The 72,089-nt window shown below is 47.4% G+C and overlaps 2 protein-coding genes across 2 annotated transcripts; one reads left to right on the plus strand and one right to left on the minus strand.

Annotated features, from left to right (window-relative positions):
• Positions 1 to 899: 899 nt before the first annotated feature.
• On the minus strand, positions 900 to 54,522 carry LOC138976897 (sulfotransferase 1A2-like). The gene is made up of 6 exons (XM_070349792.1): positions 54,259 to 54,522; positions 44,276 to 44,443; positions 43,633 to 43,953; positions 42,422 to 42,525; positions 2,778 to 2,940; positions 900 to 1,049 (listed from the first exon to the last, which is right to left on the minus strand). The coding sequence occupies exons 2-6, from the start codon at positions 44,436 to 44,438 to the stop codon at positions 937 to 939; spliced, it is 864 nt and encodes a 287-aa protein (XP_070205893.1). The 5' UTR covers positions 44,439 to 44,443; positions 54,259 to 54,522; the 3' UTR covers positions 900 to 936.
• Positions 26,809 to 27,891, plus strand: LOC138976997 (uncharacterized). The gene has a single exon (XM_070349888.1). It carries the CDS (start codon positions 26,809 to 26,811, stop codon positions 27,889 to 27,891), a length of 1,083 nt encoding a protein of 360 aa, XP_070205989.1.
• Positions 54,523 to 72,089: the final 17,567 nt, after the last annotated feature.

The following is a 72,089-nucleotide window of genomic DNA, read 5'->3' on the forward strand; positions in this document are numbered from 1 at the left end:
ACGCCATGACGAAGGAGGAACTTCTTGCTTTTGGTCTGGTCGACGTTAACTCTTGCCCTGCGGTTATAGAGGTAGGAACACATACAAACAAACAAACTATTAAATACACACAGAATAAACTCTAAACACAAAGAAAACACAACAGAAACTGGGTAAATTCTTCATCAAATGTAAAAGGGCATGCGACATAGCGTATTCCAAAACTTTACAAACCATATCTTAAGAAAATCGTTTATATACATACACAATAAACTCTGTGAAAAACGTTTAACACCCAGCACTGGAGTCTTCAGCAAGAAGGAGCCCTGGAAGACGATGTTCGTTTTAATGTGAAATCGTCTAACTGTCGACTCTTGTGACTAATAGTTCTACCCTTCAAAATGCACACTGATATTCACAAGTATTTCTAAAGACAATGTTCGTTTTATTTTAAAAAATATATCTGTCGTCTCTCGAGACTATGGTTCTACCCTTCAAAAATACACACTGATAATATTCACAAATATTTCTGGAGAAAATGTTCGTTTTAATGTAAAATCGTCTATCTGTCAACTTTTGGGACTATGGTTCTACCCTTCAAAATACAAACTGATATTCACAAATATTTCTAAAGACAATGTTCGTTTTAAAGTGAAATCTGTCAACTCTTGGGACTATCCTTCAAAAATACAGACTCACAAACATTTTTAACGATAACTTAAGAGCGGACGATCAATTGTTAAACTGCAACACCATCCAAAAAGTCTGCAACAAGAACTGATTGTTTTTTTTATGAAACTCAATGTGTTTTCTCTCTTTTGATAAAACAGTACTTTAAAAAAAAGTGCATGGCCAATTGTAAACGTAATACAGCAACATTCCTATCTTATTGAAATGTGGATGGTCAACTGTTTCCATCCTTTGAGTCAAAAGTCCGCCATCTTCTTGTTGGTGCTGTCAGACTTCAAACACAAATTTAGTTTTGAGGTCACGTGTCTCGCTCCGCATGACGTCATCAAAAGCCTCGTTCTGGGCCACAGTGAAGGTGTTCTTCCAGTCTCCCACTAGGCCTGCAAGACACGGAAACAAAGACCTGTATCTATGGGGAACTGTACCAGGTCTAGTAGTGTTACAAAAAACCAATACATTTGACTTATGCGTGTTTGTGTTTGTGCGTGTGTGTGTGTGTGTATGTTGGTGTACGTGTGTGCGTGTGTGTGTGTGTGTGTGTGTGTGTGTGTGTGTGTGTGTGTGTGTGTGTGTGTGTGTGTGTGTGTGAGTGTGTGAGTGGTATTTGTTTTCACCCCAGTCTCTGTCTTTCTCTGTCTTCCTTTCTGTCTCTGTCTGTCTGTCTGTCTGTCTGTCTGTCTGTCTGTCTGTCTGTCTGTCTGTCTGTCTCTCTCTCTCTCTCTTTCACCAACACACACAGAACTTCAGAGTCAACATTAATGAAACAGACACAGAAACAGACACACACACACACACACACACACACACACACACACACACACACACACACACACACACACACACACACACACACACACACACATACACTCAGACCATCACAGAGCCTCCGCCAAAACGCTGTCGTTCCAGAACAGCGCCTTCTGCGAAGCGCTCTCCGCGACGCCTCCACACTCGGATGCGACCATCAGCAGGTTCCAAGCAAAAGCGGGAGTCATCTTTAAACAACACCTGAGCCCACTGCTGACGTTGCCACCTCACATGTTGAGTGCACCAGGCTCGGCGAGCTGCTCGGTGATTAGCAGTCAGGGTTGTTTCTCGGACTGGACGCCTTGCACGCAAGCCAAAGTTGTGTAAGCGGTTTCGGATCGTCTGACCACTAACAACAGTGTTGGTGGTAGCTTGTATAGGCGTTGCCTAATGTTGTTTGCCGAAGCCAATCTTTGTTGCATGGCCTGCCTCTGAATGAAGCGATCCTCTCTTTGTGTGGTGACTCTGGGCCGACCAGAACGTTGTCGCTCCTGCACTCTTCCAGTTGCTTGGAATGTCTGTTTTAGTCTGATGATAACAGAGGGAGCCACTGCAAGCCTCTGGGCCATTTGCCTGGCAGCAACACCGTCTTGTAGCCATCCTATTGCCCTTCCGTTATCCAAATCGCTCAGTTTTTTTCGTGGGGGCATGTTGCTACTGTGCATAATTATGTCAGCGTGTCAACCTTTAAACACAAGCTGGTGAGCGATGTTCATAGCCATGACCCTGTTGTAGCACGTGCATCACAACCTTTTGCCCTGGCATGCGTTCCGCAAATTTCATGGGGCTATAAAAAACACCCTTTTTCTTCCAAAATGCAGAAGCTTTTGAGAAGTCCCACAAAGGGAAATAACTCTGCCTGCCAAACAAAATTCTAGGTCAAGACTCATTGTTCATTTGTAATTCAAACACATTAATCTTTTAATTATTATGTCGATGTTTAATTTTTTGGCAATTTTTTATAATTAGATCCGTTTTTTCAACCGATCCCTAACTTTTTTTAAGAGTGTATACACACAGAGACAAACAAACAAACACACACACACACACACACACACACACAGACACACAGACACACACACACACACACACACAAACACACACACACACACATTCATACAAACACACACACGCACACACACACAGACAAACAAACACACACACACACACAGAAAAACAAACACGCACAGACATACACACACACACACACACACACACACAAAACACACAAACACACACACACACACACACACAAACAATCACACACACACACTCACACACACACACCCTGATAAGCTCACCTTTCCGATACATAATAGGATTGCCGTCTACATCCATGAAGTGTGTGCCTTTCATTGCCCGCATGTTGTCGATGTGACAGCGGGACTCTGCCAGGGCCAACAGGTCGTCACTGGGACTTCGCTCCAGAAAGTCTCCCAGGCGCCGCATCTCCACTCTGAAGTTCTGCCAGCATCACATGAGAGAGAATAGAAACGGGGTGACAGAGAGAGAGAGACAGAGAGACAGAGAGAGAGAGAGAGAGAGAGAGAGAGAGAGAGAGAGAGAGACAGAGACAGAGAGAGAGACTGAGAGAGAGAGAGAGAGAGAGAGCGAGAGAGAGAGAGCGAGAGAGAGAAAAAATAGAGAGAGAGAGCAAGAGAGAGAGAGAGCGAGAGAGAGAAAATAGAGAGAGAGCGAGAGAGAGAGAGAGAGCGAGAGAGAGAAAGCGAGAGAGAGAGAGAGAGAGAGAGAGAGAGAGAGCGAGAGAGAGAGAGAGCGAGAGAGAGAGAGAGCAAGAGAGAGAATAGAAACGGGGTGACAGAAAAGGGGGGAGAGAGAGGGTCGCTATTTTTCACTTGCTCTGGATCGTGCGCGATGGTCGGTTGGTCGGTCAGGCCTGTCTGCCAGTACTCTTGTCGTAGGAAGGTTGGACAACCCTAATATGTTGCAGATATGAGGTCCTTTGGTCTACATTATGAATGAGAGCGTATTACGTGACTAACATATATGTCTTTTGCATTCTTTGTTGTTTTTCACGTGAATCAAGTTGTGTAGACCATATCAAATGGCACAGGGCGTAAGAGCCATGTTGTGTAGACCATATCAAATGGCACAGGGCGTAAGAGCCATGTTGTGTAGACCATATCAAATGGCACAGGGCGTAAGAGCCATGTTGTGTAGACCATATCAAATGGCATTGGGCGTAGGAGCCATGTTGAAGTATGTTTCAATTGTTCTTACTGTAAACAGTAGGGTCTAGACTAGCTTGTAATTTGATAAATAGCTTGAGTCGATGTTCCAGTTAGAAGCAAATCTTTCTGCTCTAATACAACTTAAACACATGTAGTGTATTTGTTGTTTTAGTGATAATGTATATAAACATCTAGGACTGTTTTCAGCATTGTTGATAACATGTTCTGTTTGATTAAGGGTATTCAGCTGGTATTTCCTTGTTTTTTACTACCTATTTTATTCATGTTTTTATTACTTAGTTTGTGGAAGAATCTTTTGTAATGTATGTTTGATGGTGTATGCTTTTAATTAAGCGTTGTTGACTATGAATGTAGATGTAAATGCTTGTATAACTGTGTTTTAATTTTAAACGTGTCAAGCGCAAAGAGCATAATTGTAAAGTTATGATGTTGCGCTATATAAATGCTCATTTATTATTATTATTATTATTATTATTATTATTATTATTATTATTATTATTATTATATCTTCAGCACGGCTCTTACACGCTAACATACTGTGTGCGGTCAATATAACTTCATTTATCGCATTTTTACTGATCACATGACAAAAACACCTGTTGTCATTGGTCAACTAGGAACTGTATATCAATTGATATCGCAGAGGAAGTTCCTAGTGAATTTGATATCGTGCAGGAAGTAGTTTTCCAATTGTAATTTTGAAGAAAAAAATCTCACTTGAAGGAAACACAAGTCTCCCATTATTTTAAAGCGCAAATTTATAAAAGGAAAGTAATTGCTGTGTAATGAATATATACACACTTTTTCCACCCACCTTTAACAGAGAAGTAGTAGAATGGTATGTTTTAATCTTACCGAGGGAGGCGATTGGAACAGCCGTAAACAAACTGAACTTTGGAGCAAGAAGCGAGTTCTCTTGCAGGGTATCAGCGCTCATCACTCACGTAAAGGCTGGAAATGAGCAGCCGATTTAAACGTTTTGCTCCAGCATGAATCACTGTCCCATCCCTCTTTGTCGTAGCCATGCAAAATCCACACACAAACCTCACCAACTTCAAAACAGTCACGAAGGCTATCGGAAGACGCCATCTTTGAAAGTTGTCTTGGAATATTGTGTCGTCTGCAGTTGGCGATTCGACAAAATTATCGACTAAGAACTGGAAGCTGTCTTCTACACAGAAAATGAGCCAGAGGACTTCACTGATACAGTCCGGGGCACTTCAGTTCCTGCCATCGTTTAGAATTGCAAGCCTTTGAAGTCTAAAAGACTGCAAGTAACCGCAAAGGCTGTTCCGTGTTCCTGAACTGAACCTTTTTTGTGTGATCTGTTTACATAATATTTTTCTTTTCTTTGTTGTTTTTCGATGCCTTATTTACGTCTTAGAAAACGAAAGAGTATTTGAAAAATGAAAGTTATAGCAGCAAAATTGCGAAAGCAGGAACAGACAATCCAACATTAGCAACATGGCAGTAGCCTCCCTTGCGCTTGACCGATTTCTTAGACTGGGGTTAATGGGTTCTTCTTCTGAAATGGAATGCGATAAAATCGTTATCGTTAGATTTGACTGCGATATCCAGATTTATCAGTGCCAATGTCGAGAAAGCTGAAATCATATCAGATCGAGGCGTGAGCCGAGATCTGATATTATTCAGGCGATCTGATATTATTCAGGCTTGCGAGACATTGGCACAGATAAATCTGGATATCGCAGTCAAATCTAACGATAACTAATAATCAAAAACAAAACGTGTTAAAACCATGTATTTCAGTACCATAATGCGCGCTCGTTAATAATTTAGACCCCAGGCCCTCATATCTGCAACATTTTAAAATTGTCGAACCATCCTGTGACGTGCGTGATTCCCAGACAGACAGCAGGCCGTTTCGCAGTGTAAAACGTCCCGGAAACCCTTTTTCTTCCGTGGACGCTCAGCGGCGCCGCGCGGCGGCTTTGCGAGGTAGTGCACACGAGACAACAATGACGGCCGTAGTGTTTTGGTTTCATTTCGACGACGACACTGTCTTTAATACGACGGTTCAAGCGCATAAATTACACCAAGTAAGAAATGATGAAAAAGTAGTTTAACTCTAGATCATTTTGAAGTAAACTTTGACTGAAAATGTTTCCTATAACGATCGTATTCTACGACTTTGTCATCACAAATGTCTTCGCTTGTCAATCAATCAATATGAAGCATATATAGCGCGTATTCCGTGGGTACAGTTCTAAGCGCTTGTCGAAGAGTTGTCAACACAGGACTAACAAAGAAACTAACATCTACAGACGGACACGAACCCTATCACACACTAGCAAACCCTGATAAACATACCACAAACAAGTGTTTAACAACAATGTACACATCAATATCTGTGTCCAAATAAAATAATATTAAACACAAAGAAAACACCTCTCACAGAGCACAGCACAAGAATGTCTTTTGGGGCACAACACAACACGTCGAACATGAAAGTCACAGCCAGCTACGGGAAGAACTGAGTCTTCAACCTACTCTTGAACGCGTCAAGAGAGGGGCTCTGGCGAAGCTCAAGCGGCAGGGAGTTCCAGACGGAGGGGCCCGCGGAGGGGAATGCACGCTGACCAGCAGATGCGAGTTTCGAGCGAGGGATGTGAAGGCGGAGTGGGTCAGCAGCAGAACGAAGGGGACGGTCGGAGGGCTGGGTGTACAGGTCCAGGGAGGGTTGAAGGTACTCGGGAGCAGAGTCGTTGAGACACTTGTAGACGAGAGTGGACAGTTTGTAGGAGATTCGGGTGTTGACAGGGAGCCAGTGCAAGGAGCGAAGTAGGGGGGTGATGTGGTCTCGCTTCGTCTTCCTCAACGTCAGCCTGGCAGCAGCGTTCTGGACTCGTTGTAGGCCATGAATGGATGAGGCGGGGAGGCCAGCCAGAAGGGAGTTGCAGTAGTCCAGACGACTGAAGATGAAGGAGACAACCAGCTTGACACAGGCGTCGTGGGTGAGGTAGCGACGGATGGAGGCGATGCGTCGTAGGTGGAAAAAGCAGGTCTTGATGATGAAGGAGATGTGTGTCTGCATGGAGAGAGTGGAGTCGAGAAAGACGCCAAGGCTCTTGACAGCAGGGGAGAATGGAACAGTCGCGTCATCCAGCTGGAGGTCGGTCACAGTGAGGGAAGTAATCTTCTGTCGTGTTCCAACGAGAAGGGCCTCCGTCTTCTCACTGTTCAGCTTCAACTTGTTCTCAGTCATCCAGTTCTTGATGTCAGTGAAACAACTGGAGATGGATCCCAGGAGATGGTCAACATCCTCCGGCTTGGCGCTGTTCTGGAGCTGCGTGTCATCGGCAAAGGAGTTGTAGTTCATGCCGTGGCGTTCGATGACCAGGGACAGGGGTTGGGTGTACAGGGTGAAAAGGACAGGGCCGAGGACAGACCCTTGTGGGACGCCGAAGCGGACAGGGACAGGCTGAAAAGAGAACGAATCAGTGGTGACAGTCTGAGAGCGGTTCTGGAGGTAGTTCCGGAACCAAGAGAGGGCGGTGTCGTGAATGCCGAACGTGGAACTGAGGCGATCGACGAGTAGCTGATGGTCGATCGTGTCGAAGGCCGCGGAAAGGTCCAGCAGCACAAGGGCAGAGACGAGACCGCTATCTGTTGCGTTCAGGAGGTCCGTGGTGATTCGCAGGAGCGCCGTCTCGGTGCTGTGGTGAGGGCGGTACGCTGACTGGTACACTGGCATCAGCGAGTTCCGAGACAGGTGGGCGCTCAACTGCTCCAGGATGATACGCTCCAGAAGCTTGGAGAGGAAGGGCAGGTTGGACACAGGACGGTAGTTCTTCAACTCGTTGACGTCAAGGCCGGGCTTCTTGATGAGTGGGCGGACAACGGCAGACTTGAAGCAGTCGGGAACGACGCCTGTGGCCAGGGAGATGTTGATGATATCTGTGATAGACGGCAGGAGCTTGTCCAGACACTTGGTGAAGAGGAAGCCTGGCAGGGGATCTAGCTCGCAGGTCTTGATGGCCGTCTTGGTGATGAGTCGCTTGACGTGGTTTTGAGTGACAGGCTGAAAGCACGTGAGGGGGAAGCCGGAGAAGGAGGGGGAGGGTGGGGACGGGACGAAGGGCTGCTGATCGATTGTTCTCCGAAGCTTGTCAATCTTGTAGTCAATGCCTGTCAATCTTGTAGTCAATGCCTGTTTCGTCTGTCAAACTCGATCATCGCTTGTAATCAATGCCTGTTTCGTCTGTCAAACTCGATCATCGCTTGTAGTCAATGCCTGTTTCGTCTGTCAAACTCGATCATCGCTTGAAACCGATGCCTGTTTCGTCTGTCAAACTCGATCATCGCTTGTAGTCAATGCCTGTTTCGTCTGTCAAACTCGATCATCGCTTGTAGTCAATGCCTGTTTCGTCTGTCAAACTCGATCATCGCTTGTAGTCAATGCCTGTTTCGTCTGTCAAACTCGATCATCGCTCATTGGCTGACAGTCGTCCGCCATCTTGAATCCGCCCGCACAAAAGCATGTCGTTTCCCAAGCACAGAAAGCGACTTCCGAGGGCGCTCTTGTTAAGAAACGAGGTGCAAGTCTGACCGGCGAACCTATCCTCGCGCCTGATCCAAGGCAACGGAAAAAATCTATCTACACCTGGAACCACGTCAATCCCAACCTTCATGGTACGGAACAGTCCCCCGTTTCTTTCACGCGATAATTCCTTGCGGCTAGCCCCTCGCTACGCAAGACAGCGAGAGCTAATATGAAGCAGTTTGATATGCTAACTACGCAAGAATAAAACACCATTGATTGATACCGAAAAAGGTCGTCAGCACTGGTCAGAAAACGATCATGAACTGCCAATTGGATTGGAAGCAGTACGGCGGCGTTGTTTTCTCGCGTCAGTATATAGTGAGCATCTCCAAGGCATGCTCGCCGCCTCTCGTCAAATCCTAGCATTCCTGGTGGCGTGATGTGCCCAAGAAACGCTACTTCCTCGCCCCACTCGCGTCACTCGCCAATTCTCACGTCAAATCCTAGCATTCCTCGTGGCGTGATGTGCCCAAGAAACGCTACTTCCTCGCCCCACTCGCGTCACTCGCCAATTCTCACGTCAAATCCTAGCATTCCTCGTGGCGTGATGTGCCCAAGAAACGCTACTTCCTCGCCCCACTCGCGTCACTCGACAATTCTCACGTCAAATCCTAGCATTCCTCGTGGCGTGATGTGCCCAAGAAACGCTACTTTCTCGCCCCACTCGCGTCACTCGACAATTCTCACGTCAAAGAAACGGGGACAGTTATATTGAAGGCCAGCTAACGACCCGCGATATTGAAGGCCAGCTAACGACCCACGATATTGACGGCCAGCTAAGGACGGGTGCAATGGCCTGGTGGTAAGACGCCGGCCTCCAAAGCTGAAGGTCGTGGGTTCGAATCCCGGCAACGTCCGGTGGGTTAAGGTGGAGAATTTTCCAGTAAGTAGTACATTTTAAGGGGCTTATTGTCCGTCAGGTCTTAATTGCCCATATTGGACATGAATTGGTTTATACGATTCGAGAGATTTGCGCCCTCACGGCTTTTTGATGTTTGCGTGTTTAGGTGGTATCAGCCATCTGCACTTATGGTAGAATGACCAAGATCTTTAACGTGCCATTGTGGTGACACGGGGGTGGGAGATGGATACCGTCTCTGGGTCTGCATATAAAGTTGACCCGTGTCCGTCCCGGCCCGGATTCGAACCAGCGACCTTTCGATCACAAGTCCAGTGCTCTACCACCTGAGCTACCCGGGCCCCCACGAATGTTCCAATCTTCCAGGTGAACTTATGTGCAGACCTGCTAGTGCCTTACTCCCCCTTCGTGTGTACACGCAAGCACAAGACCAAGTGCGCACGGAAAAGATACAGTAATCCATGTCAGAGTTCGGTGGGTTATAGAAACACGAAAATACCCAGCATGCTTCCTCCGAAAGCGGCGTATGGCTGCCTAAAAGGCGGGGTAAAAACGGTCATACATGTAAAAATCCATTCGTGCTAAAAACACGAGTGTACGTGGGAGTTTCAGCCCACGAACGCAGAAGAAGAAGGGCAGCTAAGAATTAGTCAGCCAATACGTCAAGCCAGGAAGAAGGGCTGGGAGACAGCGATCCGCAGTGGGACAGGATCAGTGAGTATCACGCCGCAGTGGGACAGGATCAGTGGGTATCACGCCGCAGTGGGACAGGATCAGTGAGTATCACTCCGCAGTGGGACAGGATCAGTGGGTATCACTCCGCAGTGGGACAGGATCAGTGAGTATCACTCCGCAGTGGGACAGGATCAGTGAGTATCACTCCGCAGTGGGACAGGATCAGTGGGTATCACTCCGCAGTGGGACAGGATCAGTGAGTATCACACCGCAGTGGGACAGGATCAGTGGGTATCACTCCGCAGTGGGACAGGATCAGTGAGTATCACGCCGCAGTGGGACAGGATCAGTGGGTATCACGCCGCAGTGGGACAGGATCAGTGGGTATCACTCCGCAGTGGGACAGGATCAGTGAGTATCACTCCGCAATGGGACAGGATCAGTGAGTATCACTCCGCAGTGGGACAGGATCAGTGAGTATCACGCCGCAGTGGGACAGGATCAGTGAGTATCACTCCGCAGTGGGACAGGATCAGTGAGTATCACTCCGCAATGGGACAGGATCAGTGGGTATCACTCCGCAGTGGGACAGGATCAGTGAGTATCACGCCGCAGTGGGACAGGATCAGTGGGTATCACGCCGCAGTGGGACAGGATCAGTGAGTATCACTCCGCAGTGGGACAGGATCAGTGGGTATCACTCCGCAATGGGACAGGATCAGTGAGTATCACTCCGCAATGGGACAGGATCAGTGGGTATCACTCCGCAGTGGGACAGGATCAGTGAGTATCACTCCGCAGTGGGACAGGATCAGTGAGTATCACTCCGCAATGGGACAGGATCAGTGAGTATCACTCCGCAGTGGGACAGGATCAGTGAGTATCACTCCGCAGTGGGACAGGATCAGTGGGTATCACTCCGCAGTGGGACAGGATCAGTGGGTATCACGCCGCAATGGGACAGGATCAGTGGGTATCACACCGCAGTGGGACAGGATCAGTGAGTATCACTCCGCAGTGGGACAGGATCAGTGGGTATCACACCGCAGTGGGACAGGATCAGTGAGTATCACTCCGCAGTGGGACAGGATCAGTGAGTATCACTCCGCAATGGGACAGGATCAGTGGGTATCACTCCGCAGTGGGACAGGATCAGTGGGTATCACTCCGCAGTGGGACAGGATCAGTGAGTATCACGCCGCAGTGGGACAGGATCAGTGGGTATCACACCGCAGTGGGACAGGATCAGTGAGTATCACGCCGCAGTGGGACAGGATCAGTGAGTATCACTCCGCAGTGTGACAGGATCAGTGGGTATCACGCCGCAGTGGGACAGGATCAGTGAGTATCACCCCGCAGTGGGACAGGATCAGTTGGTATCACTCCGCAGTGGGACAGGATCAGTGAGTATCACTCCGCAGTGGGACAGGATCAGTGGGTATCACGCCGCAGTGGGACAGGATCAGTGAGTATCACTCCGCAATGGGACAGGATCAGTGAGTATCACTCCGCAGTGGGACAGGATTAGTGAGTATCACGCCGCAGTGGGACAGGATCAGTGAGTATCACTCCGCAGTGGGACAGGATCAGTGAGTATCACTCCGCAGTGGGACAGGATCAGTGAGTATCACTCCGCAGTGGGACAGGATCAGTGAGTATCACTCCGCAATGGGACAGGATCAGTGGGTATCACTCCGCAATGGGACAGGATCAGTGAGTATCACTCCGCAATGGGACAGGATCAGTGAGTATCACTCTGCAATGGGACAGGATCAGTGAGTATCACTCCGCAATGGGACAGGATCAGAGGGTATCACTCCGCAGTGGGACAGGATCAGTGGGTATCACTCCGCAGTGGGACAAGATCAGTGAGTATCACTCCGCAGTGGGACAGGATCAGTGGGTATCACGCCGCAGTGGGACAGGATCAGTGGGTATCACTCCGCAGTGGGACAGGATCAGTGGGTATCACTCCGCAGTGGGACAGGATCAGTGGGTATCACTCCGCAGTGGGACAGGATCAGAGGGTATCACTCCGCAGTGGGACAGGATCAGTGGGTATCACTCCGCAGTGGGACAGGATCAGTGAGTATCACTCTGCAGTGGGACAGGATCAGTGGGTATCACACCGCAGTGGGACAGGATCAGTGAGTATCACTCCGCAGTGGGACAGGATCAGTGGGTATCACACCGCAGTGGGACAGGATCAGTGAGTATCACTCCGCAATGGGACAGGATCAGTGGGTATCACGCCGCAGTGGGACAGGATCAGTGAGTATCACTCCGCAGTGGGACAGGATCAGTGAGTATCACTCCGCAATGGGACAGGATCAGTGAGTATCACACCGCAGTGGGACAGGATCAGTGAGTATCACTCCGCAGTGGGACAGGATCAGTGAGTATCACTCCGCAATGGGACAGGATCAGTGAGTATCACTCCGCAGTGTGACAGGATCAGTGAGTATCACTCCGCAGTGGGACAGGATCAGTGGGTATGACGCCGCAGTGGGACAGGATCAGTGAGTATCACTCCGCAGTGGGACAGGATCAGTGGGTATCACGCCGCAGTGGGACAGGATCAGTGAGTATCACTCCGCAGTGGGACAGGATCAGTGGGTATCACGCCGCAGTGGGACAGGATCAGTGGGTATCACACCGCAGTGGGACAGGATCAGTGGGTATCACGCCGCAGTGGGACAGGATCAGTGAGTATCACTCCGCAATGGGACAGGATCAGTGGGTATCACGCCGCAGTGGGACAGGATCAGTGGGTATCACGCCGCAGTGGGACAGGATCAGTGGGTATCACGCCGCAGTGGGACAGGATCAGTGAGTATCACTCCGCAATGGGACAGGATCAGTGAGTATCACTCCGCAGTGGGACAGGATCAGTGAGTATCACTCCGCAATGGGACAGGATCAGTGAGTATCACTCCGCAGTGGGACAGGATCAGTGAGTATCACTCCGCAGTGGGACAGGATCAGTGGGTATCACGCCGCAGTGGGACAGGATCAGTGGGTATCACGCCGCAGTGGGACAGGATCAGTGGGTATCACTCCGCAATGGGACAGGATCAGTGGGTATCACTCCGCAGTGGGACAGGATCAGTGAGTATCACACCGCAGTGGGACAGGATCAGTGAGTATCACGCCGCAGTGGGACAGGATCAGTGAGTATCACTCCGCAGTGGGACAGGATCAGTGAGTATCACACCGCAGTGGGACAGGATCAGTGAGTATCACCCCGCAGTGGGACAGGATCAGTGAGTATCACTCCGCAGTGGGACAGGATCAGTGAGTATCACTCCGCAGTGGGACAGGATCAGTGGGTATCACTCCGCAGTGGGACAGGATCAGTGAGTATCACTCCGCAATGGGACAGGATCAGTGAGTATCACACCGCAGTGGGACAGGATCAGTGGGTATCACGCCGCAGTGGGACAGGATCAGTGAGTATCACTCCGCAATGGGACAGGATCAGTGAGTATCACTCCGCAGTGGGACAGGATCAGTGAGTATCACTCCGCAGTGGGACAGGATCAGTGGGTATTACGCCGCAGTGGGACAGGATCAGTGAGTATCACTCCGCAGTGGGACAGGATCAGTGGGTATCACGCCGCAGTGGGACAGGATCAGTGAGTATCACTCCGCAGTGGGACAGGATCAGTGGGTATCACGCCGCAGTGGGACAGGATCAGTGGGTATCACTCCGCAGTGGGAGAGGATCAGTGGGTATCACTCCGCAGTGGGACAGGATCAGTGGGTATCACGCCGCAGTGGGACAGGATCAGTGGGTATCACGCCGCAGTGGGACAGGATCAGTGGGTATCACTCCGCAGTGAAACAGGATCAGTGGGTATCACTCCGCAGTGGGACAGGATCAGTGGGTATCACGCCGCAGTGGGACAGGATCAGTGGGTATCACGCCGCAGTGGGACAGGATCAGTGGGTATCACTCCGCAGTGGGACAGGATCAGTGGGTATCACGCCGCAGTGGGACAGGATCAGTGGGTATCACGCCGCAGTGGGACAGGATCAGTGGGTATCACTCCGCAGTGGGACAGGATCAGTGGGTATCACGCCGCAGTGGGACAGGATCAGTGGGTATCACGCCGCAGTGGGACAGGATCAGTGGGTATCACGCCGCAGTGGGACAGGATCAGTGGGTATCACGCCGCAGTGGGACAGGATCAGTGGGTATCACTCCGCAGTGGGACAGGATCAGTGGGTATCACTCCGCAGTGGGACAGGATCAGTGGGTATCACGCCGCAGTGGGACAGGATCAGTGGGTATCACTCTGCAGTGGGACAGGATCAGTGGGTATCACTCCGCAGTGGGACAGGATCAGTGAGTATCACTCCGCAGTGGGACAGGATCAGTGGGTATCACTCCGCAGTGGGACAGGATCAGTGAGCATCACTCCGCAGTGGGACAGGATCAGTGGGTATCACTCCGCAGTGGGACAGGATCAGTGGGTATCACTCCGCAGTGGGACAGGATCAGTGGGTATCACTCCGCAGTGGGACAGGATCAGTGAGTATCACCCCGCAGTGGGACAGGATCAGTGAGTATCACTCCGCAGTGGGACAGGATCAGTGAGTATCACTCCGCAGTGGGACAGGATCAGTGAGTATCACTCCGCAGTGGGACAGGATCAGTGGGTATCACCCCGCAGTGGGACAGGATCAGTGGGTATCACGCCGCAGTGGGACAGGATCAGTGAGTATCACTCCGCAGTGGGACAGGATCAGTGGGTATCACGCCGCAGTGGGACAGGATCAGTGGGTATCACGCCGCAGTGGGACAGGATCAGTGAGTATCACTCCGCAGTGGGACAGGATCAGTGGGTATCACGCCGCAGTGGGACAGGATCAGTGGGTATCACCCCGCAGTGGGACAGGATCAGTGGGTATCACGCCGCAGTGGGACAGGATCAGTGAGTATCACTCCGCAGTGGGACAGGATCAGTGAGTATCACTCCGCAATGGGACAGGATCAGTGGGTATCACTCCGCAGTGGGACAGGATCAGTGGGTATCACTCCGCAGTGGGACAGGATCAGTGAGTATCACGCCGCAGTGGGACAGGATCAGTGGGTATCACGCCGCAGTGGGACAGGATCAGTGAGTATCACGCCGCAGTGGGACAGGATCAGTGAGTATCACTCCGCAGTGTGACAGGATCAGTGGGTATCACGCCGCAGTGGGACAGGATCAGTGAGTATCACCCCGCAGTGGGACAGGATCAGTGGGTATCACTCCGCAGTGTGACAGGATCAGTGGGTATCACGCCGCAGTGGGACAGGATCAGTGGGTATCACGCCGCAGTGGGACAGGATCAGTGAGTATCACTCCGCAATGGGACAGGATCAGTGAGTATCACTCCGCAGTGGGACAGGATTAGTGAGTATCACGCCGCAGTGGGACAGGATCAGTGAGTATCACTCCGCAGTGGGACAGGATCAGTGAGTATAACTCCGCAGTGGGACAGGATCAGTGAGTATCACTCCGCAATGGGACAGGATCAGTGGGTATCACTCTGCAATGGGACAGGATCAGTGAGTATCACTCCGCAATGGGACAGGATCAGTGAGTATCACTCTGCAATGGGACAGGATCAGTGAGTATCACTCCGCAATGGGACAGGATCAGAGGGTATCACTCCGCAGTGGGACAGGATCAGTGGGTATCACTCCGCAGTGGGACAAGATCAGTGAGTATCACTCCGCAGTGGGACAGGATCAGTGGGTATCACGCCGCAGTGGGACAGGATCAGTGGGTATCACTCCGCAGTGGGACAGGATCAGTGGGTATCACTCCGCAGTGGGACAGGATCAGTGAGTATCACTCCGCAGTGGGACAGGATCAGTGGGTATCACTCCGCAGTGGGACAGGATCAGTGGGTATCACTCCGCAATGGGACAGGATCAGTGAGTATCACTCCGCAATGGGACAGGATCAGTGAGTATCACTCTGCAATGGGACAGGATCAGTGAGTATCACTCCGCAGTGGGACAGGATCAGTGGGTATGACGCCGCAGTGGGACAGGATCAGTGAGTATCACTCCGCAGTGGGACAGGATCAGTGAGTATCACTCCGCAATGGGACAGGATCAGTGAGTATCACTCCGCAGTGGGACAGGATCAGTGAGTATCACTCCGCAGTGGGACAGGATCAGTGGGTATCACTCCGCAGTGGGACAGGATCAGTGGGTATCACGCCGCAGTGGGCCAGGATCAGTGGGTATCACGCCGCAGTGGGACAGGATCAGTGAGTATCACTCCGCAGTGGGACAGGATCAGTGGGTATCACGCCGCAGTGGGACAGGATCAGTGGGTATCACACCGCAGTGGGACAGGATCAGTGGGTATCACGCCGCAGTGGGACAGGATCAGTGAGTATCACTCCGCAGTGGGACAGGATCAGTGAGTATCACTCCGCAATGGGACAGGATCAGTGAGTATCACTCCGCAGTGGGACAGGATCAGTGGGTATCACTCCGCAGTGGGACAGGATTAGTGAGTATCACACCGCAGTGGGACAGGATCAGTGGGTATCACGCCGCAGTGGGACAGGATCAGTGAGTATCACTCCGCAGTGTGACAGGATCAGTGGGTATCACGCCGCAGTGGGACAGGATCAGTGAGTATCACCCCGCAGTGGGACAGGATCAGTGGGTATCACTCCGCAGTGGGACAGGATCAGTGGGTATCACGCCGCAGTGGGACAGGATCAGTGGGTATCACGCCGCAGTGGGACAGGATCAGTGAGTATCACTCCGCAATGGGACAGGATCAGTGAGTATCACTCCGCAGTGGGACAGGATCAGTGAGTATCACTCCGCAATGGGACAGGATCAGTGGGTATCACGCCGCAGTGGGACAGGATCAGTGAGTATCACTCCGCAGTGGGACAGGATCAGTGAGTATCACTCCGCAATGGGACAGGATCAGTGAGTATCACACCGCAGTGGGACAGGATCAGTGAGTATCACTCCGCAGTGGGACAGGATCAGTGAGTATCACTCCGCAATGGGACAGGATCAGTTGGTATCACTCCGCAGTGGGACAGGATCAGTGAGTATCACTCCGCAGTGGGACAGGATCAGTGGGTATTACGCCGCAGTGGGACAGGATCAGTGAGTATCACTCCGCAGTGGGACAGGATCAGTGGGTATCACGCCGCAGTGGGACAGGATCAGTGAGTATCACTCCGCAGTGGGACAGGATCAGTGGGTATCACGCCGCAGTGGGACAGGATCAGTGGGTATCACTCCGCAGTGGGACAGGATCAGTGGGTATCACTCCGCAGTGGGACAGGATCAGTGGGTATCACGCCGCAGTGGGACAGGATCAGTGAGTATCACTCCGCAGTGGGACAGGATCAGTGGGTATCACTCCGCAGTGTGACAGGATCAGTGGGTATCACGCCGCAGTGGGACAGGATCAGTGGGTATCACGCCGCAGTGGGACAGGATCAGTGAGTATCACTCCGCAATGGGACAGGATCAGTGAGTATCACTCCGCAGTGGGACAGGATTAGTGAGTATCACGCCGCAGTGGGACAGGATCAGTGAGTATCACTCCGCAGTGGGACAGGATCAGTGAGTATCACTCCGCAGTGGGACAGGATCAGTGAGTATCACTCCGCAATGGGACAGGATCAGTGGGTATCACTCTGCAATGGGACAGGATCAGTGAGTATCACTCCGCAATGGGACAGGATCAGTGAGTATCACTCTGCAATGGGACAGGATCAGTGAGTATCACTCCGCAATGGGACAGGATCAGTGGGTATCACTCCGCAGTGGGACAGGATCAGTGGGTATCACTCCGCAGTGGGACAGGATCAGTGGGTATCACTCCGCAGTGGGACAGGATCAGTGAGTATCACTCCGCAGTGGGACAGGATCAGTGGGTATCACTCCGCAGTGGGACAGGATCAGTGAGTATCACTCCGCAATGGGACAGGATCAGTGAGTATCACTCCGCAATGGGACAGGATCAGTGAGTATCACTCCGCAGTGGGACAGGATCAGTGAGTATCACTCCGCAGTGGGACAGGATCAGTGGGTATCACGCCGCAGTGGGACAGGATCAGTGAGTATCACTCCGCAGTGGGACAGGATCAGTGAGTATCACTCCGCAATGGGACAGGATCAGTGAGTATCACGCCGCAGTGGGACAGGATCAGTTAGTATCACTCCGCAGTGGGACAGGATCAGTGGGTATCACTCCGCAGTGGGACAGGATCAGTGGGTATCACGCCGCAGTGGGCCAGGATCAGTGGGTATCACGCCGCAGTGGGACAGGATCAGTGAGTATCACTCCGCAGTGGGACAGGATCAGTGGGTATCACGCCGCAGTGGGACAGGATCAGTGGGTATCACGCCGCAGTGGGACAGGATCAGTGGGTATCACGCCGCAGTGGGACAGGATCAGTGAGTATCACTCCGCAGTGGGACAGGATCAGTGAGTATCACTCCGCAATGGGACAGGATCAGTGGGTATCACTCCGCAGTGGGACAGGATCAGTGGGTATCACTCCGCAGTGGGACAGGATTAGTGAGTATCACGCCGCAGTGGGACAGGATCAGTGGGTATCACGCCGCAGTGGGACAGGATCAGTGAGTATCACTCCGCAGTGTGACAGGATCAGTGGGTATCACGCCGCAGTGGGACAGGATCAGTGAGTATCACCCCGCAGTGGGACAGGATCAGTGGGTATCACTCCGCAGTGGGACAGGATCAGTGGGTATCACGCCGCAGTGGGACAGGATCAGTGGGTATCACGCCGCAGTGGGACAGGATCAGTGAGTATCACTCCGCAATGGGACAGGATCAGTGAGTATCACTCCGCAGTGGGACAGGATCAGTGAGTATCACTCCGCAATGGGACAGGATCAGTGGGTATCACGCCGCAGTGGGACAGGATCAGTGAGTATCACTCCGCAGTGGGACAGGATCAGTGAGTATCACTCCGCAATGGGACAGGATCAGTGAGTATCACACCACAGTGGGACAGGATCAGTGAGTATCACTCCGCAGTGGGACAGGATCAGTGAGTATCACTCCGCAATGGGACAGGATCAGTGAGTATCACTCCGCAGTGGGACAGGATCAGTGAGTATCACTCCGCAGTGGGACAGGATCAGTGGGTATTACGCCGCAGTGGGACAGGATCAGTGAGTATCACTCCGCAGTGGGACAGGATCAGTGGGTATCACGCCGCAGTGGGACAGGATCAGTGAGTATCACTCCGCAGTGGGACAGGATCAGTGGGTATCACGCCGCAGTGGGACAGGATCAGTGGGTATCACTCCGCAGTGGGACAGGATCAGTGGGTATCACTCCGCAGTGGGACAGGATCAGTGAGTATCACACCGCAGTGGGACAGGATCAGTGAGTATCACGCCGCAGTGGGACAGGATCAGTGGGTATCACTCCGCAATGGGACAGGATCAGTGAGTATCACTCCGCAATGGGACAGGATCAGTGAGTATCACGCCGCAGTGGGACAGGATCAGTGAGTATCACGCCGCAGTGGGACAGGATCAGTGAGTATCACTCCGCAGTGGGACAGGATCAGTGAGTATCACGCCGCAGTGGGACAGGATCAGTGAGTATCACCCCGCAGTGGGACAGGATCAGTGAGTATCACTCCGCAGTGGGACAGGATCAGTGAGTATCACTCCGCAGTGGGACAGGATCAGTGGGTATCACTCCGCAGTGGGACAGGATCAGTGGGTATCACGCCGCAGTGGGACAGGATCAGTGGGTATCACTCCGCAGTGAAACAGGATCAGTGGGTATCACTCCGCAGTGGGACAGGATCAGTGGGTATCACGCCGCAGTGGGACAGGATCAGTGAGTATCACGCCGCAGTGGGACAGGATCAGTGGGTATCACTCCGCAGTGGGACAGGATCAGTGGGTATCACTCCGCAGTGGGACAGGATCAGTGGGTATCACGCCGCAGTGGGACAGGATCAGTGGGTATCACTCTGCAGTGGGACAGGATCAGAGGGTATCACTCCGCAGTGGGACAGGATCAGTGAGTATCACTCCGCAGTGGGACAGGATCAGTGGGTATCACTCCGCAGTGGGACAGGATCAGTGAGTATCACACCGCAGTGGGACAGGATCAGTGAGTATCACGCCGCAGTGGGACAGGATCAGTGGGTATCACTCCGCAGTGGGACAGGATCAGTGAGTATCACTCCGCAGTGGGACAGGATTAGTGGGTATCACGCCGCAGTGGGACAGGATCAGTGGGTATCACTCCGCAGTGGGACAGGATCAGTGGGTATCACGCCGCAGTGGGACAGGATCAGTGGGTATCACGCCGCAGTGGGACAGGATCAGTGGGTATCACTCCGCAGTGAAACAGGATCAGTGGGTATCACTCCGCAGTGGGACAGGATCAGTGGGTATCACGCCGCAGTGGGACAGGATCAGTGGGTATCACGCCGCAGTGGGACAGGATCAGTGGGTATCACTCCGCAGTGGGACAGGATCAGTGGGTATCACTCCGCAGTGGGACAGGATCAGTGAGTATCACTCCGCAGTGGGACAGGATCAGTGGGTATCACTCCGCAGTGGGACAGGATCAGTGGGTATCACTCCGCAGTGGGACAGGATCAGTGGGTATCACTCCGCAGTGGGACAGGATCAGTGGGTATCACGCCGCAGTGGGACAGGATCAGTGAGTATCACCCCGCAGTGGGACAGGATCAGTGAGTATCACTCTGCAGTGGGACAGGATCAGTGAGTATCACTCCGCAGTGGGACAGGATCAGTGAGTATCACGCCGCAGTGGGACAGGATCAGTGGGTATCACTCCGCAGTGGGACAGGATCAGTGGGTATCACGCCGCAGTGGGACAGGATCAGTGGGTATCACGCCGCAGTGGGACAGGATCAGTGAGTATCACTCCGCAGTGGGACAGGATCAGTGGGTATCACGCCGCAGTGGGACAGGATCAGTGGGTATCACGCCGCAGTGGGACAGGATCAGTGGGTATCACGCCGCAGTGGGACAGGATCAGTGAGTATCACCCCGCAGTGGGACAGGATCAGTGAGTATCACTCTGCAATGGGACAGGATCAGTGGGTATCACCCCGCAGTGGGACAGGATCAGTGGGTATCACTCCGCAGTGGGACAGGATCAGTGAGTATCACGCCGCAGTGGGACAGGATCAGTGGGTATCACGCCGCAGTGGGACAGGATCAGTGAGTATCACGCCGCAGTGGGACAGGATCAGTGAGTATCACTCCGCAGTGTGACAGGATCAGTGGGTATCACGCCGCAGTGGGACAGGATCAGTGAGTATCACCCCGCAGTGGGACAGGATCAGTGGGTATCACTCCGCAGTGGGACAGGATCAGTGGGTATCACGCCGCAGTGGGACAGGATCAGTGGGTATCACGCCGCAGTGGGACAGGATCAGTGAGTATCACTCCGCAATGGGACAGGATCAGTGAGTATCACTCCGCAGTGGGACAGGATTAGTGAGTATCACGCCGCAGTGGGACAGGATCAGTGAGTATCACTCCGCAATGGGACAGGATCAGTGGGTATCACTCTGCAATGGGACAGGATCAGTGAGTATCACTCCGCAATGGGACAGGATCAGTGAGTATCACTCCGCAGTGGGACAGGATCAGTGGGTATCACTCCGCAGTGGGACAGGATCAGTGGGTATCACGCCGCAGTGGGACAAGATCAGTGGGTATCACTCTGCAGTGGGACAGGATCAGTGGGTATCACACCGCAGTGGGACAGGATCAGTGAGTATCACTCCGCAGTGGGACAGGATCAGTGGGTATCACTCCGCAGTGGGACAGGATCAGTGAGTATCACACCGCAGTGGGACAGGATCAGTGAGTATCACGCCGCAGTGGGACAGGATCAGTGAGTATCACGCCGCAGTGGGACAGGATCAGTGAGTATCACTCCGCAGTGGGACAGGATCAGTGGGTATCACGCCGCAGTGGGACAGGATCAGTGGGTATCACTCCGCAGTGGGACAGGATCAGTGAGTATCACCCCGCAGTGGGACAGGATCAGTGGGTATCACTCCGCAGTGGGACAGGATCAGTGGGTATCACTCCGCAGTGGGACAGGATCAGTGGGTATCACTCCGCAGTGGGACAGGATCAGTGAGTATCACCCCGCAGTGGGACAGGATCAGTGGGTATCACGCCGCAGTGGGACAGGATCAGTGAGTATCACACCGCAGTGGGACAGGATCAGTGGGTATCACTCCGCAGTGGGACAGGATCAGTGAGTATAACTCCGCAGTGGGACAAGATCAGTGGGTATCACTCCGCAGTGGGACAGGATCAGTGGGTATCACTCCGCAGTGGGACAGGATCAGTGGGTATCACTCCGCAGTGGGACAGGATCAGTGAGTATCACGCCGCAGTGGGACAGGATCAGTGGGTATCACGCCGCAGTGGGACAGGATCAGAGGGTATCACTCCGCAGTGGGACAGGATCAGTGAGTATCACTCCGCAGTGGGACAGGATCAGTGAGTATCACGCCGCAGTGGGACAGGATCAGTGAGTATCACTCCGCAGTGGGACAGGATCAGTGAGTATCACTCCGCAGTGGGACAGGATCAGTGAGTATCACTCCGCAGTGGGACAGGATCAGTGGGTATCACGCCGCAGTGGGACAGGATCAGTGAGTATCACTCCGCAGTGGGACAGGATCAGTGAGTATCACTCCGCAATGGGACAGGATCAGTGAGTATCACTCCGCAGTGGGACAGGATCAGTGAGTATCACTCCGCAGTGGGACAGGATCAGTGGGTATCACTCCGCAGTGGGACAGGATCAGTGGGTATCACGCTGCAGTGGGACAGGATCAGTGGGTATCACTCCGCAGTGGGACAGGATCAGTGGGTATCACTCCGCAGTGGGACAGGATCAGTGGGTATCACGCCGCAGTGGGACAGGATCAGTGGGTATCACTCCGCAGTGGGACAGGATTAGTGGGTATCACGCCGCAGTGGGACAGGATCAGTGGGTATCACGCCGCAGTGGGACAAGATCAGTGAGTATCACTCCGCAGTGGGACAGGATCAGTGAGTATCACTCCGCAATGGGACAGGATCAGTGAGTATCGCTCCGCAGTGGGACAGGATCAGTGAGTATCACTCCGCAGTGGGACAGGATCAGTGAGTATCACTCCGCAGTGGGACAGGATCAGTGAGTATCACTCCGCAGTGGGACAGGATCAGTCGGTATCACTCCGCAGTGGGACAGGATCAGTGAGTATCACTCCGCAGTGGGACAGGATCAGTGGGTATCACTCCGCAGTGGGACAGGATCAGTGAGTATCACACCTCAGTGGGACAGGATCAGTGAGTATCACGCCGCAGTGGGACAGGATCAGTGGGTATCACGTGTCACAAACTCTGCCCAAGTCCAGCCATGAATTATTTGTAATTCGTGCATGAGTTGGGTTTCGTGCGGTTTTGGCTCAGATGGGTGCCTATACAGTGACTCGGTGTGTGTCCGTGGCTATGGACAGCCAATCGCGGGAGTGTATTCACGCACGTGGGGTTGCGTGATGCGTGAACGAGTCACAGGCTCGAAGGTCACTGCTGTGTAAAACTTGAAGAGAACGGATGGTTGATGTGAATGCTCTATCCGGCCGACCGGCGTGTTGATGTTTTATTCGACCCCGGAGACAAGTTGTGTTCCAGCTGTCTTGGTGTGGCTTCAAGGGTTCTACGGTGGTCAGTCCTCGAACGGCAAGGTGTGTTGAAATTCTGTAGTTTTTCTCTCCTTCCGTGCTCAGGGTCAAAATTTGTTGGTTCGGTAGTGTTTGTGTATGAGAGAGTTTTAGTTTTTTAGTTTCCTGGGTTGGTGTCATTTTATGTGTAGGGTGTCGGGGGTAGAAAGGGGAGAGGGAAAATGGGAAACAAGGGAAAGGGGGTGGACAGTTTTTCATTGTGCAAGAAGTAGGAAGGACGAGAGAGGGAATCTAAATTTGAAGATAAATGGAGTCCCCTTGGCACAAAGGACCTGTGCTGAAATGGCTCAAGCACAAGAAGTGGGGAGAGCGAGTTGGCTGGTGGAAAGAAGAAAAGAGGTGTCAGCAGTTACTGCGAGTGAACTCAGGTGTGGGAAGGATTTATTTTTATGGAGGGTGTATTTAAGGTAGAGAGCGTTAATTCCAGAGAATAGTCGTGTAGTAGTTGTTAGTGCGGAAATTTGGAGACGAGGTACGGGAGGTTTTAAACGGGAGTTCACTGTCAAGACAGAAGACGGGGGGTTGGTTGTAAATATGTGACGTCATCACGGTTAGAGAAAGAGGAAAGAACGAGGTGCCACTATGTAATATGACTTAAATTCATAAGGGGTAAGAGAAGTGGCGTTGTTTGTGAAGGGGCTGCTTGTAAATGGTTGGGTCAAATAATGAAATAGGAATTGTTGATTATGGGGGCAGCCATGTTGTATTGACTTTGTGAAATGGGAGTTGTAAATACTTTGTACATTTATATTGATGATGGTGTCTTTACAATTGTATAAAAGTAAAGACTATAATTAGGTATTTAAGGGAGTGAAAATTGTAAGAATTATTACATAATTGGTCATGTTGGGACTCTGGTATTTTGATAATGATGTTGTGGTTAAAGTTAAATGGTAACTTTGACGAGATGGCCAGGGTGGTTAATTAAGTAGTTAATTATGGTAATTAATGAGTAATTAAGTAAAGAGGGGACTTTGAAAGTTGATGAGTATTGATAATTATGGGAAGTCTAATGAAGGAGATATTGTTGTTAGGAGAGTTAATTTGTGGACTTTGTGGGTAAGGGGAGATAATTGAAGTATTGTTGGGGAACAAGTAGTTATACTTGGCTTTGTTCCTACAACAGCGTTCAAGCATAGAAGCGTGGCTGTGGGCGAGTCCAAGCCAGGAGAGACGAACGACACAGGGAACAGCATGAGTTTCCGGGTGCAAGAAGCTTCCGGCTCTATACCCGGGAGGAAGGCGTGTTGTTGGTGGAGTGTTTGACCACCGGTGTGTCGCAAGTGTGAGCTGTGGAGGTGAGGTGGCCCACCGTCAGTGGGTAAAGTGGTGGAAGGTGCTGGCATGCTATTGCCACGAGCAATCTGTGCACAAGAATATATTATGGCATCTGTGTGCCTCGAGTTATGCAGCTGTGGCTTCACTAAGCATTGTGACCTATAAGTGAATTTAAACATATTAAAGACATAAAGATTGTGCAAGTGGAAGATTCAACGGGACTAATCTGGAGTGTCTTTATTTTTTATGTTTTGTTTTGAGCGACGTTGATTTTTGTGGATCGGCGAGATGTGAACTGGACTTGGTTGTGAAACGTCATGATCATTACGCACGAAGAGAAAAGTATGTAGTGATATGGTAATTTGTTGTTATGAAGTAAGGTTGTTACGTGGTGAATTAATGTGAATGTGTTATTGATGAATTAATGTTCGTACCATTTATTGTGTTGAAATAAGTGGAAGATTCAACGGGACTAATCTGGAGTGTCTTTATTTTTTATGTTTTGTTTTGAGCGACGTTGATTTTTGTGGATCGGCGAGATGTGAACTGGACTTGGTTGTGAGACGTCATGATCATTACGCGTGAAGAGAAAGTTATGTAGTGATATTGTAATTTGTTGCTATGAAGTAAGGTTGTTACATTGTGGATTAATTTGAGTGTGTTAGTGATGACTTAATGGTCGTACCATTTATTGTGTTGAAATAAGTGGAAGATAATTGAGAGTCTTGTTATTTAAAGTTAAGTTAATTAGTATTATTGGTGGCTGGGCCTACTGGTTTCATGTGTAGCTGCGTTTGGCGTTGATCGTATGCATCAAGGTTGAAGGCAGTGTAGCAATAAACGTAGGTAGTCCCTATCACGAGGTATTAGTGTAAATGTAAGTGAGAAATAATAGTTAGTTAATAAATAACGGGGTTAATTGATTACTGTAGGTGAAGATAAGCGGATTTTGAGTTGAGATAGATTTATAAAGAGACTTCTTGATTTTTCGGGATCAGGGAATTAAGGTGATAGGTGGTAATATTTAGGGATATTTACAGTTCTTTTAGTATCAAGTTATAAATTCTCATAGCCAGTTTGTTTTGTTAAACTTTAAGATAATTCTTCCTTCTTCATCTATCTTTGATTTTGAGCGATTGTGATTGGATGTGAATGTGAATGCGAGGTGGTCGTGTGTGTAAATAATAAACTTTGGTTTGAATGTTGCCTGGTTGTGGAGTCAGTGATTAGAGTAAGAGTGGTTGACTGTGTCTGAGTGTTTTGTACGTTAAAAGGTATTCCTATACCTCTCCCAAAACTTAGGGGAGTTACAATGGTGGCAGCGGTGGGATAAGAGTTTCATTTCGGGGATTAGGAAGGGTTTAGATAGCATCGGGAAGTAAGGGCCGTGACTCGTGTGAATCAGTTGTGAAAGGGTATGAATGAGGACTAGCGTGGGCGGTTGGCGGGCGACTTAAAGGCTTTAAGCCTGGGTGGCTATTTTGACCCGGTAGAGGAAGGAGAGAGAACGAGTGAGTTTGCGCACACCTGGGGTCCGAACTGATCACTCGGATCTCACTCTACCAAGGTTGTCAGCTAGCTGTTTGGGTAAGTTCTATTGTGGTTGTGCTTTGTATTATTCTGTCCGTGTTTGTTGTGGGCGATCAATTTTGGAATTGGGGTCAAGGTGAGGTTGGTTTGTCAAGGAGATGTCGAATTTAGATCGGGATGAGCGTCAGTTGAGGCGGGCGGCTAGGATGGAGGAGAAGGTTCCAGCGACGTCTGCGTATGCATCCCTGGTGGTGACCCCTCCTCGGTTTACTGTACCAAGTGGCGGTGCGACGTTGTTGGCTACGGGTGGTACGCCGGGTGCGATTTCTACGCCGAGGACGGAGAGGTCTTTGGTGACGCCAGGATTGTTGGGGCAGAGGTCTGTTGGGGCGCAGCGTTTGGCGATGGGGTACGGTGATGGCCAAGCTATAAGGGGAGTGTCGCCGATCATGGCCCAAGGTTCTAATGGAGTTGACGATGAGTCGGTAGACATGGAGTTAGCACGGTTCCGTAGTCAGGGTGAAAGCTTGGGTTTGCAAGGGGCGACGTTGGCCCAGTTTGTGATGGCCCAAGTGCGCAGGGAGGCGGCCATCATCGAGGAGAGAGCGGCGCAGGCGAAGTTGCGGAAGGAAGAGCGGCGACGACGTAAAGAGGAACGAGAACTTCAGGAGAAGAAAGAAGAAGCCCGACGTAAAGAGGAACGAGAACTTCAGGAGAAGAAAGAAGAAGCTCGACGCCAGGAAGAAGAAGCTCGACGTAAAGAGGAACGAGAACTTCAGGAGAAGAAAGAAGAAGCCCGACGCAAGGAAGAAGAAGCCCGACGTAAAGAGGAACGAGAACTTCAGGAGAAGAAAGAAGAAGCCCGACGCAAGGAAGAAGAAGCCCGACGTAAAGAGGAACGAGAATTTCAGGAGAAGAAAGAAGAAGCCCGACGCAAGGAAGAAGCGGCCCAAAGGAGAGAGGAACGGGAGTTCCAAGAAAGGAAAGAAGAAGCCCGACGTAAAGAGGAACGAGAACTCCAAGAAAGGAAAGAAGAAGCACGACGCCAAGAGGAAGAAGCCCGGCGCAGAGATGAGGCAGAGCGACGCCAGGAGGAGTGTCGCATACGGGAAGAGGAACTGCAAGCAAGTGAGGCGAGGTGGAAAGAGGAGTTAGCTCTGCGCACAGGGGGGACTGAGAGAGAACCGAGTTTTGACAAATACCGGGTAAAGATGTCCTTCTGTGATGACTCTGTCAACATTGACGACTACCTCCTCCACTTCGAGCGAACAGCGACAACACACAGGTGGAGCAGGGCGACATGGGCAGGTCGATTAGCAGACCAATTGAAGGGTCGCGCAGAGAGAGCATACCTACGGATGACTCCCGAGGATGCCAGCGACTACGATATGCTCAAGGTTGCGCTGTTAGAAGAGTTCCATCATACTCCAGAACACTACCGCCGGGAATTCAGAAACATCACAAAGCAAGAAGACGGGACACATTGCCAGGGAGTGTACCGCGAACGCCTGCATGACGACCGAGCAAGATGACCAGACGAGATCTTCCGAGCCGTCAGAGCCGTTGTGCCAAGACTGCGAGAAAATTCCATTTCGGCCGATGGGAAGGTGCAAGGTTAACGGGAGAGACGCAATCAGTCTACGTGATTCAGGGGCAGACAAGACCATGGTAAAGGCTGCATTTGTTAGGCCTGAAGATTACACCAACGGGACAGTGCACGTAGAGTTTGCCGACTTAGACTGCACAAAGACGTATCCCTTAGCATGGGTTGACGTAGAATCGCCGTACATCTGTGAGAGGATTCTTGCCATCGTGAACGACAACATCAGGCCTGACATTTTTCTGGGAAACCTGGCCCAGCTTACGAGCGGAGACTGGGTGGAAGTATCGATGTATCCCAGACGGGCGTTGTGTGCGGCAGTGACAACCAGAGCACAGGCTGAAGCAGGTACACGGCCGGTGAAACCGGTGGTGGTGGTGCAGATTGAAGGGCTGCAAGTGACTCCGGATCAGCTGAAAGTCTTGCAACAGGAAGATGAAACACTAGTGCGCGCAAAACGACTGGCGAAGGAAGGGAAACAGATACAAGCAGGAAAGGGCATGGTGGAGTTCAAGATGTCTCGTGGAATACTCAAGAGGGTTTATCGGGAGAAGAAATTGGAGTGTTCACAAATATGCGTTCCCAGATCCTTGAGGAAAGGACTACTCAAGTTCGCCCACGACACACCCATGGCAGGACATCTGGGCACCAAGAAGACCCGCGAACGTCTATGGGCAGATTTTTATTGGCCAGGCCTGTGCGAAGACGTGCGACGATACTGTCAGTCCTGCGACCGATGCCAAAAAGTCACGCCGAAGGGACGAGTTGCCAAAGTGCCGCTTGGGCAAATGCCTCTGCCCAATGTTCCATTTGAGAAGGTGGCGGTGGATTTGGTGGGGCCGATCAAGCCAGCAGCTGACAGTGGGGCGAGATTCATCCTGGTGATGGTGGACTATGCGACGCGCTACCCCGAGGCTGTGGCACTTAAGTCCATCGAGGCAGAGAAGGTGGCTGAAGCGCTGTGGACTATGTGGACGAGGTTGGGGATACCCAAGGAGGTCCTGTCGGACCAGGGTGGACAGTTCACCGGGGCCGTCATGCGAGAAGTTCACCGGTTGCTCGCCGTCAAGGGACGAACCACTACGCCGTACCATGCGCAATGCAACGGCTTGGTTGAAAGGTTTAATGGCACATTGAAAGCCATGATCAAGAAATTGTGTGTGGAGGACCCCAAGACATGGGATCGGTTTATCCCAGGTGTCTTGTTCGCATACAGGGAGGTTCCGCAGGAAAGTACTGGGTTCTCCCCATTCGAGTTGCTGTACGGCCGTACAGTGAGGGGACCTATGGCCATCTTGAGGGATCTCTGGACAAAAGAAGGAGAAGACGGGAAGGAAGCGCAGACCGCGTCCGAGTACGTGTTGAATCTCCGGGACCGAATAGAAGAAACATGCAAAATTGCCAGGGAACATCTGTGTGAGGAAGCCGTGCGCCAGAAGAAGCACTACGACCGTGGGGCCAAACGCCGGACCTTCGAGGCTGGAGATCGCGCTCTTCTACTCCTGCCTCTCAAGAAAAACAAGTTGGAGATGGCTTGGCGAGGACCCTACGTCGTGGAGGAAAGAGTGGGCGTTGGCTCTGCAACCCTACATGTATACCATCCAGGCGATTCCTGGAAGAGACAACGTGGGGGCCGACTTGCTCAGTCGCTCGGAAGAGTAACCAGATGTGGGAAGCATTGAACCATCAAAATGGACTGATTTTGGTGGGCTGGATCATTTTTTTTTGCAAGTCCATGGATGTCAGTAGAGTTGGGTAGTGTTTTAGTTCAGGGGGAGTTGTGGTTGGATTACACGTTTTAGGATTCCTGGCATTGGTCAGAGGTGTGTGATTTTTGGTTCAATACAGGGTGTTTTGTACTTGGGTGGGGGGTTTGTCACAAACTCTGCCCAAGTCCAGCCATGAATTATTTGTAATTCGTGCATGAGTTGGGTTTCGTGCGGTTTTGGCTTAGATGAGTGCCTATACAGTGACTCGGTGTGTGTCCGTGGCTTTGGACAGCCAATCGCGGGAGTGTATTCACGCACGTGGGGTTGCGTGATGCGTGAACGAGTCACAGGCTCGAAGGTCACTGCTGTGTAAAACTTGAAGAGAACGGATGGTTGATGTGAATGCTCTATCCGGCCGACCGGCGTGTTGATGTTTTATTCGACCCCGGAGACAAGTTGTGTTCCAGCTGTCTTGGTGTGGCTTCAAGGGTTCTACGGTGGTCAGTCCTCGAACGGCAAGGTGTGTTGAAATTCTGTAGTTTTTCTCTCCTTCCGTGCTCAGGGTCAAAATTTGTTGGTTCGGTAGTGTTTGTGTATGAGAGAGTTTTAGTTTTTTAGTTTCCTGGGTTGGTGTCATTTTATGTGTAGGGTGTCGGGGGTAGAAAGGGGAGAGGGAAAATGGGAAACAAGGGAAAGGGGGTGGACAGTTTTTCATTGTGCAAGAAGTAGGAAGGACGAGAGAGGGAATCTAAATTTGAAGATAAATGGAGTCCCCTTGGCACAAAGGACCTGTGCTGAAATGGCTCAAGCACAAGAAGTGGGGAGAGCGAGTTGGCTGGTGGAAAGAAGAAAAGAGGTGTCAGCAGTTACTGCGAGTGAACTCAGGTGTGGGAAGGATTTATTTTTATGGAGGGTGTATTTAAGGTAGAGAGCGTTAATTCCAGAGAATAGTCGTGTAGTAGTTGTTAGTGCGGAAATTTGGAGACGAGGTACGGGAGGTTTTAAACGGGAGTTCACTGTCAAGACAGAAGACGGGGGGTTGGTTGTAAATATGTGACGTCATCACGGTTAGAGAAAGAGGAAAGAACGAGGTGCCACTATGTAATATGACTTAAATTCATAAGGGGTAAGAGAAGTGGCGTTGTTTGTGAAGGGGCTGCTTGTAAATGGTTGGGTCAAATAATGAAATAGGAATTGTTGATTATGGGGGCAGCCATGTTGTATTGACTTTGTGAAATGGGAGTTGTAAATACTTTGTACATTTATATTGATGATGGTGTCTTTACAATTGTATAAAAGTAAAGACTATAATTAGGTATTTAAGGGAGTGAAAATTGTAAGAATTATTACATAATTGGTCATGTTGGGACTCTGGTATTTTGATAATGATGTTGTGGTTAAAGTTAAATGGTAACTTTGACGAGATGGCCAGGGTGGTTAATTAAGTAGTTAATTATGGTAATTAATGAGTAATTAAGTAAAGAGGGGACTTTGAAAGTTGATGAGTATTGATAATTATGGGAAGTCTAATGAAGGAGATATTGTTGTTAGGAGAGTTAATTTGTGGACTTTGTGGGTAAGGGGAGATAATTGAAGTATTGTTGAAGGAACAAGTAGTTATACTTGGCTTTGTTCCTACAACAGCGTTCAAGCATAGAAGCGTGGCTGTGGGCGAGTCCAAGCCAGGAGAGACGAACGACACAGGGAACAGCATGAGTTTCCGGGTGCAAGAAGCTTCCGGCTCTATACCCGGGAGGAAGGCGTGTTGTTGGTGGAGTGTTTGACCACCGGTGTGTCGCAAGTGTGAGCTGTGGAGGTGAGGTGGCCCACCGTCAGTGGGTAAAGTGGTGGAAGGTGCTGGCATGCTATTGCCACGAGCAATCTGTGCACAAGAATATATTATGGCATCTGTGTGCCTCGAGTTATGCAGCTGTGGCTTCACTAAGCATTGTGACCTATAAGTGAATTTAAACATATTAAAGACATAAAGATTGTGCAAGTGGAAGATTCAACGGGACTAATCTGGAGTGTCTTTATTTTTTATGTTTTGTTTTGAGCGACGTTGATTTTTGTGGATCGGCGAGATGTGAACTGGACTTGGTTGTGAAACGTCATGATCATTACGCACGAAGAGAAAAGTATGTAGTGATATGGTAATTTGTTGTTATGAAGTAAGGTTGTTACGTGGTGAATTAATGTGAATGTGTTATTGATGAATTAATGTTCGTACCATTTATTGTGTTGAAATAAGTGGAAGATTCAACGGGACTAATCTGGAGTGTCTTTATTTTTTATGTTTTGTTTTGAGCGACGTTGATTTTTGTGGATCGGCGAGATGTGAACTGGACTTGGTTGTGAGACGTCATGATCATTACGCGTGAAGAGAAAGTTATGTAGTGATATTGTAATTTGTTGCTATGAAGTAAGGTTGTTACATTGTGGATTAATTTGAGTGTGTTAGTGATGACTTAATGGTCGTACCATTTATTGTGTTGAAATAAGTGGAAGATAATTGAGAGTCTTGTTATTTAAAGTTAAGTTAATTAGTATTATTGGTGGCTGGGCCTACTGGTTTCATGTGTAGCTGCGTTTGGCGTTGATCGTATGCATCAAGGTTGAAGGCAGTGTAGCAATAAACGTAGGTAGTCCCTATCACGAGGTATTAGTGTAAATGTAAGTGAGAAATAATAGTTAGTTAATAAATAACGGGGTTAATTGATTACTGTAGGTGAAGATAAGCGGATTTTGAGTTGAGATAGATTTATAAAGAGACTTCTTGATTTTTCGGGATCAGGGAATTAAGGTGATAGGTGGTAATATTTAGGGATATTTACAGTTCTTTTAGTATCAAGTTATAAATTCTCATAGCCAGTTTGTTTTGTTAAACTTTAAGATAATTCTTCCTTCTTCATCTATCTTTGATTTTGAGCGATTGTGATTGGATGTGAATGTGAATGCGAGGTGGTCGTGTGTGTAAATAATAAACTTTGGTTTGAATGTTGCCTGGTTGTGGAGTCAGTGATTAGAGTAAGAGTGGTTGACTGTGTCTGAGTGTTTTGTACGTTAAAAGGTATTCCTATACCTCTCCCAAAACTTAGGGGAGTTACATCACGCCGCAGTGGGACAGGATCAGTGAGTATCACTCCGCAGTGGGACAGGATTAGTGGGTATCACGCCGCAGTGGGACAGGATCAGTGAGTATCACCCCGCAGTGGGACAGGATCAGTGGGTATCACTCCGCAGTGGGACAGGATCAGTGGGTATCACTCCGCAGTGGGACAGGATCAGTGGGTATCACTCCGCAGTGGGACAGGATCAGTGAGTATCACCCCGCAGTGGGACAGGATCAGTGAGTATCACTCCGCAGTGGGACAGGATCAGTGAGTATCACACCGCAGTGGGACAGGATCAGTGGGTATCACTCCGCAGTGGGACAGGATCAGTGAGTATCACCCCGCAGTGGGACAGGATCAGTGAGTATCACTCCGCAGTGGGACAGGATCAGTGGGTATCACCCCGCAGTGGGACAGGATCAGTGGGTATCACTCCGCAGTGGGACAGGATCAGTGAGTATCACTCCGCAGTGGGACAGGATCAGTGAGTATCACTCCGCAGTGGGACAGGATCAGTGAGTATCACTCCGCAGTGGGACAGGATCAGTGGGTATCACGCCGCAGTGGGACAAGATCAGTGGGTATCACTCCGCAGTGGGACAGGATCAGTGGGTATCACTCCGCAGTGGGACAGGATCAGTGAGTATCACTCCGCAGTGGGACAGGATTAGTGGGTATCACGCCGCAGTGGGACAGGATCAGTGGGTATCACACCGCAGTGGGACAGGATCAGTGGGTATCACTCCGCAGTGGGACAGGATCAGTGAGTATCACTCTGCAGTGGGACAGGATCAGTGGGTATCACTCCGCAGTGGGACAGGATCAGTGGGTATCACGCCGCAGTGGGACAGGATCAGTGGGTATCACTCCGCAGTGGTACAGGATCAGTGAGTATCACCCCGCAGTGGGACAGGATGAGTGGGTATCACTCCGCAGTGGGACAGGATCAGTGAGTATCACCCCGCAGTGGGACAGGATCAGTGAGTATCACTCCGCAGTGGGACAGGATCAGTGAGTATCACACCGCAGTGGGACAGGATCAGTGGGTATCACTCCGCAGTGGGACAAGATCAGTGAGTATCACTCCGCAGTGGGACAGGATCAGTGAGTATCACTCCGCAGTGGGACAGGATCAGTGAGTATCACGCCGCAGTGGGACAGGATCAGTGGGTATCACGCCGCAGTGGGACAGGATCAGTGGGTATCACTCCGCAGTGGGACAGGATCAGTGAGTATCACTCCGCAGTGGGACAGGATCAGTGAGTATCACCCCGCAGTGGGACAGGATCAGTGAGTATCACGCCGCAGTGGGACAGGATCAGTGGGTATCACGCCGCAGTGGGACAGGATCAGTGGGTATCACGCCGCAGTGGGACAGGATCAGTGGGTATCACGCCGCAATGGGACAGGATCAGTGGGTATCACACCGCAGTGGGACAGGATCAGTGAGTATCACTCCGCAGTGGGACAGGATCAGTGGGTATCACTCCGCAGTGGGACAGGATCAGTGGGTATCACGCCGCAGTGGGACAGGATCAGTGGGTATCACTCCGCAGTGGGACAGGATTAGTGGGTATCACGCCGCAGTGGGACAGGATCAGTGGGTATCACGCCGCAGTGGGACAGGATCAGTGAGTATCACTCCGCAGTGGGACAGGATCAGTGAGTATCACTCCGCAGTGGGACAGGATCAGTGGGTATCACTCCGCAGTGGGACAGGATCAGTGAGTATCACACCGCAGTGGGACAGGATCAGTGAGTATCACTCCGCAGTGGGACAGGATCAGTGGGTATCACACCGCAGTGGGACAGGATCAGTGGGTATCACTCCGCACTGGGACAGGATCAGTGAGTATCACTCCGCAGTGGGACAGGATCAGTGGGTATCACTCCGCAGTGGGACAGGATCAGTGAGTATCACTCCGCAGTGGGACAGGATCAGTGAGTATCACGCCGCAGTGGGACAGGATCAGTGGGTATCACGCCGCAGTGGGACAGGATCAGTGAGTATCACTCCGCAGTGGGACAGGATCAGTGGGTATCACGCCGCAGTGGGACAGGATCAGTGGGTATCACTCCGCAGTGGGACAGGATCAGTGGGTATCACTCCGCAGTGGGACAGGATCAGTGAGTATCACCCCGCAGTGGGACAGGATCAGTGGGTATCACTCCGCAGTGGGACAGGATCAGTGGGTATCACTCCACAGTGGGACAGGATCAGTGGGTATCACTCCGCAGTGGGACAGAATCAGTGAGTATCACCCCGCAGTGGGACAGGATCAGTGAGTATCACGCCGCAGTGGGACAGGATCAGTGAGTATCACACCGCAGTGGGACAGGATCAGTGGGTATCACTCCGCAGTGGGACAGGATCAGTGAGTATAACCCCACAGTGGGACAGGATCAGTGAGTATCACTCCGCAGTGGGACAGGATCAGTGGGTATCACCCCGCAGTGGGACAGGATCAGTGGGTATCACTCCGCAGTGGGACAGGATCAGTGAGTATCACTCCGCAGTGGGACAGGATCAGTGGGTATCACCCCGCAGTGGGACAGGATCAGTGAGTATCACGCCGCAGTGGGACAGGATCAGTGAGTATCACTCTGCAGTGGGACAAGATCAGTGGGTATCACTCCACAGTGGGACAGGATCAGTGAGTATCACACCGCAGTGGGACAGGATCAGTGGGTATCACTCCGCAGTGGGACAGGATCAGTGGGTATCACTCCGCAGTGGGACAGGATCAGTGGGTATCACTCCGCAGTGGGACAGGATCAGTGAGTATCACTCCGCAGTGGGACAGGATCAGTGAGTATCACTCTGCAGTGGGACAAGATCAGTGGGTATCACTCCACAGTGGGACAGGATCAGTGAGTATCACACCGCAGTGGGACAGGATCAGTGGGTATCACTCCGCAGTGGGACAGGATCAGTGGGTATCACTCCGCAGTGGGACAGGATCAGTGAGTATCACTCCGCAGTGGGACAGGATCAGTGGGTATCACTCCGCAGTGGGACAGGATCAGTGAGTATCACCCCGCAGTGGGACAGGATCAGTGGGTATCACTCCGCAGTGGGACAGGATCAGTGAGTATCACCCCGCAGTGGGACAGGATCAGTGGGTATCACCCCGCAGTGGGACAGGATCAGTGAGTATCACTCCGCAGTGGGACAGGATCAGTGGGTATCACTCCGCAGTGGGACAGGATCAGTGAGTATCACCCCGCAGTGGGACAGGATCAGTGAGTATCACTCCGCAGTGGGACAGGATCAGTGGGTATCACCCCGCAGTGGGACAGGATCAGTGGGTATCACGCCGCAGTGGGACAGGATCAGTGAGTATCACTCCGCAGTGGGACAAGATCAGTGGGTATCACTCCGCAGTGGGACAGGATCAGTGGGTATCACTCCGCAGTGGGACAGGATCAGTGAGTATCACTCCGCAGTGGGACAGGATCAGTGAGTATCACTCCGCAGTGGGACAGGATCAGTGGGTATCACGCCGCAGTGGGACAGGATCAGTGAGTATCACTCCGCAGTGGGACAGGATCAGTGAGTATCACTCCGCAGTGGGACAGGATCAGTGGGTATCACGCCGCAGTGGGACAGGATCAGTGAGTATCACTCCGCAGTGGGACAGGATCAGTGAGTATCACTCCGCAATGGGACAGGATCAGTGAGTATCACTCCGCAGTGGGACAGGATCAGTGAGTATCACTCCGCAGTGGGACAGGATCAGTGAGTATCACGCCGCAGTGGGACAGGATCAGTGGGTATCACTCCGCAGTGGGACAGGATCAGTGGGTATCACTCCGCAGTGGGACAGGATCAGTGAGTATCACTCCGCAGTGGGACAGGATCAGTGGGTATCACTCCGCAGTGGGACAGGATCAGTGGGTATCACTCCGCAGTGGGACAGGATCAGTGGGTATCACGCCGCAGTGGGACAGGATCAGTGGGTATCACGCCGCAGTGGGACAGGATCAGTGAGTATCACTCCGCAGTGGGACAGGATCAGTGGGTATCACTCCGCAGTGGGACAGGATCAGAGGGTATCACTCCGCAGTGGGACAGGATCAGAGGGTATCACTCCGCAGTGGGACAGGATCAAATGGGTATCACGCCGCAGTGGGACAGGATCAGAGGGTATCACTCCGCAGTGGGACAGGATCAGAGGGTATCACTCCGCAGTGGGACAGGATCAGTGGGTATCACGCCGCAGTGGGACGGGATCAGTGGGTATCACGCCGCAGTGGGACAGGATTAGTGGGTATCACTCCGCAGTGGGACAGGATCAGTGGGTATCACGCCGCAGTGGGACAAGATCAGTGAGTATCACACCGCAGTGGGACAGGATCAGTGAGTATCACTCCGCAGTGGGACAGGATCAGTGGGTATCACTCCGCAGTGGGACAGGATCAGTGAGTATCACTCCGCAGTGGGACAGGATCAGTGAGTATCACTCCGCAGTGGGACAGGATCAGTGAGTATCACTCCGCAGTGGGACAGGATCAGTGAGTATCACTCCGCAGTGGGACAGGATCAGTGAGTATCACTCCGCAGTGGGACAGGATCAGTGGGTATCACTCCGCAGTGGGACAGGATCAGTGAGTATCACTCCGCAGTGGGACAGGATCAGTGAGTATCACCCCGCAGTGGGACAGGATCAGTGAGTATCACGCCGCAGTGGGACAGGATCAGAGGGTATCACTCCGCTGTGGGACAGGATCAGTGTGTATCACGCCGCAGTGGGACAGGATCAGTGAGTATCACTCCGCAGTGGGACAGGATCAGTGGGTATCACGCCGCAGTGGGACAGGATCAGTGGGTATCACTCCGCAGTGGGACAGGATCAGTGACTATCACTCCGCAGTGGGACAGGATCAGTGGGTATCACTCCGCAGTGGGACAAGATCAGTGGGTATCACTCCGCAGTGGGACAGGATCAGTGAGTATCACACCGCAGTGGGACAGGATCAGTGAGTATCACGCCGCAGTGGGACAGGATCAGAGGGTATCACTCCGCAGTGGGACAGGATCAGTGAGTATCACGCCGCAGTGGGACAGGATCAGAGGGTATCACTCCGCAGTGGGACAGGATCAGTGAGTATCACGCCGCAGTGGGACAGGATCAGAGGGTATCACTCCGCAGTGGGACAGGATCAGTGGGTATCACTCTGCAGTGGGACAGGATCAGTGGGTATCACTCCACAGTGGGACAGGATCAGTGAGTATCACACCGCAGTGGGACAGGATCAGTGAGTATCACGCCGCAGTGGGACAGGATCAGTGGGTATCACTCCGCAGTGGGACAGGATCAGTGAGTATCACGCCGCAGTGGGACAGGATCAGTGGGTATCACGCCGCAGTGGGACAGGATCAGTGGGTATCACTCCGCAGTGGGACAGGATCAGTGAGTATCACGCCGCAGTGGGACAGGATCAGTGAGTATCACTCTGCAGTGGGACAGGATCAGTGAGTATCACTCCGCAGTGGGACAGGATCAGTGAGTATCACTCCGCAGTGGGACAGGATCAGTGAGTATCACTCCGCAGTGGGACAGGATCAGTGGGTATCACTCCGCAGTGGGACAGGATCAGTGAGTATCACACCGCAGTGGGACAGGATCAGTGAGTATCACGCCGCAGTGGGACAGGATCAGTGGGTATTACGCCGCAGTGGGACAGGATCAGTGGGTATCACGCCGCAGTGGGACAGGATCAGTGAGTATCACGCCGCAGTGGGACAGGATCAGTGGGTATCACGCCGCAGTGGGACAAGATCAGTGAGTATCACTCCGCAGTGGGACAGGATCAGTGGGTATCACTCCGCAATGGGACAGGATCAGTGGGTATCACTCCGCAGTGGGACAGGATCAGTGAGTATCACTCCGCAATGGGACAGGATCAGTGGGTATCACTCCGCAGTGGGACAGGATCAGTGAGTATCACTCCGCAGTGGGACAGGATCAGTGAGTATCACCCCGCAGTGGGACAGGATCAGTGAGTATCACGCCGCAGTGGGACAGGATCAGTGAGTATCACGCCGACGTCTGCCTGGGAGCTGAAGACGTGCTGCGCGAATGTACGGCGTTGTCGGTTGAGCTGGAAGGTCACTGCCGGTCACCCCCCTTCTCCACCCTCACCTCCCTGCCCTTGTTTGTCTGTCTGTCTGTCTGTCTGTCTCTCTCTCTCTTTCTCTCTCTCTCTCTTTCTCTCTCTCTCTCTCTGCCCTTAAAAGAAAGATTTAAATCAAATAAAGGCGTGCTCCTTCACAAAATCCTTTCCGGCCGTGCACCACGTGCTTTCATTACAAATTTTAAAGCCAAACCAAGCCGAAAACTCAACGTCCCCATTCCGCGGATAGATCTCTGTAAATCAAGTTTAGCTTATTCTGGCAGCGTTTTGTGGAATTCTCTCCCGGAATCAGTTCGAGTCCCAACAAGTCTCAATACTTTCAAAAAACACCTCTCATTACATTTAATGTCAAATTACGAAAAGTCACAGTGATGGAAGACTTCGTTCTGATTATTTTCATATTGATCATATCTGTCCATAAAGCATCAGTGTTTCATAACGCAAGAATGTATGTATAGCCTACAACGTGTATAATTATAGTCCTGTGAATAGTTTTTCTGCCTTTTTACTTTTTTATTTTTTACTGTAATGCTTTATCTTATGTAATTGTTTTACGTTTGTATATATGTATTTAAGATTAGAATAGTCCCTCTCTGGGCGAGGGCTGGTTGAAAAGAAGCTCGTTTATATTGCTTATGCCACAACCCTCGTAAAATAAAATTTGATTTGATTTGATTTGATCTCTCTCTCTGAGTGTGCGTGTGTGTTCGGGTCTCTCTCTCTCTCTCTCTCTCTCTCTCTCTCTCTCTCTCTCTCTCTCTCTCTCTCTCTCTCTCTCTCTCTCTCTCTCTCTCTCTCTCTCTCTCTCTCGTCTCGTCTCGTCTCGTCTCGTCTCGTCTCGTCTCGTCTCGTCTTTCTCTCTCTCTCTCTCTCTCTCTCTCTCTCTCTCTCTCTCTCTCTCTCTCTCTCTCTCTCTCTCTCTCTCTCTCTCTCTCTCTGAGTGTGTGTTCGGGTCCCTGTCTGTCTGTCTGTCTGTCTGTCTGTCTGTCTGTCTCTCTTTTTGCTGACGATTCTTCTCTTCATGCAAGTGGAAAGTCTGTTCCAGTAATAGAGTCCTCCCTTCAAACAGCTTTAAACGATGTAAATAACTGGTGTAGTGCTAATACTATGCTTGTCCATCCAATAAAAACTAAAAGTATGGTAATTGCAACCAGACAAAAACACCAGATTTGTCCACTCAAACTAAATCTTACTATTGGTACTCAATCAATTGAACAAGTTCAACAGCATCGCGTTTTAGGGGTAATTATTGATTGTGAATTTAAGTGGCAGGCACAATTACAGCATATTTGCAAGAAAGTAGCCAAGAACGTTTTCCTCCTATCCAAGTTTAAAGCAATTTACGGACAGAAGGACTCTGGAAATGTTCCACCATGCTCATATAATGCCTCACATTAATTATGTCTCGACGCTCTGGGATGGCAGCAGTGATGTCCACTTGAAAAAGTTAGACTCTCTCTATCGTCGCTCGGCCAAACTCATCGTAAATGATAATGCATCAACAGATATGAAATTAAAAATGAAAAAGCATCTCAAGTTAAACAAAGCCATTTTCATGCATAAATTGTATTACGGTAAAGTGCCGATTTACATTACATCATTATTTAATAAAGCTACCCACAGATATGGGTCGGTCAACTTGATCCCACCGATTCCACGAATTGACCTGTACAAGACCAGTCTTGCTTTTTCGGGTACTTCAGTTTGGAATTCGCTTCCATCATCCTTTAAGCACTTAAAGTCATTAAAAAGCTTTAAAAAATGTGTTAAAAAACACTTTATGTCTGAGTAGTTTAACGCCTTTTGATTTGCCACAGTTAGTATTACGTCAAAGATGTGCTGTTTTTTGTATGTTCTGAACATATTTTTGTTGTACTATTGCGACATGTTCGATTGCTACCAGCTTGTATTTATAATTACCTGCATAGTATGCATTTGATTTTATGAATAACCACATATGTATGCTTCATGCCTCATCTTCATCGTCATCATCACCATCATCATCGTCATCATCATCATCATCGTCATCTTTATTATCACGTGCTCAAGTTTTCCGACCTCCCTTTGTTGTTTAACTTTTTTAACTTTTTAATTTTTTTAATTTTTGTTAAAAAAAATTTTTTAAATTATATAATTGTGTGTCTGTGCGTCCCAAGGACAGATTGTAAGAAAAGGCGAAGCCTTAAATCTTAATCCTTGTAAAATAAAGTTCAATTTAATTCAATTCAATTCTCTCTCTCTCTCTTTCTCTCTCTCTGTCTGTCTATCTGTCTCTCTGTCTCTGTCTCTCTGTCTCTGTCTCTCTCTCTGTCTCTCTTTCTCTCTCTCTCCTGTATTTAGGACAGGTCGTAAGACAAGGCTGCATGAACCCAACACCTCTACCCATATGTGTTAAACATCAGTCAGTCAGTCAGTCAGTCAGTCAGTCAGTCAGTCAGTCAGTCAGTCAGTCAGTCAGTCAGTCAGTCAGTCAGTCAGTCGAAATCATTCAGAATCGATCTCGTTCTGGGCCTTCTTTTTTAAAACTAATCAATAAATTTAAGAGAGTTCATTCGAGTAAGACACAAAAATAACTCATAGTTTAAAACAAAAGATCCTGTTACAGAAAGTTATAGCCATTCCACAAGTGTGTAGTGTTTCCTATTTTTGGTAGAATAGAAAGTGTGTTCGTTAGGACTTTTATTCTTTGTGTGGCATGAACATCGTTCTCTCAGAAAACTTAATTTACCTTCCACCATGCGTTTGCAAATAAAGGTTCCAGAAGAACATGAGGACATAAAACCCAAGATACAAAAGGACGAAAAACATATATGAGAATCAATCCTGCAACCAAATAGCTAGACAATGTAGAGGAGTAGAGTAGCACCTCAGACAAAAACACAAGAATTATAGACGTGCACTGAAACACGGGGGCAGGAAGATACATGTGTACGCACACCAGCATCTCCAACTCCCTCTCCCCCCGCCCCCACCCTCCCCAAGCGAAACGCCTTCCGTCTTCCGGCTTTCACACACACACACACACACACTCACACATACTCACACCCACACGCACACACACACACACAAACACACACACACACGCGCCCCCCCCCCCCACACACACACGTTCACACAGAAATGTAATAAGCCAAAGAACAAAGGATGACAAACCAGTAAAGGAATTATAGGCCTTTGAACACATTATTTCCCCCAATTCCTGTTTCCCCTAGTGAAAGCTGGAATTCCCATCTCCACTGAAACTGGATTCCCGTTTGCACTAGGGCGAACTGGAATTCCAATCTTCACTAACAGGTATCCAGTGGAGATGAGAATTCTAGTTTGCCCTAGTGCAAACTGGAATTCCAGTCTCCACTAGTGCGATTCGGAATCTCACTGGATTCTCATTTCCACTGTGACATATGTATTGTAAAGCGCTAAGAGTAGATATTTTTCTAGAATAGCGCTATAAAAGTTTGCATTATTATTATTAAAGGAAGGGAGATAAACGTTGTCCACCTACCTGTTTCATGTTCTCGTAGTGGCAGACAATCACTGGGTGTGTTGGGTTGTCTCCCGTCCACTGCTCCATGTCTCGTGTGTATGCAAACACGCTGCCATAGTCCACTGTAACACACACACAAACACGCTGCCATAGTCCACTGTGACACACACACACAAACACGCTGCCATAGTCCACTGTGACACACACGCAAACACGCTGCCATAGTCCACTGTAACACACACACAAACACGCTGCCATAGTCCACTGCGGGCACACACACGAACGCACGCTACACGCCCAGCGACGATGACACACGAACGTACGCACGCACGAACACCTTTTCGAGTTGTAGTAGAAAACAGTAACAGCGTATTTTAATATGATGGTAGGGTGCTGGTGGCGGTGTTATGTTATTATGCTTGTAGTAGTAAGTAGTAGTGGTAGTAGTAGTAGTAGTAGTAGTAGTAGTAGTAGTAGTAGTAGTAGTAGTAGTAGTAGTAGTAGTAGTAGTAGCGGCGGCAGCAGCAATAGAAGTAATAGACTGGTTAAGTGTACAGTGTGAGTGCTAGTGTTAGTGGTTATCGGTACTTTTTTATGTGGTGACGTCAGCGTTTTGTGTGCAGTTCAAAGGTTAAGGGTCAAAGTTTACGTTTGCTCCCTTTGATCTGCTAACGAGCGGTGGTTAAATCGACAGAAATAACGAGCCCTGAATGTTATGTGAAAACTCAGCGAACGCATGTTTATTCATACCACTAAAACTGTACACTTAATCTCTCTACTAGTACTGAGTAGCAGAAGTAGTAGAAGAAGTAGCAGCAGCAGCAAAAAAGTAGCAGTAATAGTGGTAGCAGTAGTAGCAGCACTGAGCAGCAGCAGCAAAAGAAGTAGTAGTAGTCGTCGTCGTAGTAATAGTAGTAGATGTAGAAGTAGTAGTAGTAGAAGTAGTAGTAGCATAGACAATATGTAATACACTTGAACAACCTACCTTGCCCGGCCAGAAAGCGCTGTATGTCGGTATCCCACGATCCCTTGAACTGACAACCTACCTTGCCCGGCCAGAAAGCGCTGTATGTCGGTATCCCACGATCCCTTGAACTGACAACCTACCTTGCCCGGCCAGAAAGCGCTGTATGTCGGTATCCCACGATCACTTGTACTGACAACCTACCTTGCCCGGCTAGAAAGCGCTGTATGTCGGTATCCCACGATCCCTTGAACTGACAACCTACCTTGCCCGGCCAGAAAGCGCTGTATGTCGGTATCCCACGATCCCTTGTAATCATACTCCGGCAGCTTCCGGTGATGATTGTAGAACGAAACTGCCACGTCCTTGGGGTTTCGTACCAGAAAAACGACCTTCACCTTCATCTGGGTCAAGGTCGCGGGCAAGTCTTCGTGATACACGTGCGTGTTGAGGATTCTGGGCGACGGAAGTGACGCCTTGACTTCCGGCATGGAGCGTTCCAACATGGCGGGCTCCTTGTCGTCTGCGCTGAGCTGCGTGGTACCGGACAGAAGGATGCGGATGATCTCCCAAAACCAATGAGAGCCTGTCGGATGGTACACAGAAACCCGTGACGTATATCACACAGTGGAGAGTGAGAGGGAGGGGGGATACAGACAGAGAGAGAAAGAGAGGCAGAGCCGTAGCCAGAGGGGGAGAGACTGACAGACATTCTGACAAAGAGAGAGGGAGAGAGAGACTGTTGGACAGATAGACAGATAAGACAGGGACACAGTACGGACTGGCAGAGCGCAATTGTCAACACAGAGAAATGCGGATGTATCTTGTATATAATATCTATCGTCTTCAAGATACCGAGAGCTACCACACCCCTTTCTGAGGATGACGTCAGTAGCAAGACGTCATACCTGATTTTGGGTAGGAGCAGATAAGGACGTCATCGTGACGCAAAGCAGTGTGGGCCACGGACGACAACTGTGCGTCTGTGTAGTCAGGGGGAGCGAAGTAGTGTTTGTAGCGCAACAACATCATTCCCTCCCCTGACCGGTCGACCACACGCTCCAGAGGCATTGGACCTGCAACACACACACAAGACTTCAAGACTGTGTTACAACACGCTCCAGAGGCATTGGAACTGCAACACACACAAGACTTCAAGACTTTGTTACAACCATGCACAGTACACTATGAATATTTTGTCTGGTTTGAGTGCAACTGATACATTCAAACACAACAAAATACAATGCATAGGCTTTTATAGGGTCTACCGATGTAAATAAATTATGGTTTTCTAACACGCAGTACGATAACGATGTTATTAATTACGAAATGGTAATGTTCACAGAAATTGATGGCTGCATGTGATGTTGTTTTTGTTTTAAACATTGCATATAAAAGCATAAAACATCAGCATTACGACACAAAGAAGGCTCAATTTGACCAAGCAACACGTATTGCGTGTGTGTGTGTGTGTGTGTGTGTGTGTGTGTGTATGCGTGTGTGTGTGCGTGTGTGTGTGTGTGTGTGTATGTGTGTGTGTATGTGTGTGTGTGTGTATGTGTGTGTGTGTGTGTGTGTGTGTATATGTGTGTGTGTGTGTGTGTGTGTGTGTGTGTGTGTGTGTGTGTGTGTGTGCTGTCCTTGTCTGGGTGAGTACAAAATTAATTTATTTCTCAACATTATTTGTCTAATTTAGAATTGAAAGGTACTTTGTATGGATTTTGCATGACATTTCTAAGTTTAATGATTTGTGATAAGTATGTCTGCATTGATGTTCATGCAACCTGTTCTTTAATTAACAAAGCCGTAACAACATGTTATTGTTTGCTATTTTCTGTGGACATGTTTCGTGTGCTTTTGATATGAATGGTTTATGTTAGGTCTTATATAAATGCAATAAAATGATGCAGTGTTATTGGTAACCTGAGATAATATCATGCTGTAACTTTGACGTTATTCCGAGGTAACATTAACTAGTTTTAATGTGTTAGTGTAAACTGCGGAGAGCACAGAATAAAGCAATAATTACTTAAAAGAAAACACAATGTGCGCAACCATTTGCTGTCTCTGAATATCTGATTAATAGTGGAAACATTTAATTATAGTTAATTTTCAACAATCAAGGTAGTTTCAATAATTCTAAATTTATTTCAACTACAAAAGCGCAGCATGCGTGCGTGCGTGCACACATCACACACACACACACACACACACACACACACACACACACACACACACACACACACACACACACACACACACACACACACACACTCTCTCTCTCTCTCTCTCACACACACACACCTACACATGCAAACACACAAGTGTGTGTGTGTGTGTGTGTGTGTGTGTGTGTGTGTGTGTGTGTGTGTATGTGTGTGTGTGTGTGTGTGCTCTTGAGGCCGCCTGGCAACAGTAACATTCTTAAATGGGTACCCAAAAAAGAGTTGTTCCTCCTCACTGTAAACCTCTTTTTCTTATCCTGTTGCATGTTTGTCTTGTGTGGGTCAGCCTACTTGTGAGTTTGTGTGTGAACGTGTCTGCAGTTAGCAAGTGTCAGTTGAATACCTTTGCTTTGTGTGTGAACGTGTCTGCAGTTAGCAAGTGTCAGTTGAATACCTTTGCTTTGTGTGTGAACGTGTCTGCAGTTAGCGAGTGTCAGTTGAATACCTTTGCTTTGTGTGTGAACGTGTCTGCAGTTAGCGAGTGTCAGTTGAATACCTTTGCTTTGTGTGTGAACGTGTCTGCAGTTAGCGAGTGTCAGTTGAATACATTTGCTTTGTGTGTGAACGTGTCTGCAGTTAGCGAGTGTCAGTTGAATACCTTTGCTTTGTGTGTGAACGTGTCTGCAGTTAGCGAGTGTCAGTTGAATACCTTTGCTTTGTGTGTGAACGTGTCTGCAGTTAGCGAGTGTCAGTTGAATACCTTTGCTTTGTGTGTAAACGTGTCTGCAGTTAGCGAGTGTCAGTTGAATAACTTTGCTTTGTGTGTGAACGTGTCTGCAGTTAGCGAGTGTCAGTTGAATACCTTTGCTTTGTGTGTGAACGTGTCTGCAGTCAGCGAGTGTCAGTTGAATAACTTTGCTTTGTGTGTGAACGTGTCTGCAGTTAGCGAGTGTCAGTTGAATAACTTTGCTTTGTGTGTGAACGTGTCTGCAGTTAGCGAGTGTCAGTTGAATACCTTTGCTTTGTGTGTGAACGTGTCTGCAGTTAGCGAGTGTCAGTTGAATACCTTTGCTTTGTGTGTGAACGTGTCTGCAGTTAGCGAGTGTCAGTTGAATACCTTTGCTTTGTGTGTGAACGTGTCTGCAGTCAGCGAGTGTCAGTTGAATACCTTTGCTTTCTGTGTGAACGTGTCTGCAGTTAGCGAGTGTCAGTTGAATACCTTTGCTTTGTGTGTGAACGTGTCTGCAGTTGGCGAGTGTCAGTTGAATACCTTTGCTTTGTGTGTGAACGTGTCTGCAGTTGGCGAGTGTCAGTTGAATAACTTTGCTTTGTGTGTGAACGTGTCTGCAGTTGGCGAGTGTCAGTTGAATACCTTTGCTTTGTGTGTGAACGTGTCTGCAGTTAGCGAGTGTCAGTTGAATACCTTTGCTTTGTGTGTGAACGTGTCTGCAGTTAGCGAGTGTCAGTTGAATACCTTTGCTTTGTGTGTGAACGTGTCTGCAGTTAGCGAGTGTCAGTTGAATACCTTTGCTTTGTGTGTGAACGTGTCTGCAGTTAGCGAGTGTCAGTTGAATACCTTTGCTTTGTGTGTGAACGTGTCTGCAGTTAGCGAGTGTCAGTTGATTACCTTTGCTTTGTGTGTGAACGTGTCTGCAGTGAGCGAGTGTCAGTTGAATACCTTTGCTTTGTGTGTGAACGTGTCTGCAGTTGGCGAGTGTCAGTTGAATACCTTTGCTTTGTGTGTGAACGTGTCTGCAGTTGGCGAGTGTCAGTTGAATACCTTTGCTTTGTGTGTGAACGTGTCTGCAGTTGGCGAGTGTCAGTTGAATACCTTTGCTTTGTGTGTGAACGTGTCTGCAGTTGGCGAGTGTCAGTTGAATACCTTTGCTTTGTGTGTGAACGTGTCTGCAGTTAGCGAGTGTCAGTTGAATACTTTTGCTTTGTGTGTGAACGTGTCTGCAGTTAGCGAGTGTCAGTTGAATACCTTTGCTTTGTGTGTGAACGTGTCTGCAGTTAGCGAGTGTCAGTTGAATACCTTTGCTTTGTGTGTGAACGTGTCTGCAGTCAGCGAGTGTCAGTTGAATACCTTTGCTTTGTGTGTGAACGTGTCTGCAGTTAGCGAGTGTCAGTTGAATACCTTTGCTTTGTGTGTGAACGTGTCTGCAGTTAGCGAGTGTCAGTTTAATACCTTTGCTTTGTGTGTGAACGTGTCTGCAGTCAGCGAGTGTCAGTTGAATACCTTTGCTTTGTGTGTGAACGTGTCTGCAGTCAGCGAGTGTCAGTTGAATACCTTTGCTTTGTGTGTGAACGTGTCTGCAGTCAGCGAGTGTCAGTTGAATACCTTTGCTTTGTGTGTGAACGTGTCTGCAGTTAGCGAGTGTCAGTTGAATACCTTTGCTTTGTGTGTGAACGTGTCTGCAGTTGGCGAGTGTCAGTTGAATACCTTTGCTTTGTGTGTGAACGTGTCTGCAGTCAGCGAGTGTCAGTTGAATACCTTTGCTTTGCCTCTGAATAAAAGAAGGAAAGCGCTAGAGCGACAAGACAGCAGTCAAAAGTTGGACCAAGAGTGTATGAATTTGAAAAACGCCTTTGGTCGGACTACGACACATAAGTACGTGTACATCCAGTATATCACGACACAGAGCCAGTCAGTTAACTTACAATATCACGACACAGAGCCAGTCAGTTAACTTAGAATATCACGACACAGAGCCAGTCAGTTAACTTACAATATCACGACACAGAGCCAGTCAGTTAACTTACAATATCACGACCGCGACAGTTTGAATTAAGCCACGGCCTATTTACAAGGGTTGTGTTAAAAGGATGCTAACGATATGACAGTTTGAATTAAGCCACGGCCTATTTACAAGGGTTGTGTTAAAGGGATGCTAATGATATGACAGTTTATGGGGAGTTTGTGGCGATTCTGAAGAATCTGTAGAATCCACTTTTCGTTTTAAATCTAAAAGCACACTATTAGAAAACGCACCACAAAAATGATTAATAATTATATCAAAGTGAGTGAATGAGCTTCAGGGCGCTGCTTCTCGATCCCATAGTCCATACGGCGTGGTGATCTTCTAACAGCATCACGTACACAAACAAGGGAAGTAAATAAGTGGAAATAACCCAACCCTCACAAACAAGGGAAGTAAACAAGTGGAGATAACCCAACCCTCACAAACAAGGGAAGTAAATAAGGGGAGATAACCAAACCCTCACAAACAAGGGAAGTAAATAAGGGGAAATAACCCAACCCTCACAAACAAGGGAAGTAAATAAGGGGAGATAACCCAACCCTCACAAACAAGGGAAGTAAATAAGGGGAGATAACCCAACCCTCACAAACAAGGGAAGTAAATAAGGGGAGATAACCCAACCCTCACAAACAAGGGAAGTAAATAAGGGGAGATAACCCAACCCTCACAAACAAGGGAAGTAAATAAGGGGAGATAACCCTAACTCTCACAAACAAGGGAAGTAAATAAGGGGAGATAACCCTAACCCCTAACCCTAACCCTAACCCTAACGCTGGCCTCCCGCCTGGTGGCATTACTTGTGACGCTCAATCTTATGTATTTTATAGTTTTTCAAGCAAGTTGAGGTCTTTTTACATTTAGTCAAGTTATGACTAAATGTTTTAACATCGAGGGGGGAATCGAGACAAGGGTCGTGGTGTATGTGTGTGTGTATGTGTGTGTGTGTGTGTGTGCGTGCGGGTAGAGCGATTCAGACCAAACTACTGGACCGATCTTTATGAAATTTGACATGAAAGTTCCTGGGTATGATATCCCCATACGTTTTTTTCATTTTTTTGATAAATGTCTTTGATGACGTCATATCCGGCTTTTCGTGAAAGTTGAGGCGGCACTGTCACGCCCTCATTTTTCAACCAAATTGGTTGAAATTTTGGTCAAGTATTGTTCGACAAAGCCCGGACTTCGGTATTGCATTTCAGCGTGGTGGCTTAAAAATTAATTAATGACTTTGGTCATTACAAATCTGAAAATTGTAAAAAAAATATTTCTTTTATAAACGATCCAAATTTACGTTCATCTTATTCTCCATCATTTGCTGATTCCAAAAACATATAAATATGTTATATTTAGATTAAATACAAGCTCTGAAAGTTAGATATATAAAAATTATTATAAAAATTAAATTGTCGAAATCAATTTAAAAACACTTTCATCTTATTCCTTGTCGGTTCCTGATTCCAAAAACATATAGATATGATATGTTTGGATTAAAAACACGCTCAGAAAGTTAAAACGAAGAGAGGTACAGAAAAGCGTGCTATCGTTCTCAGCGCAACTACTACCCCGCTCTTCTTGTCAATTTCACTGCCTTTGCCGTGAGCGGTGGACTGACGATGTTACGAGTATACGGTCTTGCTGCGTTGCATTGCGTTTAGTTTCATTCTGTGAGTTCGACAGCTACTTGACTAAATGTTGTTTATTCGCCTTACGCGACTTGTCTTTTTATTTTTATTTTTATTTTTTAGATATTATTCCTGTGAACTTGAATCATGTCGCTCATCATGGATGTGACCAGCCTGTCACACGGCGACATACCATTCCTAGTCTTCAACCTGCAGCCTGTGTGAACCTGGATCATGTCGCTCATCATGGATGTGACCAGCCTGTCACACAGCAACACACCATTCCTAGTCTTCAATCTGCAGCCTCAGTGAACTTGAATCATGTCGCTCATCATGGATGTGACCAGCCTGTCACACGGCAACACACCATTCCTAGTCTTCAACCTGCAGCCTGTGTGAACCTGGATCATGTCGCTCATCATGGATGTGACCAGCCTGTCACACGGCAACACACCATTCCTAGTCTTCAACCTGCAGCCTGTGTGAACCTGGATCATGTCGCTCATCATGGATGTGACCAGCCTGTCACACGGCAACACACCATTCCTAGTCTTCAACATGCAGCCTGTGTGAACTTGAATCATGTCGCTCATCATGGATGTGACCAGCCTGTCACACGGCAACACACCTATTCCTAGTCTTCAACCTGCAGCCTGTGTGAACCTGGATCATGTCGCTCATCATGGATGTGACCAGCCTGTCACACGGCAACACACCATTCCTAGTCTTCAACCTGCAGCCTGTGTGAACCTGAATCATGTCGCTCATCATGGATGTGACCAGCCTGTCACACGGCAACACACCATTCCTAGTCTTCAACCTGCAGCCTGTGTGAACTTGAATCATGTCGCTCATCATGGATGTGACCAGCCTGTCACACGGCAACACACCATTCCTAGTCTTCAACCTGCAGCCTGTGTGAACTTGAATCATGTCGCTCATCATGGATGTGACCAGCCTGTCACACGGCAACACACCATTCCTAGTCTTCAACCTGCAGCCTGTGTGAACTTGAATCATGTCGCTCATCATGGATGTGACCAGCCTGTCACACGGCAACACACCATTCCTAGTCTTCAACCTGCAGCCTGTGTGAACTTGAATCATGTCGCTCATCATGGATGTGACCAGCCTGTCACACGGCAACACACCATTCCTAGTCTTCAACCTGCAGCCTGTGTGAACCTGGATCATGTCGCTCATCATGGATGTGACCAGCCTGTCACACGGCAACACACCATTCCTAGTCTTCAACCTGCAGCCTGTGTGAACCTGGATCATGTCGCTCATCATGGATGTGACCAGCCTGTCACACGGCAACACACCATTCCTAGTCTTCAACCTGCAGCCTGTGTGAACTTGAATCATGTCGCTCATCATGGATGTGACCAGCCTGTCACACGGCAACACACTATTCCTAGTCTTCAACCTGCAGCCTGTGTGAACCTGGATCATGTCGCTCATCATGGATGTGACCAGCCTGTCACACGGCAACACACCATTCCTAGTCTTCAACCTGCAGCCTGTGTGAACCTGGATCATGTCGCTCATCATGGATGTGACCAGCCTGTCACACAGCAACACACCATTCCTAGTCTTCAACCTGCAGCCTGTGTGAACCTGGATCATGTCGCTCATCATGGATGTGACCAGCCTGTCACACGGCAACACACCATTCCTAGTCTTCAACCTGCAGCCTGTGTGAACCTGGATCATGTCGCTCATCATGGATGTGACCAGCCTGTCACACGGCAACACACCATTCCTAGTCTTCAACCTGCAGCCTGTGTGAACCTGGATCATGTCGCTCATCATGGATGTGACCAGCCTGTCACACGGCAACACACCATTCCTAGTCTTCAACCTGCAGCCTGTGTGAACCTGGATCATGTCGCTCATCATGGATGTGACCAGCCTGTCACACGGCAACACACCATTCCTAGTCTTCAACCTGCAGCCTGTGTGAACCTGGATCATGTCGCTCATCATGGATGTGACCAGCCTGTCACACGGCAACACACCATTCCTAGTCTTCAACCTGCAGCCTGTGTGAACCTGGATCATGTCGCTCATCATGGATGTGACCAGCCTGTCACACGGCAACACACTATTCCTAGTCTTCAACCTGCAGCCTGTGTGAACCTGGATCATGTCGCTCATCATGGATGTGACCAGCCTGTCACACGGCAACACACTATTCCTAGTCTTCAACCTGCAGCCTGTGTGAACCTGGATCATGTCGCTCATCATGGATGTGACCAGCCTGTCACACGGCAACACACTATTCCTAGTCTTCAACCTGCAGCCTGTGTGAACCTGAATCATGTCGCTCATCATGGATGTGACCAGCCTGTCACACGGCAACACACTATTCCTAGTCTTCAACCTGCAGCCTGTGTGAACCTGGATCATGTCGCTCATCATGGATGTGACCAGCCTGTCACACGGCAACACACCATTCCTAGTCTTCAACCTGCAGCCTGTGTGAACCTGGATCATGTCGCTCATCATGGATGTGACCAGCCTGTCACACGGCAACACACTATTCCTAGTCTTCAACCTGCAGCCTGTGTGAACCTGGATCATGTCGCTCATCATGGATGTGACCAGCCTGTCACACGGCAACACACCATTCCTAGTCTTCAACCTGCAGCCTGTGTGAACCTGGATCATGTCGCTCATCATGGATGTGACCAGCCTGTCACACGGCAACACACCATTCCTTGTCTTCAACCTGCAGCCTGTGTGAACTTGAATCATGTCGCTCATCATGGATGTGACCAGCCTGTCACACGGCAACACACCATTCCTAGTCTTCAACCTGCAGCCTGTGTGAACCTGGATCATGTCGCTCATCATGGATGTGACCAGCCTGTCACACGGCAACACACCATTCCTTGTCTTCAACCTGCAGCCTGTGTGAACTTGAATCATGTCGCTCATCATGGATGTGACCAGCCTGTCACACGGCGACATACCATTCCTAGTCTTCAACCTGCAGCCTGTGTGAACCTGGATCATGTCGCTCATCATGGATGTGACCAGCCTGTCACACAGCAACACACCATTCCTAGTCTTCAATCTGCAGCCTGTGTGAACCTGGATCATGTCGCTCATCATGGATGTGACCAGCCTGTCACACGGCAACACACCATTCCTAGTCTTCAACCTGCAGCCTGTGTGAACCTGGATCATGTCGCTCATCATGGATGTGACCAGCCTGTCACACGGCAACACACCATTCCTAGTCTTCAACCTGCAGCCTGTGTGAACCTGGATCATGTCGCTCATCATGGATGTGACCAGCCTGTCACACGGCGACATACCATTCCTAGTCTTCAACCTGCAGCCTGTGTGAACTTGAATCATGTCGCTCATCATGGATGTGACCAGCCTGTCACACGGCAACACACCATTCCTAGTCTTCAACCTGCAGCCTCAGTGAGATCTGTGCGCTGTTTTTGTTGTTTTGTTTTCTTCTGAAATAACTGCGCGTTTTTACACCGCATGATATCTGTCACGAAATGATTTCAACACAAAGTTCCCTCTCTGCACGGAATGATTTCAACACAAAGTTCCCACTCTGCACGGAATGATTTCAACACAAAGTTCCCACTCTGCACGGAATGATTTCAACACAAAGTTCCCACTCTGCACGGAATGATTTCAACACAAAGTTCCCACTCTGCACGGAAGGCAGTCGGACTGTTGAGTGTTGGTAAATGTTCAAATGCTTTTATCTTAATGTGAAGGCCCGGATAGTTTAGTAGGGGTGTTTAACACAATGTGAAGGCCCGGATAGTTTAGTGGGGGTGTTTAACACAATGTGAAGGCCCGGATAGTTTAGTGGGGGTGTTTAACACAATGTGAAGGCCCGGATAGTTTAGTGGGGGTGTTTAGTGGGGGTGTTTAGTGGGGGTGTTTAGTGGGGGTGTTTAGTAGGGGTGTTTAGTAGGGGTGTTTAGTGGGGGTGTTTAGTGGGGGTGTTTAGTAGGGGTGTTTAGTGGGGGTGTTTAGTGGGGGTGTTTAGTGGGGGTGTTTAGTGGGGGTGTTTAGTGGGGGTGTTTAGTGGGGGTGTTTAGTAGGGGTGTTTAGTGGGGGTGTTTAGTGGGGGTGTTTAGTGGGGGTGTTTAGTGGGGGTGTTTAGTGGGGGTGTTTAGTAGGGGTGTTTAGTAGGGGTGTTTAGTGGGGGTGTTTAGTAGGGGTGTTTAGTGGGGGTGTTTAGTGGGGGTGTTTAGTGGGGGTGTTTAGTGGGGGTGTTTAACACAATGGTTACAAGTACAAGAAGAACGCACATTATAAACTAAAGACGAAAAGCGTCAGATCAGAAACACACACCTACCTCTTCAAACACCAACCACAAAGGAACAAAGTGACACAGTGACACAGTGACAAAGTGACAAAGTCGACGTCCACACAATAATCGTGCAGCCGAATCACTGTGAGACGAAAACACTATATCCCCAACCAGTATTTCAAATCACTGTGTGCAAATGTCCTGTCCAAGAAACCTCGTTGGGAGTGAACATGTGTTTATCAAAAGTGACGAGCACACAAAACATGTCACAACCATGGAGCGAGCACAAACACAACTCGTTGTCTCTCTTAGTTCAGAGCTAATTTATGTCGCCAGCCCTCAGTCGTCATAAGGCGAACCATAGTACGAGCTGACCTCGTGATGAATTTTCACGGATTAGTCGTGCTCTGTTTCCACAGTTGAGTGCGCGAGAAGGGGAATTGTTATTGCTACAAGTCTCGGGCTGCAATGGTCGTACAACGAAAGGTACATTTCTAACAGTCTCGGTCAATGGTCGTACAACGAAAGGTACATTTCTAACAGTCTCGGTCAATGGTCGTACAACGAAAGGTACATTTCTAACAGTCTCGGTCAATGGTCGTACAACGAAAGGTACATTTCTAACAGTCTCGGTCAATGGTCGTACAACGAAAGGTACATTTCTAACAGTCTCGGTCAATGGTCGTACAACGATGATGATAATGATGATGATGATGTTGATGATGATGATGGAAAATCGCAACATAAATTCCACATAATACATGTAATAAAGAACATATTTTTGTAATTCATAAAGCATTGCCAATTGTTGACAGCTACTGCTAGTAGCCATCTAGGTAGACATATAATGATTATGCAGAGCTTGTTTAAAACTCTTTAGTGAGGTTAATGATCTTATTACAGACGAAATGGAGTTCCACACCAAAGAGCCAGAGAAGGCTTGACTAGTTTTGAACAGATCAATCCTGGGTATTGGTGGTAGAAAATTGATAGACCCGTTCCTTTCGGTGACTCTGTGAAATAGGTCCTGAATATAGTTGGGCACTTCGCCATGATATACTTTGTATATCATTACAGTTTTATTAAACTGTAACTGTTTAACTAGCGGCAGGTAGTTTAGATTTTTTAACTTCAAATCAGCTGATAATTGTGGACCATTTAACATGATTTTAGCTGCCCGACGATGTAGAGAGTTTAATTTTTTTCATGTGAATTACTGAATATCAGAGACGCCATCCCAAAGAGTTGATGCGTAATTGATATGGGATAAGATGTGGGCATGATAAAATAGTTTAAGTGTTGCGATATCGACATATTGCTTTAACTTTGATAGCAGAAACAAATTCTTGGATACTTTTTGATAAATATAATGTACATGAGATTGCCATTTTAATTCTTGATCGACTATCACACCCAAAACACGATGTTCCGTCACCTGCTGAACAGGTTGTGATTCCAGAGAAAGATTTAACTTAAGAGGTCGTGACTGGTGTTTTTGTCTTGTTGTAATAATCATGCTTTTTGTCTTCCCTGGGTGCACTATCATAAAATTCTGGTTACACCAATTGTTGACTTCATTCAGACTAGACTGTAAGGAAACTTCAATTTCTTGAACAGTCCTATAGCTTGTGTGAAGCGTCGAATCATCTGCAAAAAAATCTGTTTTAACTTTGGAATTAAATATATGAAGGGGGAGGTCATTAATGAACACACAAAACAAAATAGGCCCTAAAACTGACCCCTGAGGGACTCCACTCTTTAAACATCCTTTGGGAGAGGTTTTACCGTTTATAGAAACATACTGTGTTCTGTTGACAAGATATGATTTAAAGAATGAACACGTTGCGGGATTGTTCACGTACAATGCGAGTTTATGTAAAAGTAATGTGTGATCTACAAGATCAAAAGCTTTCTTAAAATCAAGAAATACAGCCCCTGATATGTCCGAACGATTAATTGCCGATAGCCAGTTATCACATAGTAATGAAAGAGCTGTACTACTTTTATTCCTCTTTTTTATTTCTTTTATTTTTCTATTCTTATTTCTTTTATTTTTTTCTCCTTCTCTTCTCATTTCTAGATACGGACCCAAAGTTACACCAAGATGTATATAGTGGATGTCATACTGTGTTTTTTGTGTGTGTATAATTATAATGATATGCATTTTAAATACATATTTCAACGGAAAAAAAGAAAAAAAAGCTATGGTCTAAGCAAATAGTAACACAATCTTGGGGCAACCAAGGAAAATTGTCTAAGGGTACAAGTAAGAAAAAAGTTTTTCATTAATTTTGATACTATATACTTTTTGAGTGGTAAATGTTGAAGGATGAAAGAAAATATATTGTGAGTGGACGGATGCATGTTATTCATTAAAAGCCCCACAATGATGTGCTTGGCAAAAAAAAAAAAAAAAAAAAAAAAAAAAGAAAGAGCTGTACTACAGGAATGTTTCGGACGAAACCCAGATTGAAAGTTGTGAAATAATTTGCACCTTTCCATGTAGTTCAGAAGATTCTTCTGGATGTGCTTCTCTAAAGGCTTTGATAAAATAGGAAGCAATGAAATTGGCCTGAAGTTATTAGGGTCAGACACATCTTTATTTTTAGGAAGTGGAAGGACCTTTGCCGTTTTAAATGCATCAGGAAAAATATTTTTTTCAATGCAAAGATTATACACATACGTTAGGGATTCCACTATGTACGGTAGGGCTAATTTAAGCAACGACGGGGGGATTTTGTCAGGCCCCATGGATTTATTATTCTGAAGGTTTTCTATAAATTTTCCAACTTCATGTACGGCAATAGTTGGGATAGAGAATGAATCTTGTGATTTCCATTTATGAATACACAATTCTTTTAATCTAAACAACAGGGAGTCCCCACCCTCGACTTCTTCATTTACATTTTTAGATTGTTTCAATCGATCAGCCAAACACAGAAAGTGCTCATTGAATTCGTCAGGAGAAATGGCGCTATTTAATCCGCTATTTCTTCTCTGGGATTTACCTAACACTTCATTTATGGCTTGCCAAAGCGTGGCAACATCCTTTTTGTCTTCAACCAATTTATGAAAATGATTACTTTTTGCCTGGCGTACTAACTCGGTAACTCTATTGCGTTGTGCTTTAAATTCTGATTTCCTTTGATTTTCCTTCAAAAAATCACGTAGGGCCATAGCTTCTACAATCTCAGGAGTAAGCCATGGTGGTAATGTAGGGGATTTTACTCGGTGTTGCCTCAGAGGGGCATGCTTATCAATAATCGGGTAGAGTATACTTGAGAAACAATTAAGCGCCTCCTCAGCCTCAGTACAATTAAACACATCATGGAACGGAGCTGAAGATAAGTCGATGAAAAACTTAGACTCGTGACATTTTTTAAAGCTCCGATATTCGATGGTTGTGTGTCCTTTTTTCTGACATTTTGGGATTATATAGTTCCATGAACAGCAAGTCACGTAATGATCACTAATGCCAGAATTTACCACATTAACATTCGAAACCATTGTTTTTCTATCCGTGTATATATAGTCAATTAATGTCGCTGTTGATGCAGTTATTCTTGTTGACGTTTCAACTAGTTGTTGAAGGCCAAAGAGGGACAAAGTTGTGCACCAAGCTGTCTGTGTTTGTGAAGATGAATTGTGAAGATGATTTGTGAAGATGATTTGTGAAGATGATTTGTGAAGATGAATAGTGAAGATGATTTGTGAAGATGATTTGTGAAGATGAATAGTAAAGATGAAAAGTGAAGATGAAAAGTGAAGATGATTTGTGAAGATGAAAAGTGAAGATGATTTGTGAAGATGAAAAGTGAAGATGAAAAGTGAAGATGATTTGTGAAGATGAAAAGTGAAGATGAAAAGTGAAGATGATTTGTGAAGATGAAAAGTGAAGATGATGTTTGCTTCTGTCGTTGATGAAGCCGAAGAACAAAATGACGTCATCTGACTGTTAGATTGTGTTACTCCACCTTCGTCACTTCCTGTGCGTTCGGTCCTGTTTTATCAAATAACAGTGGTCGTGGTTGAGAATTGTAACTAAAATGTAGGAAGCTGTGGCAAGTTATTAAGCTGTTCAGACCGAGTAAAACGTGGCATTGTGTTGAAGATGGTTTTGAAAAAATCGTGTTCAAAACCAATACTTTTGACATAAAAATTCGATTCATTCTGTGAACATTATTTCTCTTTTTCTGGGGACATAAATATTTGTCTAAAAGTTATAATGGACATGTTTCGTGAACATTTCCGAAAAGTTCATTTTTTGAAACGACTTGTATGAATTCGTCTGCTTGCTGTTACCATTCTGTGTCTTTTTCAAGACTCAAGACTCAAGACTCAAAATGTTTACTGTCCTCATAAAAACAAGGAAAATTGCCTTACAGTGTCAGGCGATCACAGACATAAAAACATCACATGTATTAAGAATTAAACGATTGCACTTAAAACTAATAACTCTAGCCCGCTTCATATTTGCTGTAAACTTAGAATTAGAATTGCATTAAAACACATGTAAACATCCTGAGCGTCTCTCGCAGCACTCACACTTACAAACACACACACACACACACACACACACACACACACACACACACACACACACACACTCACACACACACACACACACACACACACACACACACACACACACACACACACACACACACATACACACACACACACTCTCTCTCTCTCTTTCTCACTCGCCATCTCTCTCTATCTCAGTTTAACTAAAAACAATAAAATATATTCAGATTGAGTGGGTAATAATGGCACACAGGCATTTCCGCCTCCTTACGAACAAGAGCGAAATTTCCCAAGAGGTGAAGGGAGGCGACTCCGCCGAATTCAGTTACTGAACTGCAGACTCGGAAAATTGGGTTGGAGACAGGCTTACTGTCCAATATAGGTGTGTAGTGTATAGTGTGGGTGGGAGACCGGCTTACTGTCCAATATAGGTGTGTAGTGTATAGTGTGGGTGGAGACCGGCTTACTGTCCAATATAGGTGTGTAGTGTATAGTGTGGGTTGGAGACCGGCTTACTGTCCAATATAGGTGTGTAGTGTATAGTGTGGGTGGGAGACCGGGTTACTGTCCAATATAGGTGTGTAGTGTATAGTGTGGGTGGGAGACCGGCTTACTGTGCAATATAGGTGTGTAGTGTATAGTGTGGGTTGGAGACCGGCTTACTGTCCAATATAGGTGTGTAGTGTATAGTGTGGGTGGGAGACCGGCTTACTGTCCAATATAGGTGTGTAGTGTATAGTGTGGGTGGGGGACCGGCTTACTGTCCAATATAGGTGTGTAGTGTATAGTGTGGGTGGGAGACCGGGTTACTGTCCAATATAGGTGTGTAGTGTATAGTGTGGGTGGGAGACCGGCTTACTGTCCAATATAGGTGTGTAGTGTATAGTGTGGGTTGGAGACCGGCTTACTGTCCAATATAGGTGTGTAGTGTATAGTGTGGGTGGGAGACCGGGTTACTGTCCAATATAGGTGTGTAGTGTATAGTGTGGGTGGGAGACCGGCTTACTGTCCAATATAGGTGTGTAGTGTATAGTGTGGGTGGGGGACCGGCTTACTGTCCAATATAGGTGTGTAGTGTATAGTGTGGGTGGGGGACCGGCTTACTGTCCAATATAGGTGTGTATTGTATAGTGTGGGTGGGAGACCGGCTTACTGTCCAATATAGGTGTGTAGTGTATAGTGTGGGTGGGGGACCGGCTTACTGTGCAATATAGGTGTGTAGTGTATAGTGTGGGTGGGGGACCGGCTTACTATCCAATATAGGTGTGTAGTGTATAGTGTGGGTGGGAGACCGGCTTACTGTCCAATATAGGTGTGTAGTGTATAGTGTGGGTGGGAGACCGGCTTACTGTCCAATATAGGTGTGTAGTGTATAGTGTGGGTGGGGGACCGGCTTACTGTCCAATATAGGTGTGTAGTGTATAGTGTGGGTGGGAGACCGGGTTACTGTCCAATATAGGTGTGTAGTGTATAGTGTGGGTTGCAGACCGGCTTACTGTCCAATATAGGTGTGTAGTGTATAGTGTGGGTGGGGGACCGGCTTACTGTCCAATATAGGTGTGTAGTGTGTAGTGTGGGTTGGAGACCGGCTTACTGTCCAATATAGGTATGTAGTGTATAGTGTGGGTGGGGGACCGGCTTACTGTCCAATATAGGTGTGTAGTGTATAGTGTGGGTGGGGGACCGGCTTACTGTCCAATATAGGTGTGTAGTGTATAGTGTGGGTGGGGGACCGGCTTACTGTCCAATATAGGTGTGTAGTGTATAGTGTGGGTGGAGACCGGCTTACTGTCCAATATAGGTGTGTAGTGTATAGTGTGGGTGGGGGACATCATTATGTGCGCTGTCTGTTTCCAGAGCTCTTGGCGTAATTACATGTCTCGTCATGTGAAATGGTCATCACCATCCGTGCATTTGAACATGAAACAATTATTAAAAAAAGACAGAGAAATAAAAAAAAATCAATTGTTGCACTGTATATTCGTAAACTCATGAAAGATAAATTTAAGAAAATACTTTTTGGACGCACTTCCGAGTCCAGCATAGCTGAGATTTGTCCAAGGGATAATCTTCGGATACTTCAAAGCGCATGGCGCTCGCGCGTGCACTCCCGTGCGCACACACACACACACACACACACACACACACACACACACATACACACACACCCACACATACATCCACACACACACCCACACACACACACACACACACACACGCACGCACACACACACACACACACACACACACACGCACACACACACACACACACACACACACACACACATACACACACACACATATTCGCAACGATTTCATATGCAAGCAATATGAATAACCCCATGCATTGAAACATGCATAACGAAAACCTTTACCCTGTTTGCATTGATATTATAAGATGTTTGATGGGTTGTTGACAGACCAGCTTTTTTGTCGTCCAAGGGGGAGCATATCGTCTTTTGTTTCGGCCTTGGTCAATAAATATGAAACAAAAGTCGATATGCCCCCCGAGGACCGACAAAAAAAGCTGGTCTGACAACAAACCACCAAACATCGTTTTTGTCATCATTTTGGTAGTGAGAAAATAAGATAACAATCAACACAGGGAGCCATGCTTTGAAACACGGGTTCTGTGCTGATAACCACACGAGTTCCATGCGGATAACCACTGTCAATCAAAGCTGGCGTGTGAAAGCAACTTTCTGTATTTTTGAGTTCATAAAATGATGGGATGATTATGTCAGGTTTGAGGATGCACAGTTCTGTTTGTTCATCTCGGTATTCCACTCCCTCGGCTTTCAGTTGTGAGTATTAAGCTTAGTAATCGAATGTGGAAGCTACGTTGAGTCAAAGGTCACAGAAGATTTGCGTCGTGCAGCGAAGGAAAGAATCGCGATCTTGTTTCCGACTCAGTACCTCTTTGTTTTTCATTAGACCTGTCAATCTGCTTGCTCGGCTTTATGAGATGTTTGCATATCTTGTTGCTACTTTCTTTGCTTTTATCATTATTTCTTATTTGTGCTTCGTTTATCGATACAACGTCTTGTGCACGGGTCAAAATGTGTGTGTCAGGGGTCAATTGGTTTGACTTGAACTTGACGTTCGTGCTTCTCACAGAAAGATACACGCACTCCATGACTTTGTAAGGGTTAGGGTTAGGCCCTATTGCTACGCTGAAAACACAATAGCTGGTAATGTTGGAGCTTCCTTGTCGAGACACGTTATTTGTACACATGACTGACACAAACACAGCTTGGGCTACAATGATTTAGTCTCGTGTTTGTGTGTTTGTGTGTCTGTGTGTAATTCATCGTGAATCTCAGAAAAGGACGTGGTGACTTGCAGTTTGTTCCTCGATCGAACAAAAGGTTTTATTTGCCAGTTAAATTTACATAATCACAAACATTTTCATAAATTAACTGAACCCAATTTCATCCTGTCATGACCGTGAAATCAAGCATGTTTTTAACTGTATAAACGGTTGGTTATTGAGCGCGTAACTTGCAGTTTTACTTCCGTGTCTTTCGAAGTGTAAACATTTCTGAATTTCCCCCCCAGTGTTCAGTGTCAACCCCATACAAGGAAAACTTAAAACGTTTACTTAAATTCGTTTTCATATATAAATTTGGCACACGCTAGTCTGTTACATACTCAGTTTTCAACGATCTTCTTTGGACTCTATTTGTCAAGGTTCATGTCACGCTTTTGGACCATGACTCTGAGAATGACCCATTGTCCAATGATGTGCCAAGACTGTCCAATGTTGTGCCAAGACTGACCAATGCTGTGCCAAGACTGACCGAGACTGACCAAGACTGTCCAATGCTGTGCCAAGACTGACCAATGCTGTGCCAAGACTGACCAATGCTGTGCCAAGACTGACCAAGGCTGTGCCAAGACTGACCAATGATGTGCCAAGACTGACCAAGACTGACCAATGCTGTGCCAAGACTGACCGAGACTGACCAAGACTGACCAATGCTGTGCCAAGACTGTCCAATGCTGTGCAAAGACTGATCAATGCTGTGCCAAGACTGTCCAATGCTGTGCCAAGACTGACCAATGCTGTGCCAAGACTGCCCAAGACTGTCCAAGACTGTCCAATGCTGTGCTAAGATTGTCCAATGCTGTGCCAAGACTGACTGAACAAGAGTTATCACGATTTGGTTTAAACAAAATTGTATTCAGATTTCTTCGCATGAAATAATTCAAAACATACAACCAGGACACGCACTCAAACAATTCAAACCATACAACTATAGGACACGCACTCTAACAATTCAATCCATACAACTATAGGACACGCACAAGACACACACTCTAACAATTCAAACCATACAACTATAGGACACGCACAAGACACGCACTCTAACAATTCAAACCATACAACTATAGGACACGCACAAGACACACACTCTAACAATTCAAACCATACAACTATAGGACACACCCAAGACACGCACTCTAACAATTCAAACCATACAACTATAGGACACGCACAAGACACGCACTCTAACAATTCAAACCATACAACTATAGGACACGCCCAAGACACGCACTCTAACAATTCAAACCATACAAATATAGGACACGCACAAGACACGCACAAGACACACACTCTAACAATTCAAACCATACAACTATAGGACACGCACAAGACACACACTCTAACAATTCAAACCATACAACTATAGGACACGCACAAGACACGCACTCTAACAATTCAAACCATACAACTATAGGACACGCACAAGACACGCACTCTAACAATTCAAACCATGCAAATATAGGACACGCACAAGACACGCACAAGACACGCACTCTAACAATTCAAACCATACAACTATAGGACACGCACAAGACACGCACAAGACACGCACTCTAACAATTAAAACCATACAACTATAGGACACGCACAAGACACGCACTCTAACAATTCAAACCATACAAATATAGGACACGCACAAGACACGCACAAGACACACACTCTAACAATTCAAACCATACAACTATAGGACACGCACAAGACACGCACAAGACACGCACTCTAACAATTCAAACCATACAACTATAGGACACGCACAAGACACACACTCTAACAATTCAAACCATACAACTATAGGACACGCACAAGACACGCACTCTAACAATTCAAACCATACAACTATAGGACACGCACAAGACACGCACTCTAACAATTCAAACCATACGACTATAGGACACGCACAAGACACGCACAAGACACACACTCTAACAATTCAAACCATACAAATATAGGACACGCACAAGACACACACTCTAACAATTCAAACCATACAACTATAGGACACGCACAAGACACGCCCAAGACACGCACTCTAACAATTCAAACCATACAACTATAGGACACGCACAAGACACGCCCAAGACACACACTCTAACAATTCAAACCATACAACTATAGGACACGCACAAGACACGCACTCTAACAATTCAAACCATACAACTATAGGACACGCACAAGACACGCACTCTAACAATTCAAACCATACAAATATAGGACACGCACAAGACACACACTCTAACAATTCAAACCATACAACTATAGGACACGCACAAGACACGCACTCTAACAATTCAAACCATACGACTATAGGACACGCACAAGACACGCACAAGACACGCACTCTAACAATTCAAACCATACAAATATAGGACACGCACAAGACACACACTCTAACAATTCAAACCATACAACTATAGGACACGCACAAGACACACACTCTAACAATTCAAACCATACAACTATAGGACACGCACAAGACACGCACTCTAACAATTCAAACCATACAACTATAGGACACGCACAAGACACACACTCTAACAATTCAAACCATACAACTATAGGACACGCACAAGACACACACTCTAACAATTCAAACCATACAACTATAGGACACGCACAAGACACGCACAAGACACACACTCTAACAATTCAAACCATACAAATATAGGACACGCACAAGACACGCACTCTAACAATTCAAACCATACAACTATAGGACACGCACAAGACACGCACTCTAACAATTCAAACCATACAACTATAGGACACGCACAAGACACACACTCTAACAATTCAAACCATACAACTATAGGACACGCACAAGACACGCACAAGACACACACTCTAACAATTCAAACCATACAACTATAGGACACGCACAAGACACGCACAAGACACACACTCTAACAATTCAAACCATACAACTATAGGACACGCACAAGACACGCACAAGACACACACTCTAACAATTCAAACCATACAACTATAGGACACGCACAAGACACGCACAAGACACACACTCTAACAATTCAAACCATACAACTATATGACACGCACAAGACACGCACAAGACACACACTCTAACAATTCAAACCATACAACTATAGGACACGCACAAGACACACACTCTAACAATTCAAACCATACAACTATAGGACACGCACAAGACACGCACAAGACACACACTCTAACAATTCAAACCATACAACTATAGGACACGCACAAGACACGCACAAGACACGCACTCTAACAATTCAAACCATACAACTATAGGACACGCACAAGACACACACTCTAAACAATTCAAACCATACGACTATAGGACACGCACAAGACACGCACTCTAACAATTCAAACCATACAACTATAGGACACGCACAAGACACGCACTCTAACAATTCAAACCATACAACTATAGGACACGCACAAGACACACACTCTAACAATTCAAACCATACAACTATAGGACACGCACAAGACACGCACAAGACACACACTCTAACAATTCAAACCATACAACTATAGGACACGCACAAGACACGCACAAGACACACACTCTAACAATTCAAACCATACAACTATAGGACACGCACAAGACACGCACAAGACACACACTCTAACAATTCAAACCATACAACTATATGACACGCACAAGACACGCACAAGACACACACTCTAACAATTCAAACCATACAACTATAGGACACGCACAAGACACACACTCTAACAATTCAAACCATACAACTATAGGACACGCACAAGACACGCACAAGACACACACTCTAACAATTCAAACCATACAACTATAGGACACGCACAAGACACGCACAAGACACACACTCTAACAATTCAAACCATACAACTATAGGACACGCACAAGACACGCACAAGACACACACTCTAACAATTCAAACCATACAACTATATGACACGCACAAGACACGCACAAGACACACACTCTAACAATTCAAACCATACAACTATAGGACACGCACAAGACACACACTCTAACAATTCAAACCATACAACTATAGGACACGCACAAGACACGCACAAGACACACACTCTAACAATTCAAACCATACAACTATAGGACACGCACAAGACACGCACAAGACACGCACTCTAACAATTCAAACCATACGACTATAGGACACGCACAAGACACACACTCTAACAATTCAAACCATACGACTATAGGACACGCACAAGACACGCACTCTAACAATTCAAACCATACAACTATAGGACACGCACAAGACACACACTCTAACAATTCAAACCATACAACTATAGGACACGCACAAGACACGCACAAGACACACACTCTAACAATTCAAACCATACAACTATAGGACACGCACAAGACACACACTCTAACAATTCAAACCATACAACTATAGGACACGCACAAGACACGCACTCTAACAATTCAAACCATACAACTATAGGACACGCACAAGACACACACTCTAACAATTCAAACCATACAACTATAGGACACGCCCAAGACACGCACTCTAACAATTCAAACCATACAACTATAGGACACGCACAAGACACGCACTCTAACAATTCAAACCATACAACTATAGGACACGCACAAGACACGCACTCTAACAATTCAAACCATACAACTATAGGACACGCACAAGACACGCACTCTAACAATTCAAACCATACAACTATAGGACACGCACAAGACACACACTCTAACAATTCAAACCATACAACTATAGGACACGCACAAGACACACACTCTAACAATTCAAACCATACAACTATAGGACACGCACAAGACACACACTCTAACAATTCAAACCATACAACTATAGGACACGCACAAGACACGCACTCTAACAATTCAAACCATACAACTATAGGACACGCACAAGACACGCACTCTAACAATTCAAACCATACAACTATAGGACACGCACAAGACACGCACTCTAACAATTCAAACCATACAACTATAGGACACGCACAAGACACACACTCTAACAATTCAAACCATACAACTATAGGACACGCACAAGACACACACTCTAACAATTCAAACCATACAACTATAGGACACGCACAAGACACGCACTCTAACAATTCAAACCATACAACTATAGGACACGCACAAGACACGCACTCTAACAATTCAAACCATACAACTATAGGACACGCACAAGACACGCACTCTAACAATTCAAACCATACAACTATAGGACACGCCCAAGACACGCACTCTAACAATTCAAACCATACAAATATAGGACACGCACAAGACACGCACAAGACACACACTCTAACAATTCAAACCATACAACTATAGGACACGCACAAGACACGCACAAGACACGCACTCTAACAATTCAAACCATACAACTATAGGACACGCACAAGACACACACTCTAACAATTCAAACCATACAACTATAGGACACGCACAAGACACGCACTCTAACAATTCAAACCATACAACTATAGGACACGCACAAGACACGCCCAAGACACGCACTCTAACAATTCAAACCATACAACTATAGGACACGCACAAGACACACACTCTAACAATTCAAACCATACAACTATAGGACACGCACAAGACACGCACTCTAACAATTCAAACCATACAACTATAGGACACGCACAAGACACGCACTCTAACAATTCAAACCATACAACTATAGGACACGCCCAAGACACGCACTCTAACAATTCAAACCATACAAATATAGGACACGCACAAGACACGCACAAGACACACACTCTAACAATTCAAACCATACAACTATAGGACACGCACAAGACACGCACAAGACACGCACTCTAACAATTCAAACCATACAACTATAGGACACGCACAAGACACACACTCTAACAATTCAAACCATACAACTATAGGACACGCACAAGACACGCACTCTAACAATTCAAACCATACAACTATAGGACACGCACAAGACACACACTCTAACAATTCAAACCATACGACTATAGGACACGCACAAGACACGCACAAGACACACACTCTAACAATTCAAACCATACAAATATAGGACACGCACAAGACACACACTCTAACAATTCAAACCATACAACTATAGGACACGCACAAGACACGCCCAAGACACGCACTCTAACAATTCAAACCATACAACTATAGGACACGCACAAGACACGCCCAAGACACACACTCTAACAATTCAAACCATACAACTATAGGACACGCACAAGACACGCACTCTAACAATTCAAACCATACAAATATAGGACACGCACAAGACACACACTCTAACAATTCAAACCATACAACTATAGGACACGCACAAGACACGCACTCTAACAATTCAAACCATACAAATATAGGACACGCACAAGACACGCACAAGACACGCACTCTAACAATTCAAACCATACAAATATAGGACACGCACAAGACACACACTCTAACAATTCAAACCATACAACTATAGGACACGCACAAGACACACACTCTAACAATTCAAACCATACAACTATAGGACACGCACAAGACACGCACTCTAACAATTCAAACCATACAACTATAGGACACGCACAAGACACACACTCTAACAATTCAAACCATACAACTATAGGACACGCACAAGACACACACTCTAACAATTCAAACCATACAACTATAGGACACGCACAAGACACGCACAAGACACACACTCTAACAATTCAAACCATACAAATATAGGACACGCACAAGACACGCACTCTAACAATTCAAACCATACAACTATAGGACACGCACAAGACACGCACTCTAACAATTCAAACCATACAACTATAGGACACGCACAAGACACACACTCTAACAATTCAAACCATACAACTATAGGACACGCACAAGACACACACTCTAACAATTCAAACCATACAACTATAGGACACGCACAAGACACGCACTCTAACAATTCAAACCATACAACTTTAGGACACGCACAAGACACGCACTCTAACAATTCAAACCATACAACTATAGGACACGCACAAGACACGCACTCTAACAATTCAAACCATACAACTATAGGACACGCCCAAGACACGCACTCTAACAATTCAAACCATACAAATATAGGACACGCACAAGACACGCACAAGACACACACTCTAACAATTCAAACCATACAACTATAGGACACGCACAAGACACGCACAAGACACGCACTCTAACAATTCAAACCATACAACTATAGGACACGCACAAGACACACACTCTAACAATTCAAACCATACAACTATAGGACACGCACAAGACACGCACTCTAACAATTCAAACCATACAACTATAGGACACGCACAAGACACGCCCAAGACACGCACTCTAACAATACAAACCATACAACTATAGGACACGCACAAGACACACACTCTAACAATTCAAACCATACAACTATAGGACACGCACAAGACACGCACTCTAACAATTCAAACCATACAACTATAGGACACGCACAAGACACGCACTCTAACAATTCAAACCATACAACTATAGGACACGCCCAAGACACGCACTCTAACAATTCAAACCATACAAATATAGGACACGCACAAGACACGCACAAGACACACACTCTAACAATTCAAACCATACAACTATAGGACACGCACAAGACACGCACAAGACACGCACTCTAACAATTCAAACCATACAACTATAGGACACGCACAAGACACACACTCTAACAATTCAAACCATACAACTATAGGACACGCACAAGACACGCACTCTAACAATTCAAACCATACAACTATAGGACACGCACAAGACACACACTCTAACAATTCAAACCATACGACTATAGGACACGCACAAGACACACACTCTAACAATTCAAACCATACAAATATAGGACACGCACAAGACACACACTCTAACAATTCAAACCATACAACTATAGGACACGCACAAGACACGCCCAAGACACGCACTCTAACAATTCAAACCATACAACTATAGGACACGCACAAGACACGCCCAAGACACACACTCTAACAATTCAAACCATACAACTATAGGACACGCACAAGACACGCACTCTAACAATTCAAACCATACAAATATAGGACACGCACAAGACACACACTCTAACAATTCAAACCATACAACTATAGGACACGCACAAGACACACACTCTAACAATTCAAACCATACAACTATAGGACACGCCCAAGACACGCACAAGACACGCACTCTAACAATTCAAACCATACAACTATAGGACACGCACAAGACACACACTCTAACAATTCAAACCATACAACTATAGGACACGCACAAGACACGCACTCTAACAATTCAAACCATACAACTATAGGACACGCACAAGACACACACTCTAACAATTCAAACCATACAACTATAGGACACGCACAAGACACACACTCTAACAATTCAAACCATACAACTATAGGACACGCACAAGACACGCACAAGACACACACTCTAACAATTCAAACCATACAAATATAGGACACGCACAAGACACGCACTCTAACAATTCAAACCATACAACTATAGGACACGCACAAGACACGCACTCTAACAATTCAAACCATACAACTATAGGACACGCACAAGACACACACTCTAACAATTCAAACCATACAACTATAGGACACGCACAAGACACGCACAAGACACACACTCTAACAATTCAAACCATACAACTATAGGACACGCACAAGACACGCACAAGACACACACTCTAACAATTCAAACCATACAACTATAGGACACGCACAAGACACGCACAAGACACACACTCTAACAATTCAAACCATACAACTATAGGACACGCACAAGACACGCACAAGACACACACTCTAACAATTCAAACCATACAACTATATGACACGCACAAGACACGCACAAGACACACACTCTAACAATTCAAACCATACAACTATAGGACACGCACAAGACACACACTCTAACAATTCAAACCATACAACTATAGGACACGCACAAGACACGCACAAGACACACACTCTAACAATTCAAACCATACAACTATAGGACACGCACAAGACACACACTCTAACAATTCAAACCATACAACTATAGGACACGCACAAGACACGCACAAGACACACACTCTAACAATTCAAACCATACAACTATAGGACACGCACAAGACACGCACAAGACACGCACTCTAACAATTCAAACCATACAACTATAGGACACGCACAAGACACACACTCTAAACAATTCAAACCATACGACTATAGGACACGCACAAGACACGCACTCTAACAATTCAAACCATACAACTATAGGACACGCACAAGACACACACTCTAACAATTCAAACCATACAACTATAGGACACGCACAAGACACGCACAAGACACACACTCTAACAATTCAAACCATACAACTATAGGACACGCACAAGACACACACTCTAACAATTCAAACCATACAACTATAGGACACGCACAAGACACGCACTCTAACAATTCAAACCATACAACTATAGGACACGCACAAGACACACACTCTAACAATTCAAACCATACAACTATAGGACACGCCCAAGACACGCACTCTAACAATTCAAACCATACAACTATAGGACACGCACAAGACACGCACTCTAACAATTCAAACCATACAACTATAGGACACGCACAAGACACGCACTCTAACAATTCAAACCATACAACTATAGGACACGCACAAGACACGCACTCTAACAATTCAAACCATACAACTATAGGACACGCACAAGACACACACTCTAACAATTCAAACCATACAACTATAGGACACGCACAAGACACACACTCTAACAATTCAAACCATACAACTATAGGACACGCACAAGACACACACTCTAACAATTCAAACCATACAACTATAGGACACGCACAAGACACGCACTCTAACAATTCAAACCATACAACTATAGGACACGCACAAGACACGCACTCTAACAATTCAAACCATACAACTATAGGACACGCACAAGACACGCACTCTAACAATTCA

Source organism: Littorina saxatilis, linkage group LG9 (genome assembly GCF_037325665.1).
Source record: "Littorina saxatilis isolate snail1 linkage group LG9, US_GU_Lsax_2.0, whole genome shotgun sequence".
Taxonomy (NCBI): domain Eukaryota; kingdom Metazoa; phylum Mollusca; class Gastropoda; order Littorinimorpha; family Littorinidae; genus Littorina; species Littorina saxatilis.

Excerpts from the sequence above, each read along its gene's own strand:
- LOC138976997 (XM_070349888.1), top strand. The coding sequence starts at position 26,809 with ATGGCCCAAGGTTCTAATGGAGTTGACGATGAGTCGGTAGACATGGAG.
- LOC138976897 (XM_070349792.1), bottom strand. The coding sequence starts at position 44,438 with ATGCCTCTGGAGCGTGTGGTCGACCGGTCAGGGGAGGGAATGATGTTG. Across the intron at positions 42,526-43,632 it reads GCGCTTTCTGGCCGGGCAAG|TGGACTATGGCAGCGTGTTT; the intron begins GTAGGTTGTCAG and ends TGTGTGTTACAG. Across the intron at positions 1,050-2,777 it reads TCCTATTATGTATCGGAAAG|GCCTAGTGGGAGACTGGAAG; the intron begins GTGAGCTTATCA and ends CGTGTCTTGCAG.